Here is a 67,902-nt window from a genome sequence, read left to right on the forward strand (position 1 = left end):
AGCATTCCCAACCCAACTGTTCCCCCGTAAGTCGTCTCATATGCTGCTGTTGATGTGCCTGAATACTTTCAGCCATAACACCGACAACAATATTTCTAAGGAACATAAATATAAACCCTTCCTGGTAAGAATTACAGTATACATGTGTGGACTTACACAAATACAGCTTTATAACAGCACCCCTGATTCATAACACAAATATCAGACATGTAAGTTTTCTTTGTTTTTATTAGATGTGCATGGAATAGCTTCTGCCTGCCGCACATCTCAGGGTGTTATATAAACACAACTTCCACATAGTTGTCCTATTAGTAAATGTGTGACTTTGAAAGAGAGAGGACAGGCACCATAAACGTCTTGAGAACATGATGGAGGTGGTGTGTCTCCAGACTGTGATGTGAGCGCCAAGAATTTTCACATCCCCGCTACTCTTTCAGCACACACAGTAAAGTTTACTTTTCTAGGGCAAGGTAAATGCTGCATTCCGCAATCCAGGGACCCATTCCTAAGTTTATAGCTGTATTTATTTTGGGAAGCATTACCATGGACATTGGCCCTAAGTATGCAGTGACACACAGAGAGAGGGAAGAATAGACTGGAAATAATGGAACCCAAAGGTTTGTATGAAACACTGGAGGCGTATGAAGGCTGCATTATGCATGGGGGAAGTCATGAGCATAAAGCTGGCTATGGATGAAAATCAGATGTATGTGTAGAATGCACCCACCAAATGCTCTTTTACTGGACAGACAGCTACATAGTGTATACATTCACATTCATACTGTATCATATGGCCATTCATAGTTAGGCATGCCTTTAGATACCCCAATTCCCATAGTTATTAGCTGGGAAAAAACAAACCCATGACCTGTCTGTCATCAACTGTCTGATTACATATTATGGTTATAATTATGTCTTGTATAGAAAGGCTGGATTGGGTGATGCTAACCTTTTGGTTTTTAGAAGTCTCCCATCAAATGTATGATTGGGTTGCTGACTCTGGTTCAGGACTTCTGTATTTAAAGGGTACAGAGAGTTTTACAGACACATTTAGGGTTGCAATAGACCCAGTGTGTTCTGCAAATAGCTAAACATACCCCACCTTTATCCCTGTTAAGCAGAAGGCCTTTTAACACTGAATCCGTTCAACGTATACAGTGGCTTTGGCTCTTCAACATCCTGCATAGGCAGGCACACAATAGGGAATAGTATCCCTGTTAAGCAGAAGGCCTTTTAACACTGTACAGCCTGAACAGAATCCGTTCAACGTATACAGTGGCTTTGGCTCTTCAACATCCTGCATAGGCAGGCACACAATAGGGAATATATATGGGAGCAGTTATTTGCAGGATAATCATTATGCAATAGAGACCATCCTAACACAGACCTAGAATTAGTGAGTGGAGGTTGCCAACATTAGATCAATCTGGTCTAACAAAATGTCAACTAGGAGGACAGATGGCTTTATTTAGATGTCTCTTTCTAGTGACTGTCTACTCTTAAATGACAGGTCACAATCCTCATGTGTGGGTACTGTAACACAGATTGGCCTACTACATTGTGGTGACTATAAGGTGGTTATGAAGTACAGATTAGACCAAAAATGTCCAAAGTCCTAATAATTGGCCCTTCACAGTCTGCAGCCTAAGGAAGCTACCTAATCCTCTGCAACCAGTCAGGGACTCGGAATGTCTAGCTTGCAAATGTAATCTATCATCATGTAGAAGGAACATAAGGCTGTGCAGAACTCCATTTGTTTGTTGGGTTTGTTGATTGGTTGGTTGGTTGGTTGGTTGGTTGATTAAAAGATTGTAGATTTAGCTAACTTGAAACATTGCTAATAGTGATATCTGTTCTGTTGTTATATTCAACATTTATAAATTTAAACAATAATGGGATAGTATTGCTGACAGCAACCAAACAGATGTTTCTGACAGCTTTACTTCAGTACAAGAAATATGACAGCCAGAATTTGATTTGCTGTTATAGACCAGATATGTCAGATGGTGTTTCTAAAAGTCCACCTTAAAATTCCTGAGCCCCCAAAAAAAGAATAAATACATCTCATTGCTGAGCTCACACAAGGCCATAATCTGTCACACACTGTCCCTTGTTCTTAGTCTTTGATACAGCCATGTGATGTTATCATCTTTCTGTTATGAAGGTGACCATCTACTTTTCAGTTGTGGATGACCACCCATCACTGTTCAACTTACTTCTGCTTTCCCGTTTAAAGGAGTAGTAACATCAACATTCTCTCACAGTGTGAGTAATGGCATAGACTAATATTTAGCAAAAAAGTAAGAAATCATTTATTTCATCCATATGCTTGTGTTTTGTTTTTATTGTTGGGGGAACATATGGTTACAAATTATTTTATCTGTTTTCTGGTGATGTTAAAGTGTTGAAACAAAACTCTGACTTCAGTAACAAATAAACCTGTGTTTGCATTTCGACTTTATAGGTACACTTAGGCAGAAAAGGTATTGAGCCATATCACATGTCTGACTCCTAAAACTCCAAAGCCCTGCTCGCAGCACAAGGGTCCCTGTGTATGTTCAAGAGGACCACATTGGTCAGTGACAATTTTGTAAAGTGAGCAGAGATTATACTCACCAAAATGCACTCATACAAGATCATTTGTATCGCAACTGGGACTTGAGATGCCAATATATTCTGTATATCTATCTATCTATCTATCTATCTATCTATCTATCTATCTATCTATCTATCTATCTATCTATCTCTCTATCAGTTTTAGACTGCTCAGATGGGGAAAAGGAAAGTAGACCTTCCTACTTTTTAGCTTCAGAAACCTAAATTAATACCTGCCATAACGTTTGCTGAAATCCTTACAAGGTATTTTTTACCTGGAGCGTTTTTTAATTTTTTTTAACGAAACTGTTTTACTTTAAAAATTATTTCCACTTTTGCAGCCAAATTGGGATAACAGCTGTTTTATATTTGTTACAGTACATGTTCCCATTCACATAGCATAAGCTAAAAAAAAATGCTTCTTGCTGTATAAATTGCTTTTCCTTGGATTGTGGTTTTAAGAGTTAACATTTCTTCTTGTTTCTATTTCTTTGAAATGTTAGGAGGGCTGTGAGGGATCTAAGGTGGCTTGCCCATTGTATGTTAATAAGCTTTTTATAATAAACACAATCCTCAAATTTCAGTCCCAAGCCTTTCCATTAGGACAGACCACTGTGAAAGGGCCAAGTAAAATCTGGAATCAGCCACCTTGCCTGATTTAACAAAACATCTAAAAGGTAAAAGAAAAAAATTGAAAGTTATTTTCAGTCTCCAGTATGAACAGAAACACATAATGAGCATTTAGAGGGGTTTTCTCAAATTTGACTGCAAAAGTGGAGATACACTTTAAACTTCAAAACAAGGACCTCGGAAGCTTTATTTTATTTTGTTAGCTGGGTTTTTTTTTGCCTCAAATGAATTTCTCCTTAAAGTAAGCCCATATAAAATGTATGGATGACAGCTTTATTCTAGTACAACCCATTTTGTCACATTTAGCTTTATGCAGAATGCATTATCTGCACATGAACTTTCTCAACAACATTTATTAGCCTCTCGTAATCATACTTCACTTCATTATCCAGAACTTCTGTGATCACTATAAACCAGAAGGAACGTTTCTTTGCTACCACAGGGTTATTAAAGAAAGCAACAAGAGATTTTCTAGTGTTTATAGGCCTCATTCTCTTACAGTGTTTTCATTTTTTATAAACTCTTTGCACAGTTTTGGTCTTCTTCTCAGAGATGCGTATATCCTTTCAGGAAACCACAAGTGTCATTTGCTAAAGTATTCATTAATGAAGGTGGTTTGTGTTCCGGGGAGAGAACGGGAATGTTTTGGTACAGTAAGCTCCGATTTCATTAACATACATGAAGACATTTAATTACTGTGATATAGATCAGATTGCTGTAGCTGGCATGAATATTCTGCAGAGCTGGAGATGGAGGCTGGCTTGCAACCAAAAGAAATACCTTGAAAAGTATAAACACCCAGAAAAATTACTGTTTGGGGATTCCGGCTTGTTAAATTCACAGTACATCTGGAGCTTCAGTGCAAAGATCCCCCTGCTTCAGGTCCTACGCTTCTGACCACCGCAGTCAGTGATACTGTGTGCTATTACTGCTGTTTGTGTTCCTGTTAGAGAGATTTTCACTTGCTTCCTGTCATGGTGACACCCTGTCACACACTGGTATGGGCTAAGTGCTAGGTTTCAGTTAGTTGTCCGTAATTATTTACTTATGGTAGAGTACAATGTCTCTGGTTAGGCATCTCCTATGCACACAGGAGCCTCTGAGAGCAGCCTTGGGTGTGTACCATAGCAAATTTAGAATAATACCACACCAAATGTATAGCATCCATAGTGAGGACTGGGCTGGGGGACATTTGCCCTCTTGCCAGTCCTAATAAGATATGTTGGGTTGGTGGCCCTGAGTGGGGATACTTCATCATTCAAATATTAATCAGAGTTGGTCTGCAGTCAGTAACTGAGCCTGTAAAGGTGCCCATACACCTATCGTTTTCGTTCGGAAATCGTCCACGAATGGCCTTTCAAACGATAATCAGTTGATGGGAACCCAACAATTTTTTTTACTGTACTCCTGGCCGAATTTCCTCAATTGGTCAGGCTGGAAAACCTTTTTTGAATCGTAGGAAAATTGATGGATTAGTTGCGTTAGTAGTAGTATTGCTAAAAACGATAATCGAATCGACATTGACCTGTGCTTGATGGGCTATTTGAGCTGGAATCGAAAGAAGGTTCTTGGCCGCAACAAACATTTCCGATCGAAAATTGTTTTCTGTGTCCACATTGGGGAGATTTCCTCTCACCTCCTGCTTGGAACCAATTTTTAAACAAGTACTGAGAAGAAATCTATCTGGGAGACACACAGACAGCAGAAAAACTTCAACAGAAGTTCTAACCGTTATCCCCTCAAAAATTGGTATACTTGTGCATGGGACAATACCCTTTTGAGGCAACTGGACAAAGGCAGGTATAGGTTTACCGGTTAATATATATCAAAAAAGGCATTTAGGCCAGGTTCAGTATAACGCGGCCACGGAGTTGCCCATCACTGACGATCGCGCTGTGGGTGCCATTATTTTCGAATGGCACCCCAGTTGCGCCAGATGGTTTGCGCGGTTTCCCACCACGATTCCGCCTGTGAAACCGAACACGCTCATCAAACCAGCCGCGCATCATGTACCATATCATATACATGTACCTTTTTTCTGCGATTGCCTCGTGGATGTACCCTATTGAAATCAATTGTGCGCAACCGCACGATCCCGGGTCGCGCATCCTGGATCGCTCAGGTCTGCACCGGCCCTTACAGGTAATATAATTCTTAAGAATTATCTTGTAAGCTTCAGTCTTAGATTTGTGCACATGCTAATGTTTCCTCCACTTGATCTTAAACAGAAGCAATTTATCACCATCCTAGAAAAAATGGCAAATAAAGATTGGAGTTGAAATGTGACTAGACATTCCTGGTTCCAGTAGGAGTACTGAGAAGAAATCTATCTGGGAGACACACAGACAGCAGAAAAACTTCAACAGAAGTTCTAACCGTTATCCCCTCAAAAATTGGTATACTTGTGCATGGGACAATACCCTTTTGAGGCAACTGGACAAAGGCAGGTATAGGTTTACCGGTTAATATATATCAAAAAAGGCATTTAGGCCAGGTTCAGTATAACGCGGCCACGGAGTTGCCCATCACTGACGATCGCGCTGTGGGTGCCATTATTTTCGAATGGCACCCCAGTTGCGCCAGATGGTTTGCGCGGTTTCCCACCACGATTCCGCCTGTGAAACCGAACACGCTCATCAAACCAGCCGCGCATCATGTACCATATCATATACATGTACCTTTTTTCTGCGATTGCCTCGTGGATGTACCCTATTGAAATCAATTGTGCGCAACCGCACGATCCCGGGTCGCGCATCCTGGATCGCTCAGGTCTGCACCGGCCCTTACAGGTAATATAATTCTTAAGAATTATCTTGTAAGCTTCAGTCTTAGATTTGTGCACATGCTAATGTTTCCTCCACTTGATCTTAAACAGAAGCAATTTATCACCATCCTAGAAAAAATGGCAAATAAAGATTGGAGTTGAAATGTGACTAGACATTCCTGGTTCCAGTTTGTCTCAATAGACAACAAAAACAATAAAACAATAGAGATCTCAAACATCCAACATATCCTGACTTGGCGTGGCAGAAGTTAGCTGAGGATGACTGGTTTGATAGTGCCCACATACCTGGGGACTGTCATCCTCTAAAATGAGTCATAGTCATCTCATGTCTTTGAGTAACATGTAAGGGTTCCCAGACTTTGAATTCTCTGCCACAGGAGGTGATGATGGCCACATTGTATTGGAATAATAATGTGGATTGATCTTTTTCCTAACTAGAAGTAACATCTTCAGTTATGTTCAGTTGGATTCATAAGGCAGCAATTGATCCCGGGAAATTATCTTAGCTGATGGGTAAAGAATACAATATTTTTCTCCAAATGTAAAAAAGAAATAGCACCAACCTTGTTGGGGTTGGTTTTCTTTTTTACTTGACCAACATAATTATGTGAAATAGATCAACATACTTTTTTCAACTTCATTTGAATCTGACCAATATGTTTTGCTTGAATTAGAATGTGAGATGTGTCTAAAACTCTTAGGGGTCACCTCCCAGTTCCAGCTATGCTTTAGGATGGACAGCCATTTATCCACATTAAAGAGGCACTAAAGTCCGAAAAGAAAACAGTTGTTTTCATGAAAAAATAACATGCAATCTATCTTGGTTCAATCACGGTCCACACTGCAGTATAACAGTTTTAGGACTCTCTGTATCTGGGGCTGCAATTCATTTGTAAGTCTTAGCCCTTTCTCCTAGCACATATCCAGCTGCCTTTATAGGGTCAGTAGGGAATTTTTCTTCTCCAAGACAGCTGACATTTAATGGTCTTATGAACTTTATTTGTCTTTTTTCAACTTCAATAACTATGTCGTTTTAAAACTATTTCACGCCTATGCTCCGCTGTCTATGTCTGTCAGGGTTATGATTGCGCAGATGCCCCCTGGACTTGCTACCTCACTTGCTAGTTGGTATAGTAGGATGACGCCAGTCTGGCTAAGCAATATCAAATGTGCCACTTGTAAATCTGGCAGTGGCATCACAGGTCACATCCTGGAATACCTGAGGAAACAACTGGAAATGCTGCAGTTACAGCTGGACCTGAGAACTGACTTGTCTCTTTCCTGCATGCTCTGCAAGTAGATGTGGTAGCAATCTGGCATCCACATGGCAGCTTCACATGGCTGTCTTTTTGGTAGCAAAGAATGTCTATTTGTCTATCTATCTATCTATCTATCTATCTATCTATCTATCTATCTATCTATCTATCTATCTATCTATCATTCTATCTATTATCTGCCTATTGGTATGTCTTTCTCTAGATGCACATCTATCTATCCCTCTAAGAGGGGTCGTGTAAGGTTGTGCATGTGTGACATTTTTGTCTGATTAGTATTTTATAGCATACAAACAGCAGACATGTGAGAGAAATGGCAGATAGCTGACACAAGTCTCATCTTCTCTTGATCAGTCAGTAATCTTCTGTCACTGCACATATCCTCATTGTGTTCCACAAGAGACAGCCTTGTCTGGCCTCTTCCGGCTACTTAACCAAAACCGCTGAAGGTTTCTAGAGAAAAAAAGTAACCAACAACCCATGTAACATTATAGGCTCAAAGGATTTAATTTCAGTTAAGTTTTGTTTAGTGAACAGGAAATTATTTATATGGTTGACAAATTCCTGAAGCGTTCTGTCGGTGCAATTGAAATGTGTGTTGTTGCTGGTATTAAGGTTGTTTTGTTGAACATTTACTTTTGTGGTCAACATTTAAAATGTCTGTGTACACAGCCTCAATGGAGACAACAGGCCATGTTTTAATTAGCTTTGACCCTTTCTTAGTAAGGGTAAAAGTGTAGCAGCCCAGAGCAAAGATTTTTCAATGATCTGACTTTAGTAAAAAAAAATTGAAATCTGGTTGATTTGGATTGCTAAGTTTTTGTGCGTTCTTTTTATTGAATAATGCGCAGTAATGACTGAAAAATATGTCATATGTAATAGGCAACCCATGGCCATAAATATTTGAGCATTTAAGGGGATGTGGGAAGCTTAAAGCTAAATTCCAGTCCGCTAAAATCATATCCCATTGGAAGTTCCACCCTCCATAGCCTCTGATGTTTGTTTAATCCAGGGGACATGGAGTAGGCAGAGTTAATTACCTTATTCCTTAACTTAATCTCATGAAGCTGCTCCTCCTCGGCAGTTGTACATCCTCCCTCTTTCTGACATCACTTTCAGTGCAGGATCAGCAGTCCTGCATTGTACATGAAGATGTTGAAGGCCTGTCCACGGTCTGGAGCTAGAGCAGGACTAGATAAGAGCACCCACTGCCGAGTGAGTAAGGAATAGGGTAAGTATTCTTCTATTAATCCACATAGACTAAACCCGCATTAGAGCTTTACTATGGTGGGGGGGCTAGGGAGCTACCAAAGAGGGATTTTTGTAAACTGACTGGAGATCAGCTTTAAAGGAGGCATGTGCTTTGTCCATGCAGTCAATGACTGTCTGCATGTTCCTATGAGCAGCCAAGCACCAGTGTTAACACATGGAGGTAGTGGAGTTACATATTTCCCCATAACCAGAAGCACCTGGTGTTTCTTTTCTCTCCCAGAGCTGAATGGAGTTGCAGGAAAGAGAAGAAAATGTGAGTATAATGTGCCAGTGAGACCACTATTAATGCCTTGCATTTGTAAACCAGTTGCACTTTAAGCACTTCAGCTCTCACATTTTTTTACCCCTTTATGGACTTTGGAGCAATTTTTACATGTTTTGCTATGAGCCTGTTTATTCAGCTATAACAACAATTAGAGGTGCACCAAAATGAAAATTTCAAAACTGAAACGAAACCATAATGAGAAAAAAGGTCTGAAATCGACAGCAAAAAAAAAAATCTAACTTTTTTAAATTTTAAAAAATATTTTATTTTTATTTATTTTTTATAAACGTTTAAATAACTGTGTGCTGCAAGCCTCCCCCTTCCTCCCCCCTCCCCTCCTCGACTCACGTGCCTCAGCCCAGACTCGGACAGAATGCTTCTTTCATCTCCCCAGGGGAACGGCCACCGGTCTGCCTGAAGGCGAGGGAAACGGAAACTTGAAGCCTAATAATAACAGCCGGGCTGCGGTGTCCTGGGGGGAGGGGAGGGGTGGGAGCGTAACAGTGCCCCATCAGGCAGTGGTCAAAGACGGTGGGTGATCGTGTGGCCGCCCTGGGCACAGAGAGGGCTATATGGTTGCCATCTGATGCCAAGCAGACAGGTCCTGCTGGTATGCATCTGCACCCTTTGCTGGGAAAGGAGACAGACAGAAAGCCAAGATTATGGACTACGCCAGCAGCTGGAGGGGGCGATCCAGGAGGCTGACAGGTATCTGGTTGAACTGCGGCAGATAGATGCTCAGCATCTGGAGGCCGAGAAAAAGACAGAAGATCTGAAGTCCAAAGCACAGGAGAGCCTCAGACACTGAAAGCTGAAGTGTAAAATGGAGAAAAAAGAAAAGAGTGTGAAAGTGACAAGCGAGCACTATACACAGGTCAGGTGTCATTTACATTTCTGTTATGACATGCACAGTAATGCACTGTATATGATTTCTAACCCTGGCCCTCAGGGGCCACTGATAGGTCAAGACTTTCTACACTCCCAGATAGCAGCAGTAATTAACTTCCTTCTGATTCTACTTTATAAAGGTGGCCATGCACTGTATGAATTTCAGCTGGTTCTTGATAAACCGGCCAAAATTCACATAGTGGGTGCCGCTTTCAGGCGGCATCCCTCGATCAGTCTATCGAAAAAAACAGTCGGAAAATCTTTGTAAGAACAGAGCCGGCAGCCGGTTGCTGTTCGGGTATTCTGACAGTGTATGACCCCAAATCACTGACTCAACATGTCACTCTGTGCTCTCTCTTCTCGCTCACTCCCCTGTCTGTCTCTCATCACTTTGTTACTCTCTCTCTCCTGGCTTTCTCCCCTCTCTCTCTCCTGGCTGTCTCCCCTCTCTCCTGGCTGTCTCTCATCACTGTCTCTGCCCAGGTACTCTCCTGGCTGTCTCCCCTCTCTCTCTCTCCCCAGGCACTCTCCTCGCCCTCTCTCTTGGCTGTCTCCCCTCTCTCCCCAGGCACTCTCCTATAAATGTGGACCCTAAAGAGGAAGAGGTGGAGTTTACAGAAGGGGTGGGTCTTAAACAGGAAGGGGTGGGGCAAATTTAGATTGGAGGGGTGCCCGAGTTTAGTCTTGCCTATGGCAGCACAAAACCTAAATACACCACTGTGAACAGGAGGTGATGTAGATCACTTACCATTCATCTATAGTTGAGTTTACATCAACCATACTCTGTCCTCAATTATTTACAAACACTCAGCGATCACTGATCACTGAGTGTTTGTATACCCGCTCTCCATCCTGACACGCTGTCACAGGAGGCTGAGCGAGCAGTGAGGGAAGGAGAGCTCGATCCGACAGCTGACTCCTCCCCCGCACCACCGGCTGGCCTCCTGTGACAGCACTGGCTGTCTCCGCCCACACGACCGCTCTCCTGATCTGTGACAGAAGGCTGAGCGGTGCGGGAAGGAGAGACGCCGGCCACTCACAGCGCTCTCCTCCCGCAGTGCTCGGCCTCCTGTGACACAGAGCAGGGCCCAGCGGGGAGGGGAATGCACCGCTATTTCAGCAGAAAAATTGCACTTTTGGCATTTTGCCAAAAGTCCAATTTTTTGCCGATATGTTTCGGCAGCTGATATATCGGTGCATCCCTAACAACAATAATAAATAATGCATTTTGGCAGTATTGTATTGCAAAAATTATATTTATACACCAGTGTTAGTTTTAAAATAAGTGGTGTTACTACAAGTAAAAGCATACATTTTATTTTATAAGTAGTCCCATTTGACATGACACTAAAATTAAGTTTCTGGTACAGAGCAAAGTAATTTGCAAATACAAAAAGGTGTTTTTTTTTAATTTTGTGCATTTTTGGAATACATTTTATTTCAAAATAATTGTACTTGTAAGGTTGCTTTCACTAATGTCATGAATGGTTGCTCTACATATAACTGAAATAGTAAATACAATGGAACGAGATATTGTCACATTGTATTTCTCGATGGCACTGGCGGACTATCTGCAACTGTCATTTTACACAGTGTCAAAATGCAGCTGCATTTTGACAGGCACTCCTGCAATCTGATGCATATAAACTTCCTGTCATTTTGATGGCTGGGGGAGCAGCAGCAGGAGGATAGGAGCAGGGTGTAGGAGATTTGCCCCAGACACTTTGTTGAAGTGGATCTTTACCCATATCTTTAAAATAACAACAAACACACCTTTATAAATGTTTAGTAATGACAATCTACAAACACAGACTTCTAGATAATTGCCGGCTCTGTATTCTTTGCATTTCTTATTTCTTTTTGCTTCCTCAGTCTTCTGGCAGTGGCCATGTTTACTAATTGCCGATTACTAGATCTCCTATGACTTCCGGGATTTCTGGCACATGTGACTAGACATGTAACTAGGACATGTGACCATGCACATCATCTCAGGGGAGGAAAATGCCTTTCCCTGAGATCTCCTGAGATTACAGATGAGATTTCCCAGCAATGCTCTGGTGATGACAGGGCGATCCCAGTGTGCATTGCTTTGGCAAACTGAAGTCATTTTGCCCTTTCAAAGCAGGAAGTGAATGTTCTGCAAGTGTAAGTATTTCATAATCACAGCATTTTGCACCTGACATGTCTATGTTATTATTAATCGTCATACATAGAGGGATGCATTGATAGAATTTGATTTTTGAATGTAAATGTCCGCTTGAAAGATTTTTTTAGCATGTGCCTACGGTCCACCAAATGATTAAAGTGCACCTGACCTGTCTGCAATAATTAAAAACTGTAGATAGTGCTGAATAGAAGACATTTCAAGGTTCCTCAACATATGCTCAATTTTCAATCTTGCCCCAGTAGAGGATCACTAGATATTCTATACAAACACCAGCTTCCTGAATGGTATTTTCATACGACTAAACCGGCTCCCCACTTTCATATCACAATGCTCGGGCCTGGCCTTTGGCTGATAGCCAATAAACACTGCTTTGTGTGACATGGAAGTCATTTTTGGAAGTAATGGAAGGGGGATGAACCAATTCCCAGTAGTCTGTCTTTCACAATGGTGCAAGACGGAAAAGGAACAGGTGTAAACTAGTTCAAGCCTATGAAAACATCACTCAGGTTTCTATAGCTCTCAGTGTCCCTCTGATATAGATTCTTATTCTTCCCTGTTGTAGCCAAATCGGAAAAATATGTTTTGGCTAGAGTTATCCTTAAATAGGTGATCTTGGCAAGGAAAGCTACATATAAATGAAAACAAAAATAAATCCAGGTGTCGATGAATCATTTAGGGATAAAGAGATGAATGTGTTGGTATATAATGATGCTGAAGATGGTTGCAAATGAAGTGAATGGTGGCAAATATCGGGGTAATGTTTGGTGATAATGACAGCCAATTGTTACATAGAGCAGATACAGAGTTTTTTCTTTGGCTTTACTCAATAGGTTTATGTTGCCACCTAGTGGCAGTTTAATAACTTGCATTGTATATTGTTCACTTCTTGAGTATTCCTAGTAGCAAGCAGAAAGAATGATGTGCCATGTTAGCCAGGAATAAATGCAGAAGTAGAGAAGGGAAAACATTTTATCAAAGTGGTACCTTGTAATTATTTACACAATTAATTTGTGATTCATTATAGTAAGCATTGACATCAAGTGTCATGAATCCTGGCACCAAGTTCACCCTTCTTGCAGTATTTAATACAGGTTTAACTACTTGAAGACCAGTTACACCCCCTTCCTGGCCAGGCCATTTTTCAGTATTCAGCGCTGCGGTACTTTGACTAACATTTATTCCGTCATGCAATTTTTTGCATACCCCAGTACTATATTAAGGAAAAAATACTTAAAATGTTGATTTTTTTTTACATTATGTTATAATACATTTATTATTACCCATTTTTTTGTTAAAATATAAAAGACAGGGTCACATTGGGTAAATATACACCAAACATGTCGAGTCTTAAAATTGCGCGCACCTGCAAAATCGCAAAAAACTACCATACACAAAATTGACCATAGGCGATGTTTTAAAAGCTTTTACCGCTTGTCAGTTTGGTGTTATCAGTGATTGATGGCCCTAGAATTATTGCTCTCATTCCGATGTTCGTGGCGATATGTAACATGTGCGTCGTAACAGGCGCAATCGTTGCTTTCGCACTTATGCCAACCCAACGCATGTTTGCACGCATGTATGTATGGGTGGGGACTTTAAAACACGTTTTGTGTTTTTTTAAATTCTTTTTCATGTGTGACTTAAAAAAATTTTTCTTTGCAACTTTAATTTTTTTGCTACTTTTTTTCACTTAACTTTATTGTTATCACATAGCAAAGAGGTAGTGATAGCAAAGAGGATGTGACAGGTCCTCTTTATGGAGACATCAGGGGTCTCCAAGACCACTAATGTCACCTAGGTACCCCCAAAGAAGCTGATGAAGCAGAGATCTGCTTCATCAGCTTCTCTCCAGCTTCTGAACCTGGAGAGTGACACGAGAATGTGGAAGTGATGTATTATACAACACTTCCGCATTCTGACATCGGAGAGGGGATCGGAGGGAGATCGTGTAATCGTGTACCGATCTCCCTCTGATCCCCTGTCACAGAGCCCCCATGCTCTCACCGGCAAGTTATACAAGCGATCCGCTTGCTCTATAGCCAGTGGATCACTTGTATGTAAACAGGCATCGCTGCCTGTTTTTAAATCCATGCGGGGCGCGCGAGTGGGCGGGGTTAAATCCAGGAAGCTCATGGCCGGCCGCTCCTTTAAAAAGCGGAGGAGGGAGGCGGTTAAATAAGAACGCTGGATGAGGAGGGAAATGACAAGGCTACCATTGCAACTATAATTGCCCTTTCAGAGTAAATCCTGCATGAAATCACCGACATCTCCAACATAAAATGGCTTTAACTCCTTCTTGCCAGTCGCATGTATATATGCGGCAGCATGGAGGTGAGTCTGATTTTGGGCTACCCCATATATAGTATGTGCTGCTGTTTTGCGTTCTTCCAGCAATGTGGCTGCACTGTCAGCTCCTGGTCACAGATAACAATCGTGAGTTGGTAGGACTGGCTCCCAGTCATGTGATCACAGCCAGTCACAATGATCACGTGACCTTAGTTTCCAGCAATAGAATTTTAACAGCTAGTGGAGAGGGGTTCAATATAATATAGTGGGCTTGTCAGATTGGGGGGTGTCAGTGGATTGGCGCAGTTTACCCCCACAGCAGCTTAATTATGTACATGAGCCGACGCGGTCTCGTCTTCTGCTTTTCTGGTCATCCACTATTTTCTACATGAACGGAAACTTCTTCTATCACCCGTTCCTCATTTTCTTTTTTTCGAGAAGGGAATTTACCTCCACTCATCAAAACCTCTCTGTGTACAGATCGTTCATTCAAGCCATCCTCAATGAATCTCAAAGAGTTTGTTTGAAATTGTTTGCAAGATTTTATGTCTATTCACCCCAAAAACAAAAACTTTGTGGTGGAAATTTCCAAAATAAAATTACCAGACACATATATACTGTAATATATAAGCAGCGAGGAAAATAATGATTTGATCCCCTGCAGATTTTGTAAATATGCCCGCTTACAAAGAAATGAAAGGTCTATAATTTTTATCATAGGCATATTTTAAATGATAGAGACAGAAGATCAACCAAAAATCCAGAAAAAACACATGATACAAATGTTATAAATTGAGTTGCAGTTCAGTGAGTAAAATAAGTATTTGATCCCCTACCAACCAACAATAATTCTGGCTGCCACAGACTGGCTATGTGGTACACAGATTTGTCCTGTCAATTTAAGAAGTTGCTACTAATGACAACTCGTTCTGTATATAAAAGACACCTGTCCACAGAATCTCTTTCTTCCAATCAAACCTCACCACCATGGGCAAGACCAAAGAGCTGTCAAAGGACGTTAGGGACAAGATTGTAGACCTGCACAAGGCTGGAATGGGCTACAAGACTATCAGCAAGAAGCTTGGTGAGAAGGAAACAACTGTTGGAGCGATTATTCAAAAATGGAAGGAATACAAAATAACCATCAATCGCCCTCGGTCTCGAGCTCTATGCAAGATTTGGCCTCATTTGGTAAGGATGATCATGAGAAAAGTGAGGGATCAGCCCAGAACTACACGGGAAGAGCTTGTGAATGATCTCAAGGCAGTTGGGTCCACAGTCTCCAAACAAACCATTGGTAAGGCACATGTACAGGTCCGTCTGAAGTTTGCCAATAAACATCTAAATGATTCAGGGAAGTATTGGGAGAAAGTGCTGTGTTCAGATGGGACCAAAATTAAACTCTTTGGCATTAACTCGACTTGCTGAATTTGGAGGAAGAAAAATGCTGACTATGACCCTAAGAACACCATCCCTACAGTCAAGCACGGAGGTGGAAACATTATGCTTTGGGGCTGTTTCTCTGCTAAAGGTACATGCCGACTTTGCCGCATTGAGGGGCCAATGGACGGGGCCATGTATTGTAAAATCTTGGATGAGAGCCTCCTTCCCTCAGCCAGAACACTGAAGATGGGTCATGGATGGGTCTTCCAGCATGACAATGACCCAAAACATACCATGGCCATGGCAACATGGCAGTGGCTCAAGAAGAAGCACATTAGGGTCATGGAGTGCCCTAGCCAGTCTCCAGACCTTAATCCTATAGAAAATTTATGGAGGGAGCTGAAACTTCGATTTGCAAAGCGAAAGCCAAGAAACCTTAAGGATTTAGAGAAGATCTGTAAAGAAGAGTGGACCAAAATCATGAGATGTTTGCAAACCTGGTAACCAACTGCAAGAAATGTCTTACCTCTGTGCTTGCCAACAAGGGTTTCCCCACCAAGTACCAGGTCATGTTTTGCTTGGGAATCAAATACCTATTTTACTCACTGAACTGCAACTCAATTTATAACATTTGTATCATGTGTTTTTTCTGGATTTTTGGTTGATATTCTGTCTCATATCATTTAAAATACACCGATGATAAAAATTATAGACCTTTCTGCAGAGGATCAAATAATTATTTTCCTCATTGTGTGTGTGTGTGTGTATATATATATATAATTTATTATTTATTTATTTTTTTCTATTCTATACATTTTACATTGCATTGTTGTACGCCAGGGGCGCCCACTATTTTTCGTCTGGAGATCTACTTTTCAAATGACGAATGATCGCTACGCGATCGACTGGTAGATCGCGATCGACCTTGTGGGCACCCCTGTTGTACGCTATACAAGCAAGATCGCTTTCTGTATAATTCAACAAAAATATATTCTTACAGTGGGGCTACCTTCACACTGCAAGGGTTAAGGGCGCGTTTTTGTCTAGGTGCAAAAATAACAAAGTTCTGCTCACCTGAACCTTGCAGCCAGCTGGCTGTTAGAGAGCTCCCTGAAGCCTGTCTCCTCCTCCCCTCCCACACACAATGGTATGTGCTCCCTATCCTATAAATGTAATATTTAGTAGACATAGTGGCAATATTGATGACTTATACTGCCTCAATGAAAAGTGAAGATGTTGCTCCTTTTTCATGTATTTGTATAATGCCAGCATATTGGAGAGCCTTTTGCAGAGCACATAGAACCAGTTACATCATTGCCACGATTAGCTGACAATGTAATGTCTTTACAAGAGTCATATACACTTACTGAATCATTTATTAGGAACACCTGTAGACTTGCTTCTTCATACAATTATCTAATCAGCCAATCATTAAAATTAAAAAAGCTAATTACATAAAATTGTACAGATACGGTTCAGGAGTTTCAACAATGTTCATTATTCATTTCTGTTCAGAATGTACAGAATAGGAAAAATGTGATCTCAGTGATTTTGATTGTTGCATTAATGTTGTTTCCAGACAGGCTGGTTTGAGTATTTCTGTAGCTGCTGATCTTCTGGGATTTCCAAGTGTAACAGTCTCTACAGTTTATTCAGAATGGTGCCAAAAAACAAAACATCCAGCAAATGTTAGTTCTATGGACAGAAAACCTTGTTGATGAGAGGAGTAAGAACAGAAAGGCCAGAGTGGTTCAAGTTGACCGAAAACTCCACTCCTGCCAGTCAAGAACAGAAAGCTGAGGCTGCAGTGGGCACAGCCTTGCCACAATTGGACAGTTGAAGCCTGAATTCAATAGAAAGCATCTGGGAAATTGAAAACATGGGAGATTAACAGCATTAATGTGCAGCAAATAAATCTGCATAATACTGCACACACAGACAAAACCAATTAGTTTAGAAGCCAGTAAACCTACTAATATGTTTTGGATTGTGAGGTAAAAGTGGATCATCCTGACTAACTAACTAACTAACTAACTAACCAACTAACCCACTGTGGTTCTCAAGGAGGAACCCAGCTCTGCATGCTTCCTTCCTTTCTGAGACAGGGTTTCTGCAGGCCATAGTCACCTCACCACAGGACAGCGCATTATCCTCCCTCGCGCTCTCTTTCTGTACATGGGCCAATGGGTCATCTTTGCACTTTCAACCTTACAGAAAATTTCTTAATGAACATTGACAACACGTCCTTAAGGACCACTTTACAGCTACAATGGGGAGAATACGTGCTAAATGGCTCCCAGGAGGAGCAAGTGGACTTATGGCTGCTGGGGGTGGTGGTAATAAGTGGATATATGGCTGCAAGAGAGGAGTAGAAGTGGCTGTAATGCCACAATAGTAATAGTGATGGAAAGCTGGTTGTCAGGAGGGGAAGAGAAGGATATATACTGTAGCTGAAGAATGATATATCATTACAGTGTGAATAAATGGCTGTGAGGAGGTGAAAGAGGTTAATATATGGATATAAGACTTCAGGGAGAGATCCCACTTTATAGCTGGCCTAAAGGATCTAACTGAAAGCAGGCAAGAAATATTAGAACAGTTCCAGATGTTACAATGTTGAATGTGTCAATTACTGTTCCTTATCTGTCCATGCCCTCTTTCTCTATTTTGGGCAATTAAGCTTGTTATAAGAGCTGAATGTTTTACTAGTATGATGTAGAGCAGTGTTTCTCAACCATTTTTCAGTCATGACACTCTTTAATGTATTAAATTTCTCGAGGCAACCCAGTCTGAAATGTAAAAAAACCACATGTGGTCACTCCAAATTCCATACCAATCCCTATGAGATATGGGTCTGGTATAGATTTTAAGGAGGGGGGACTGTGACGGACCCCAGTAATCAGGATGAGTATGTCCGCCGCTGTATTCTTCCTTGCTCAGGAGATATTGCAACCCGCTGATCTGTAGCTCTCAGTTTCCCCAGTCACTGGTCGAGACATGAGTGTAGGGTGAAACAAACTCTGATTTATTGAGCAACTGCAGAAACTTTTATACAGCAAGTGATGCAATCAGATTATAATCCCATCACATCCACCCTGCCTTCCCCAAACAATCGGTCTGCACAACACCACAACACCACAGGGTTTCCCCTGCTAACGAGCTCCAGACAGCCATAGCAGCCTGGCCAGAATGTCATTGTTCTGAGCTCCCTCAGAGTACAAAGGGAGATAACGAGGGATGGTGCTTGCAGTCTTTTCATAACCAGGTCACACAGCATAACGCACTTAAACCCATCACCAATACACATTTAACTTATAAACTCATCACCATGTCGTCACATAGCTCCCCTAAGTTAAAAGATGGCAGACCCGGTGAGACCCTCTACGGGTCCACTTGGGGATGTCCATGCTGTTAGTCACCCTTCCAGTTCTGTTTGGCGGGATAGTCCATCAGCATTACCATTGAGTTTCCAGAGCCGGTATTGAATTGGCAAATTGGACGGCTGTAGGGCCAGGCTCCACCGCAAAAGCCGTCCATGGGCCCCGGACACCCGGTTCAACCAGACAAGGGGGATCTCAAAAATCCTAGGTCCGTAGTCGCTGGGAAGGAGGCTGGCCGCCAGCCCCCTCCAGGTGCCAAGGTCACGGTGGGTTCCATTACATTTCTTCCCCCTCAAAGGTAGTCTAATTAGGTCCCAGTCCCCCAAATGGTCTGGACCTGCATTTGTTGGGCAGCATAAGTCCACATATTCCATCCAAACGACATCCTGCCTCTGCTGCTGAGGAGGAAGGACGAGCACATCCTCTTCCTGTATCCCAATTAGTTGCTGGGGAGTGAGGACAACCACCTCCTCTCCCAGACTGCTGATCAGCCACTGGGGAGAGAGGTTGACTACCTCTTCTCCCTGGAACCCTATTGCCAGCTCTTCAGCTGGGATTAGTAGTTCCTCTGCATCAGCCTGCTGTTGGGGAGAGGGGCGGCCTGCCCTGCCTCCCTGGAGCTTCAGAGGTGTTGCCGATGCTGGGCAGAGGTCAGCAACGCTCTGCTCTGATGCCAGATCTTCTGCTGGGACTAGTAGTTCCACTGCATCGGCCTGCTGTTGGGGAGAGGGGCTACCTGCCCCAGCTCCCTGGACCTCACTCTGCTGCTGGGGAGAGAGGTCGGCTACCTCTTCTCCCTGGAACTCCCTCAGCCGCTGGGGAGAGAGACTGTCTGCCTCCTCTTCCTGGAACCCTGTTGCCAGCCCTTCAGCCTGGAGTGCATGGGGCAGCGTTTCCTCCACATTCAAATCTATAAGGTCCCCCACGTCTGAAGCTGGTGACGAGGAAATGGGGTTGGCCGCCATCTCTCCCAGGAGCTTCAGGGGGGCTATGGGTGTGAGGCACTCTGCCCTGTTGCCAGCTCTTCTGCTGGGACTAGTAGTTCCACTGCATCTGTGGTTGCTGGGGCATGCTGTTGAGAAGTGTCGAACAGTCTTTTGTATGCCTGTTCCAGCTCCCATTCCTGTGTAACTAAAAAGTCCAAATCAGTCCTCAATCCGAGCTCACTGGGGAGTTCCATCTCCCTAAAATCATGTATGTCCTCCCATCTCCACTCCTGTGCACTCCTTCCCCAGACAATTGGTCACACAACACCACAGGGTTTCCCCTGCTAACAAGCTCCAGACAGCCATAGCAAGAGCCTGGCCAGAATGTCATTGTTCTGAGCTCCTTCAGTGTACAGGTCACACAGCATAACGCACTTAAAACGAACACCAATACACATTTAACTTATAAACTCATCACCATGTCATCACAGGGACCGCCAAGCAAAAACACAGAAAAAAAGTTAGATTCTCCCTTCACATCAGAGTGCCCTTGACATCACAGCGCCCTTCACATCAGTAGCCCCCCTTCATATCTGAGTTCCCCTCCTTCACATCAGAGGCATAGCTCACGAGGAACCCATGAGGAAGCCAGAAGGCACACCAGGGTGCCATGGAACCCTGCTTGAGAAAGGCTGATGTAGAGAATAGAAGATCTGTCACTGTTCAACCATGCCAACTTCTCACCAAATATAAATCTCTAAGTGCAGTGCCAAGGATGCCATATACAAAGCAACATACTGCCTGGATTTTCATCTGAAGGGTTGTGTAGACCCTTCAGATGAAAGGGTCTACACAACACACACACACATTATTAGATATGTGCAAAGACTAAAAATTCATTTCAGATGAAATGAACGTAAACTAAAAAACATTTTCATTAGTTTCATCAAACAAAACAAATTTTTATGCTATTTTGGATTCAGCCATTGGCGTGTTCTGTAGGCAGGGCGCATGACGTCATATAACACCGCATGTGTTGGGCGCCACTATCTTGGTGTATATCTAAGTATACACCAAGATGGCGGCGCCTATATCGGCGTGTGACGTCACCCGATGCCACACATGCATGGCGTCATGTGACATCATGCTCCCCGCCTCCAAGATGGTGGCACGCATTCCCAGAACACGCTGGTGACCAACATGGCAGCCACACATTCTCAAACAAATTATTATATGCCTGAAAACCTTTTTCGGATATTCGGGCAAATAGTAATTCATTAATTTAATGTAGTCTGGGTTTTGTGTTCTGTTTTTTATTTTTACTTTTCTAGATGCACCTACTTGAAATAAGGGTCGGCATGACATCCTGATTTTTTATAGACTCTATTTTAGTTTGACATTTATTGTTTATCACTTGTTTGCCTACAATTGTTTTATTTAATAAGAATACTTATATTGTGCCTACAAGTTTAATAGGTTTGAATAAAAGTTTTATTTTTATCATACTTTTTAATATAATTCTTTGCGGCTTAATAAAATGGGAGTCTTTAAATGGTGCTGATATTGGGGGGGAAATGGGTGTGGCCAGTGAGGGGTGTGGTTACTGAGGGGTTTGGTCACTGAGGGGCGCTGTAGAGCTTTCTCGCACAGGGCGCCTAAAGGCCTAAGGCCTAAGGCCGGCCCTGGGTGGCAGTATCATGCTATGGCATGTTTCTCCGTTGCAGGTCTTTGAAGGCTTTTGGGGGTAGAAGGAATGGAGTGAAATACAGGGAATCCGTAAGGAAAACATCATGGTGTCTACAAGAGACCTGAGCTCATGGAGAAATTGTCTTCCGGCAAGACAATGACTCCAAGCATAAAGCCAAAGCTATGCTAGAATGGCTTATTGATGTGGGGAATTATAAATAAACATTCTGTAATCATAAATATAGTGAAAGAGGGGGTCACTGGAGGTTAATTGTGTATTTGGCTTTGCCATTGATAAAGGATGCAGGATAAAGGATATTTCAGCATTGTCATGTATATAAAAGATACAACAAGAACTTCCCTTCACTTTACATCATTCCAGATGCTGTAGTTCTATAATAACAGTCAGCTGGAGTATATCAGTTATCCCCACAATATGACATCAGTGTTAATGTACACATATCATCTGTATAGCATATCTACAACTTCATAATTAACTTCAGAGATACAGACATATCATGGAGCTATGTGTTGTTAGATTTGTCTGTATGGTTCAGGCCAACACTTGTTGTTTGCCAATTTTCCTAATCAGTCTAATTTACTGTACAGCATATTGGCTGCTACAGAACTTCAGATACACTGTAAGGTTGTATCATGGTTTAATGTCTGAAAGCTGTTCACCTGAATTGCAGTAAATATTCTAGGTCTGTACCAGATAAAAAAAGATTGTCCTCTGAAGGCTTAAAAATATTAAATTTAAGTAATAAAAACCCTAAAATAAATTCTAATAATAAAGAGGGAATTATTAAAGGGGTAATTAGTGGGCTCACTCCAGTCACTAGTGCAAAAGCAGTGAATATAGTAAATCCGATAGCCATAAATAATATAATTAAGCCTGGCCAACCAATATCAAGTAAACCTTTGTCCCATAAGACAGGAATTAAATGCATGTACACCAATGCGAGAAGTCTGTCTAATAAATTAGAAGAGCTTGAACTTATGATGCTCGAGGAGGACTTCGATATAGTGGGAATAGCGGAAACCTGGCTAGACAGCGCCCCTGATTGGGCCACCAATATAGAGGGGTATAACCTGTTCAGGAGGGACAGAGGTGGGAGAAGGGTAGGGGGGGTATGCATTTATGTTAAAAATAATCTAAATATGCATATAAGGGACGATATCACGTCAAATAGTGGGGAGGACGTGGAATCCTTATGGCTAGAACTGGATACCACGGACGATAGTCGTAAACTTATTGTGGGTATTTGTTATAAACCTCCAAATATTGGGGAGGAGGGGGAGGCTCATCTACAGTCCGAAATAGAAATAGCTGGGAGGGAGGGCGATGCAGTCGTGATGGGCGACTTCAATTACCCGGATATAAATTGGGCTAACGGAACCTCAAGTTCAACAAAGGCGGGCCGATTTCTGAACATGTTGAGAGACAACTTCATGGACCAGATGGTGGAGGTCCCAACTAGGAAAAATGCCATCCTAGATTTAATAATTACTAATAATGAAATAGGTCGGACTTGATGGACATATGTCTTTATTCAACCTCAAATACTGTGTAAGGTCTGATTGTTTAGGAAGTCATGCAGCAACCAGCACATAAAATGGTTCTTTTCTCGTAGACAAGCTTGAAAATTACGAGACATCTGATCTGAGCCTTGCTCAGCTGGGAAAATGGTGACATTGGACCTCTTGTAAAAGGAAAGAAGTAAGGGAGTGGCCAATGAGATGTCTATTCTGTATTAGAAAGCAGGTGTAATCAGGTTGTAGCTATGTACTTTTGTGCATTGTATTTCATAAACTGTATATGAGGTATATTAAAATTGTTGAGTTAGCAGATCATCTATGCAGTGCTGCTGACTCTAGAAGGAGAATCATCCTTTGGTTCATGTGTATTGTTCTTTTGTCATGGGCAGACATAGTACAGGATTCAGATAAAAAGACGAGGCTCAGAGGACAATATTGGACAGATAAATTTCTTGTTTTTAGTTATTAAATGGTGGTACTGCTGTGATGCTGACGTGCAATATACTTTTTATACTGTTGACAGGTCCACTTTAAAATTAAGGGCACATTAAAAAAGTTGTTCTTAACGATCTGGGATCAGAATTTAAGTCCAGGAAGGATTTGCAACATTAACTTATAATAATATTTAACCAACTTTGTGCAAGAAAAGCAGAAACTTTTTTTTTCTCCTAATTAAAACTCATTCAGGTTCAGAGAGTGGAAGTGAAGTCTCATGAACACATGGCAAAATTGTGATTCTTACACATAGTTTCTGTTCTGTAGCGTTCCCTTGACACGGCTTGAGTAAGAATCGTTCCTGGAAAATATTCCACTTGTCACTTTCATTAATCACAGCACTCATTATACCTGTCTTAGGAGAAGGATTTTTAGAGGGAGCTATCATCGGGTCAGCACGGAAGCATTCTTAGCTTTTTAGATCAATCCCAGCACAAAACTCGTTCTTTAAAGGGCAGACATCTACAAAGCAGAACATTAAAGGCCTTGTGCTACATATTGCAGCCTGTAAGGTATCAGTGGAAACAGGCAATATTGAATTCTACATATTTCCTTTTGGCATTAGTAGAGTCATGTGACCTTTGAACGTTTCATGATGTAAACACATGTTCCATTTCACCCGTATACATACCAGAAGAACTTTTTTCTAGGACAGCTGGGTAACAGTCATCAGAGGACAATATTTGCATACCTCTCAGCTTTCTGAGAAGAGAAAGAGGGACACATTCTTGCACAATGTATTTAGGCAATGCACACACCCCTGCCATGTCCCCAGTAATGCAAACCATTAAGAATTTATATACCAAACATTTGGTTATTGGTTAAACCCAGTATTTTCACTATTATGTTTTCCTTTAAGAAAAATTGTTTTGGTCTCTCCAGTAAACTAGGATTCTTTATCAGGATGTGCATGAACAACAAATAGCAACCAATAGACCTAAATCATAAATTGTCAATTTATTGCCTTTTGTAGATGGGTCTCAAAAGTCACGTTCTATTTGATGGCTGTATGTCTGTGAAGGTTCTCATTGATCCAGGTCATGGTATATCTGTCAAAAATAAATCAAGGCAACTGGACTTGCTGTATTTTTCTTGAAGACTTTTCACTGGTCATCTGACCAGCTTTCTTAATCTCAGAATGGAGAAAGCTGGTCGCAGGGTCGTCGATTTTACTGATGGGCCCCCACAACCATCCCAGCTCCATCACTTCCCGACCCAGACCACACAAAACATATCAATGCAATAGCGCAGTGGACTCAACATTCTACAACGCAATAAACTCAGGACTCATCAACGAAATGCACTTAGGACTCTGCAATGCAATGGACTCGGGACCCTGCAACGCAATGGATTCAGTAGCCTGCAACACAATAACCTCAGGACCCTGCAACGCAATGGACTCAGGACCCTGCAACACAATGGATTCAGGAGCCTGCAACGCAATGGATTCAGGACCCTGCAACACAATGGATTCAGGAGCCTGCAACACAATGGATTCAGGAGCCTGCAACGCAATGGATTCAGGAGCCTGCAACACAATAAACTCAGGACCGTGCAACGAAATGGACTCAGGACCCTGCAACACAATGGACTCAGAACCCTGCAGCGCAATGGACTCAGAACCCTGCAACGCAATGGACTCAGGACCCTGAAACACAATGGACTCAGGACCCCGCAACACAATGAACTCAGGACCCTGCAACGCAATGGACTTAGGACCCTGAAACGTAATGGACTTAGGAACCTGAAACGCAATGGACTTAGGACCCTGCAACACAATGACTTGGGGCCCTCTTGTGTTGCAGAGCCCTAAGTCCATTACATTGCAGAGTTCTTACTTCATTGCCATGCAGATTCCAGAGTTTATTGCGTTGCCGATTCCAATGTTTTTTGTGTTGCAGGATCCTGAACCCATTGCATTGCAGGCTCCTGAACCCATTGCGTTGCAGGGTCCTGAACCTATTGCATTGCAGGGTCCTGAGTCCATTGCATGGCAGGGTCCTGAGTTTATTGCGTTGCAGGGTCCTGAGTCCATTGTGTTGCAAGGCTCTGAGTCCATTGCGTTGCAAGGCTCTGAGTCCATTGCGTTGCAGGGTCCTGAACCCATTGCGTTGCAGGGTCCTAAACCCATTGCATTGCAGGGTCCTGAACCCATTGTGTTGCAGGGTCCTAAGTCTATAAATCCAGCCTTTGAACGTGGGATGATTGTTGGCGCTCAAGCCATGGAGCGAGTATCATCAAAACAGCAGAATTCGTTAAATGTTCAAGAGCAGCTGTTGTTAAAGTGTTTAAAGACTGGACTGCCAGCCGAAAATCTGGGACTGAGCGTGCGAATTGTGGCAGTCAGCCACTAGAGTGGCAAGTCTGGTACAAGACAACAGAAGGGCAACAGTGCATCAAATTACTGCAGATCTTAATCAGGGATCCCCTCAAATGATCTCTGAACGCACTGTTCCCCGTATGCTGCATCGTATGGGATATGGAAGCCGAAGGCATGTTCGAACACCTTTGCTGCCTGCAGTTAACAAGATAAAACGTCTCCAATTCGCACAGGAACACAAGGACTGGACAGTCGAGCATTGGAAAAAAGTCATGTGGTCCGGTATAATCACGTTTCCAGTTGCATCACGCAGATGGCAGAGTGAGAATTTGGTGGAAACAGCATGAAAGCATGCACCCCACATGCATGAGTACAACCCTTCAAGCTGGTGGGGTTATGGTTTGGGGCATGTTTTCCTGGCATGATTTGGGCCCTTTAATTTGTGTGGAACAACGTCTGAATAGCACAACATACCAAAGTATCGTTGCTGATCAAGTTCATCCAATCATGTTGATGGCGTATCCCAATGGAGATGGCTTCTTCGAACAAGGCAATGCGCCACGCCACGCTGCTCGTATTGTGCAGGAGTGGTTTCAAGAACATGAGGGAGACTTTACCTTGCTTAGGTGGCCCCCACAATCACCAGATCTCAATCCAATTGCAGCATTAGTGGGACGAAGTTGAAAGAGCCATCAGGCAGCTAGTTCCACAATCATCAAATCTCACAGAACTGGACTGTGCTTTTCATCAGGCATGGTGTCAGATTCCTCGCATCACCTTTCCACATCTCGTGGAGTCAACGCCATCACCTTTCAACATCTCGTGGAGTCAACGCCAAGAAGAATCGCCGCAGTATTGAAGGCAAAAGGTGGCCCAACGAAGTACTGATGGAGTGGTCATAATAATCTGGCCACTCAGTGTATATTATACGTAGAATGCATATGTTTCAAATGCAGTACACTGTGCAGCAAGTGTGGGGGGGCATGCAATGTAAATGCAATACAATGCATGCAGTATAAATTACTTGGATATATTAGTAAAATATGTACTGCATTTACACAGCACATCACTGAACGCTTCCTGCACGGTGTACTAAATACACCTTGCTGTGAGTGTTTAGTGACGTGGATGTAAATGCATAGCAATAATTATGAAATTAACCTTTTTTTTAAACTGCATTAATAAAACTTGCTTTGCTTTGATACTTTATTAGTGCAAACAGGGCCAGATCTCCCACAAGGCCACCGAGGCCTGGCCTCGGGGCAGCAGGGACTAGAAGGGTAGTAGAGGTGTGGGATTCCTATCTTCCGATGCCCAGGACGTGCAGTTCTGGGCATCGGGCGGGTAGTTTTTTTTTTCTACATTTAGCCCTGCTTTGGGCAAGCAGGGCTAAATGTACAGTGGGGAAGCCACCGCTTGTTTTGTGCAACTGGTCTCGGCGATGCCGCCGAAATCACTTGTATGCAATCTGCGTTCCCCCCCGCCGGCTACCTCTAGCCCCCCTCGCATTGAGGTACCTGGCCTTGGGGCAGCAGAGAGAGTAAATCTGGCCCTGAGTGCAAATGAGCATTAATCAATTTATTACATTTATTAAAGGACGTTTTGGCTTGATTTATGTGTGCTTGTCTGTGGAAACAAACATTAAAGCAGATCACTTAACATCCTTTATTGTTAGAAGGCATCCCGAAACTGTAAAGACACCAGCAAACTACTAACTTGGGGCATGCAAACAATATGACTGGGAGTAATCATAAAAGTACAAAGTGTCACAGTACAGATAACTGTCGTCACACTGCCAGATCAGACTACAAGAGTATAATGTAAAAAGATGTTATATGGCTCCTATTAAAATTGGATTTGGACTATATATACTATATTATATTGCAGCCATACAATCATGACCAGCGTAGGTAAGTTTTCTCCGTGTCATTGTTCTCCAGAACACTTTTAACAGATCTGGTATTACTTTTTTTTATAAGGCAGCTATGATGGTATTATGCAATATGAAATAACCCACAGAGACAAAACAATAATACACATCACCATGTAACCTGTAATACAGACACTGAGGATCTGCTCAGGTTGGTTCTTGTGCTGTATGTGGCTGTATCCTCTGTGCCTGTCAGATCTCCCAGGCATCCTCCCCAATGTCTGCTCCTATGTGACAGGCATCGGGGGAGGAGATCACAGAAGCAGGAGGCACACAGACATTAACTAGAGGAGAAAAAACGGACAGACGGTCTCCCTGTCAGCGGTGACGCTGGGCTTGTCCCAACCGATGCTTTGGGCTAAAGGGACAGCTGCTTTGTGCCCCTGTAAATTTTGGGGCCTTTTGCCCTGCAGTAAAGACAGCCCTGGCTGGTCAGTTAACCAGGGAAATTTCTTCAAGAAAAATACAGCAAGTCTAGTTGCCTTGATTTATTTTTTACCTATATACTTCATGACTGCCTAAGCATTTGATCACATGATTTTCATTGACACAAAGGATTGGCCAATCTGATCTCTTACCTTTCACTTCTTAAGAGATTACATGACACAATGCTTGGGCAGTTGCCCATGTGCCTGGCCATTGTGGAATCTGTAGCAGAGGTTTTTTCAACTTTGGACAGAGGTTCTCCAATGGAATAAAAAATGATACAGCTTCTAAATCAACAGCCCGCTCTTTCCTCATATCCCTTAGGGGCAGAAATAGGTCTCTTGTCCTACTTGTGGTAGTCAGCAAACTAAATGATGCTATTTCTGGCAGTTTAAAGGGGGTCTCTACATGTCACGCGCCACCTATTATGACTGTTTCATGTTTGTATCTGGTCTGAGAACTCCTTCAAATTAATTATATAATATTTCACAAATTGTACTAGAAAAGTCTAAGTAGTCTCCTTGAAGTCCTCCTACTTCGATATAATGGCATAGCATCATGGAATGACCCTTTAATAGGGAGAAAAAAATTGATGCTGAAGATTGTTTGCAAAGTCTAGTATTTTAGTGGCAACAATACACATTAATGACCCCACACAGGCACTCAACTATTTTGTCTTCCCCACCTCAGGTACCGGCCTCTTTGTGGCTTGTTCCAGGTGCATGCACATAGGATGCAAGACTACCACACACCAAGTGACAATACAGCAATCATATTTATCGTTCACAGCACAGCCCACACAAACTTCTCTTTCTGATGCATTTCACTCCAAAGAGCTCAATGCTAGAGTGATATTTAAGCTCTTTGGAGTGAAATGCATCAGTGGGAGGAGTTTGTGCAGGCTGTGCTGTGAACAATAATGTTTTTGTGATTGAGAGATTGTTGCTTGGTTTGTGGCTGCTTTTGTGTTGGATCCTACTATTATACTACTCTGCTTCACGGTGTCAAATTTGTCACAAAGGTGGATTTATATTTTAAATAGCACTCATAGTAGAATCATACCTTATTTTTCCCTCTATCATCTCACACTTGTGTCGGTCTTCTTCTTTAGGTAATGGCGCTACCACAAGGTCCTGTACAGAAGATCCCGTTTCTTTCAGTCATCTTGTTTGGCCTCCTGAATTTCAGCAGTGGAGGTGCCTATTATGGCATGAAGCCATTGCCTCCACAGATACCACAGTACCAGCCCCTCGGACAGCAGATGCATCATATGCCAATAGGAAAAGATGGCACACCATTGGGACACATGGGAAAGGAGAAGGCTCACATGCCACACTATGGAAAAGACATTCCTCAGATGCCAATGTTTGGAAAAGACATGATGCCAAGAAAGGATGGCAAAGGTAATGGACGAGGTAATAAAATCATTCATATTCTATGTTGCCAAAGGTGAATTATTAAACACTGTACTTCAGGGGTTGTTTCTAAGTTCAATGTGCTTCAGACTGTGGCCAGTGGAAGTGAAGCATGCCAGTGGAAGTAAAAAAAAAGCCCCTGACTCGATGGTGAGTCGAAGTAAAATATGACCCAGGGTTGGTGGTCAAAAGGGGTAAAAAAAAAATGGAAGGAACAGTACCCTATCATTGGTATGAGTAGCAGAAATAGTGCCCCATCTTTGGTGTCAGTGGGAGGAATTGTGCTTCATTATTGTTGTCATTGGGAGGAATTGTACCCCAATAATGGTTTTAGTGGGAGGCATTGTGCCCAATTAATGGTGTCAGTGGGAGGATTTGTGCCCCAATAACGGTGTCAGTGGGAGGATTTGTGCCCCAATAACGGTGTCAGTGGGAGGATTTGTGCACCATCAATGGTGTCAGTGGGAGGAATTTGTGTCCCATCCTTGGGCCAGTGGTGGGAACAGCACCTGGTTAAAGGCAAGCAAAGGGCACATCCAGACCACTTTCTGTAGTTTAGGTACCACTGCTGTACTTATTACACATAAATATGGCTAAAAACATTTGACTGGCATTGTAAATATACCCTCTCTTTTTGGAGCCTATTTATAAAGGGTTGATAGCTATACTTTGGTGCAATTTACAATGTTTTCCCTTCTGCCTTTATTGATATATCACTGTAACTATGCCTTATTTCCAACATGATTACAGCTGCACCATAAAAAACAATGACTGTATGCGTGTATACGCTGATACTTGTGTAAACACGTGCATGTGCACGGACGTTCAACTTTGACTGTCTGTCTTCGGGTCATATGTTTATGTAGATGCACCTGTTTACACAAGCACCAGCCTATACTTGCACTCAGCTGCATACAGTCATTGATATTTTATGGGCGGCTGTACGATGAACCTGTTGTTCCTGAAAAGGGAAATACTCCCAATTTTTGTTGTTTTATGATAAGGTATGCCGCCGGGTCCCCTCCTCTCTCCTGACACTGTCGGGCTCTCTGTCCGTGACAGAGTGCCCGACATTTCATAGGGGGTGACAGCAAAATGACTGTCAGTCATTTTGCTGTCACCCCCCCAATGGTGGCACCCAGGTGCGGGCCGCACCCCCTGCAGAGCCCTTGTGACGCCACTGGCGCAGATGGAAGAATCTGTTGCACTTTTTCCATCTGACCATAAAAAATCTGCAGATAATGTATATGATTATGGTCAGCTTTATTTGTGTATCACTCAGCTGTAGATCCTCAATTCGTCTCTGAATTGGTGCTGACACTGTCCTTCCTTCTGGAGGGTGGCTACTTTTGTTCCCTATAGTCCCTGTGTGTATTGTAAAGTAATCACCACGCCAAGCTCACTCCTGTGATACACTTTAATTTGAATACAAATTAGCTTACTAAAGTTGAGATTACTCTAACCAATTGGGTTGATTACATTTGACCTGTTCATAGGTATTGTCTTTTTGCTTTTTTCACTTTGTTGCTATGAATTAGTTATGACTGCTATTCTGTATACTTGGAGTTCAGACTATAATCTTTTAATGGGATTATTTGATTGTTTATTAATGTATATAGGGATTTATGAGAACTTTTGCAGTGTTTCAATGAAATGTATTTAAAGGAGTCGGAGAACTATGAGGCGAGTGCTTTTCACTCATCCTCATAGTCCCAGCCGACCTGTGACAATGAAACTGTCACAGGTCGGCTCTGTAGACCGGAGTTCAGTATAACGGAGTTCGCTCACTTCTCGATCCTGTCACGGCTCTCTGCCGTGACAGGGGAGGGACTGGATTCCCCCTACCCGCTCCGATCCTCCAGCGCTGACTGGCGGAACGGACGGAGGGGGCGGGTACAGCTGGCTCTGCCTCTAGATAGGCAGAGCCAGCTGTCAGTCACGCAGCTGGGCGGATCCCGACATAATTGTCGGGATCCACTTAAGCTGCGGCGTCTCAGTATACTGCGAGCTGTAGCTTGCGGTATACTGAGCTTAGGGTGACGGGAGGACACTAGTTTGTGTCCTCCCATTACCCTAAGGAGAACTATGGGGAAAAGCCCTAACCCCATAGTTCTCCTTTAAAGTCTCTTGTCTGCCCTTCTCTGACATTCTGACTATGCCCCACTAGGGGGCGAAATGAGCCAGAGAATAACGGCATGTGGAGTGCTTTGCCTACCTGTTCTTATAAAATTATTTTAAACTTTAAACTATGAATCAATGTTACATGACGATAATAAAAAAAAAAGAAAAATTTCAAGAAGCTGATTATTTTTTTGATAGGCGCTGTATACCTGAAGATATTCATCATATCGCAACAAAAGGAATTGCCCTAACCAGTTTCACCTATTTATCAAAATGTGAAAACAACTTTGACCATACGTAATTTATTATTTTGAAATGTTATAAGAGCAATATCTCCTTTATTTGCTTCATTTCCCCAAGAAATGTCTGGGAAGGTTCTCATCTATCCAAGTCATAGTATAGCTAGTAATAGTCACATTAAATTGGACTTATTCTGTAATGTCGTCAACATTTTGCTGCTTATCCAAACAGCTTCTTCAGTTCTAATGTCAGGAGCATACCCCAGCATTTATATTCACACATGTAACTCAGTCACATTAGTGTGCATGTTGTTTTTTTCTTCGTTTTGGATGGAAGGGTGGAGAATTAGAACCCGTCTTGTTTTTACTGCTTATAATATAATAAACAGACGTGCTGGGATGAATGTGATCAAAGAATATAAGCCTCTTAATATGTGCAAATATCCAGTGATAACACTAATAGTGAATCAATCCCCATTAAATATTTATGATAATCCCTAAATACAATCTCCAAAATCCGCATAAAAATAATCATAAGTATAATAACCCAACGACCAGCCATAATAATAATACAGCCAAATAATATGAAATAAATAATTGAACAAAAATCAAAGTAAAACCAACAGCAAAGCATGTCTATATTAATGTATTTTTCAATGGAGATACTAATTAGAATGTAGAATCTGATGCCATGAAAGCTTCTGTCACTCCACATCCTTCTCCTAAGCGATAGTTGTCCCACCCTACTCTACTCTTTAGACCTTTAAAACCATCAGGGGCGTATTTACCGCGAGGCAAACTAGGCGTTTGCCTAGGGCGGCACCCTCAAGTGTAAATACGCCGCTGAAAACCATGGGTTGGCGGGGGGGATTCTCAAAACTGGAACAGCGGTGCATAGCAACCAATCTGCTTCTCTCTTCAGTTTGTTCAGTTATGATTTGAGAATGAAAGAGAGAAGCTGATTGGTTGCCATGCACAGCTGCTCTAGATTTATGTCTGCTCCAGTTTTGATAAATTCCCTTCACTCATGTTTTAGTAAATAGTAAATTTTACCATTTTTGCATGTTTATAAACTGAGTATGTTACTTTTCATTTCTTGCGTAAAATCTCAGTACACATCAGTAAATTAAATGTAAGATTATACTTCATCACAGGAGTGAGCTTGGAGCAGTGGATCCTTTACAACACACACAGGGCTCATGGGGAACACAAGTAGCCACCCTCCAGAAGGAAGGACAGTGTCAGCACCAATTCAGAGATGATTTGAAGATCTTTGAGGAGTTTGGTGTCACTTTAAAGAAATTTCATTATATCTGACTGAAGAATATCCAGATTTCACCAGCAGGTGGTGCTTCTGACAGAATCAGAAATCATAGTTCCTGAATTTTCAAAAGTTCCAGGGTGATTTCAAAGTGTAAAATGGTCACCATGGTTGAAATTCTTCAAATAATGTTATTTCAAGAAATAAACTTAGTTTGGTAATTAAAATAAGAACAGTAATGATAACAACAAACACTAAAAGACTTTACTTTACATTTTGTTCTTCTAAGTGTATGTTTATTACCAGTATTGATTAAAGAACACTTTACGTTTTAGACTGCTTTGGTACTTTTGGTATATCTGTGGCACTTTTTCCAAGTACACTTAACAAAAGACTGAGATGGTTTAATTTTGATAAACCATGGTTACAAATATTTCATTATTTTTTACATACCATTACTTTTTCTTTAGACAAAGACTAACTACTACAACATTTTTATTTATTTTACCAGAACTTCCATTATCTGCCAGAAGAGGAGAACAAGGCCTGCCTGGTGAACCTGGACCAAGAGGACCACCTGGACCTGCTGGCCCACCAGGGCAAGGATTGCTAGGGCCAAAAGGAAACCCTGGCCTACCTGGCCCACCTGGATTTCCTGGTATGGGCAAGCCAGGAATGCCAGGCATGCCTGGAAAACCAGGGGGCATTGGAATACCAGGTCCAAAGGGAGATCAAGGACCTAAAGGAGAGTATGGACAAAATGGACAGCCAGGACCACAGGGAGCCCCTGGGCCTGCGGGTCTGTCAGGCATTGGCAAACCAGGTGAACCAGGTTTACCAGGGCTTCCAGGGCCAAAAGGTGAACCAGGATTTAAAGGACCACCAGGATATCCCGGAATTCCAGGCCCAAAAGGAGAAAAGGGAGTGGGGGTACCTGGACTACCTGGACTCAAAGGCTCCCCTGGGCTGCAGGGACCCCCAGGTCCACCTGGCCTTCCTGGCATTGGTAAACCAGGTATGAATGGCTTCCCTGGACCAAAGGGGCATCAAGGAAACCCCGGGTTACAAGGTGCACCAGGGCAAGAAGGATCGGTTGGTCCACCTGGGCTTCAAGGTCCACCAGGAATTCCAGGTGTTGGAAAACCAGGCCAAGATGGTCTTCCAGGTGAAATTGGATTACCAGGTGTTAAAGGTGATCAAGGACTTCCAGGTTTACCTGGAGCTCCTGGATTTCCGGGAATTGGTAAGCCAGGTTTTCCTGGAATAAAAGGAGATCGTGGATTTGGTGGAGCACCTGGACCCATGGGGCCAAAAGGTGAAAAAGGTCATATAGGTGAACCAGGTATGGGAGGTCAACCAGGTGAGCCAGGGCCTGCAGGTCTGCCTGGTTCTATGGGACCACCAGGTGTGACTGGTTTTCCTGGTCCCAAAGGGGATCGTGGCAATGTAGGCCCTGATGGACAACCAGGACCAAAGGGTGAACCAGGAATTCAGGGGCTTCCAGGGAAACAAGGATTTCCAGGTGAGGTGGGGCCTCAAGGTCTTAGAGGGTTACCAGGACCAATAGGCCCAAAAGGAGAACCTGGACACAAAGGTTTAACTGGATCGCCTGGCCAACCTGGATTGCCTGGGCCCAAAGGAGAAGCTGGATTTCCCGGTGAGCTAGGTGTGCAAGGACCAACAGGAATTCCTGGTCTTGCAGGACCAAGTGGGCCAATTGGACCTCCAGGACTTCCAGGGCCAAAGGGAGAGCCGGGAGCACCTGGGTCAACTGGTCTACCTGGTGTGGGGAAGAATGGTTTACCTGGACCCCAGGGTCCTTCAGGAACACCAGGGCCAGTAGGGCCTCCAGGACAGCGTGGATTGCCAGGTCCTCCAGGGCCACCAGGCACACCCGGACTTCCTGCAGAAATCCCACCCACACCACCAGGCATGGGACAGTATTTACCAAACATTGGGCCTGCAATTGATGGAGCAAAGTCCTATCAAGGTTACGCAGGAAAGAAGGGAGGCACAGCGCCCATTCACGAAATGCCAGCATTCACAGCTGAACTGACTACTGCCTTCCCTCCAGTTGGAGAACCTATCAAATTTGAAAGATTGCTCTATAACGGGAGACAAGGTTACAACCCACACACTGGCATATTTACTTGTGAAATTCCTGGTATCTACTACTTCTCCTACCATGTCCATTGCAAAGGAGCCAACGTTTGGGTGGCACTCTATAAGAACAATGAACCATTAATGTACACATACGATGAATACAAGAAGGGCTACCTAGATCAAGCTTCAGGCAGTGCAGTGGTCCCACTGATGCTTGGAGATAAAGTATACATTCAAATGCCCTCCGATCAAGCATCTGGACTCTACGCTGGGCAGTATGTCCACTCATCATTCTCCGGATATTTATTGTATCCAATGTGAATGGCAATAGTGATAAAAAAACTTTTAAATTAATTTGGCTTTCACTTTTTTTATATCAGTAATAACTGCCTTAAACCCTCTGCTACCAGTGGCAAAAGTGTTGCGAAATATGTTCCAGGCCTCTGAGGCGGCAACTAACACAGACCAGCAGATGGACCATCCTTTACCCAGGCTTCATCTTCTATCCTACTATGCACATTATATACAGAGTGAGGAGCTTATTTACATTGTGAACTGGTGCTGCCTTCTGGAATAGAAAAAGCGTCTTGGCACATATTGCACATGCAGATCCTAGCCGACAGCAGTACTATTTCTTCAATACCGCAGTTCAAAATTATGCTTCATAGATTACAGGGAAAACACGGCATCTGTGAAATCAGGACTCATGTTTGATACAATTTCCAGACTCAAAAATGCATCACCGAAGAAACTGTCATTAAAGCAAAACTCCAATCAGAACAGCCATCACCAATAAAGTATTAATAAACTGGGTTAAATGCATTTGGTATATTTCAACTGTCCCAGTAAGAATATCAGTGCTACAGCAAAGCAGATTATCTAGTATTGCATTGTGGGTATGTTGCATCAAACAACATTGAGTTCAAAAGCTGTGTCTAAAACAGGCAAGTCGGTGGCAATGACATACGATGGGGTTTGTTAGAGGCAAAAATATTTTTTATTTCCTACTAAAACAACACAGGCAAACAGATATTAATGCAGCATATTCGTTATAAAGTGTTGTCTTTTGACTGGAGTTCCTCTTTAAAGGGAATGTGCCACAAAGAGGTTTTCTCTAGGCCTCCGACCCCTGGTGTTCAGATATACAGTATCTTCCGTAGCAGTGTATGACTTTGCTATCAGCAGAGTCACTGACCCAGAACACATATGCAGCCAGAAGGAACTCTGAGCTGTGTACTTGTTCACATTATTGAAGCCTATACTCAAATGCCTAACTAAATTTATGCTAAAATGGTCAAATGAATTATTGTCTTAATCCACTTACCTTTCCTGGGAAGGTTTCTGCTTCAGCCTTCATCTAGTGCTTCTCATATAATGAAAGTGGACAGGGATCACCAGCACTCAGCAATATCATTTAAATAAGTCCATTTTATTTGGACAAAGTCACAGTGAAAACAGCCAACGTTTCGGGGCCGCGCAGGATCCCTTCATCAGGGCAAAAGGATTTCCGAGTGAGGATGTGTCACATCCTTTTGCCCTGATGAAGGGACCCTGCGTGGCCCCGAAACGTTGGCTGTTTTCACTGTGACTTTGTCCAAATAAAATGGACTTATTTAAATGATATTGCTGAGTGCTGGTGATCCCTGTCCACTTTCCTGTGTCTGCACGGCACCATCCGTGGTCATCACTGCGAGCACCATTTGTTTTATGTGCCGGGAGCGTTGCGAGGAGTGCGGAGGGACTCCGTGTTCATTTACATCTCATATAATGAAGACTTAAATGTCTAGCATTTTACTTGTGTTCAAGGGTAGAATCAGTGTTCAGTTTGGCTGATCCTACTCTTCTAGGTCTATTTATCAGTGTTTTCACCCAAGATTCACAGTTTTTTTTTCACTTTAAATTTGATTAGAAAAATGCGTGAAAGTTGTGTGAATCTTGGAAAGATAGACTCTTTCAGGATTTATCACTAGTCTAGGCCTTCGGTTATATGAACAGAGAAAGTCTGGAGCATCACTTTCTTTATTTCAGCCTGTTTTTCTTAGTTGGCCCATCCTGATGAGTACAGGTCCACTTTAAAGCAGGAGGATGAGCTGAACAGCTCCGATATATCTTGCATTGGGAACTCAGAGGAGGGTATTTCACTTAATGACAAAATAATTACCCATTTTATCCTAAAATGACATACCAAACTCTAAAGAGCTATTGAGTGGGTACAAATCCAGTCATATTTTTATAAAAACACAGAAGCTTTTGACCTTTTTCCTTATATTTCCCCCTGCAAAGTTTTTTTTCTTTTTAAAGGTGAAATAATCACAATCCAAATAATCTGCCGGTCATTCATATTATATTGTCAGAATGGAGAAGTACTGCAAATTGTGCTTTATAATGCAGAGCTCCTGATACGCTCACATCCTGTACTATCAATGGAACGGCTAAAATACATTTCCTTTTTCATTTAAATATATTTTTAGACATAAAATTAAAAAAAATAAAAAAAATTAAAAGGTATTCTCTCTCCTTGCTTTCTGTTTCTTGAAAGGCGCACGGGTCAAAACTCAAATGGTAGAAGCAGGAAGAAAGTCTGTACTCTGTCATGGTAATAGATGGGAACTTGTGTTAATGTTTGTGTTTGCTTATTTTTAGGGCTGGTAACGATTAAAATTTTCGTGTTCGATTAATCTAATTTTTTTTAATCGATTAATTTCGATTAATTATAACGCACATACAGATCCAACTACATTGGCTTATACACATACAGCAATTAAGTAATAAAATGAACTAGGATCACACTAATCCAGCACGTTATTAATCTCACGTGCCTCACTCAATATGGGCGCTGCTTGAGTGGGGCAACTCAGAATAATACCGTGCTGGATTAGTGTGATCCTAGTCCATTTTTTTTACTTCATTGATATGCTGTATGTGTATAGGCCAATGCCTTGGCTGGCGCTAGTGCAGAAAGTTTCTTGGGCAAACTCACAAGACCCAATTGGCTCTGTCGGCTAACGAAGGGGGGAGGAGTCCGGTGACGTCACAGACATCGATGTCACCGGACTTCTCCCCCTTCCCTTCGTTAGCCGTCAACATTTCCACAGCCCTACTTATTTTCAAAGAAAACATTGCAGAGCAGTCCGGAGCAGATTTTAGGTTCATATTTTTCCAGCACAGAATGATAATGAAAGCAAGCATCTTACTGGTTGCTGTGGACCACCCTGCTATGCTTTTTCTTGCATAATTTTTTACACTACCAAGGTGTTTATGTGACATGGGGATCGGCAATGTATGTTTGTACAAAATGTATATGTACTTGTTCGGTAGAAACCATTTTTTTTTATTAGGCCCATGCTACTGTGCTTTATGGACCATAGAAGATACCCAGACAATTGAAAAATGACTTCTAATACCTGCATGCCTTTCTGTCATTACTATGTACATCAGCTTCTTTTTCTACTTTAACCATAAAGCCCAACTGCAGGAACATTGATTTTTTTTCCATTGTTCTAGCCTTTAAAAAAAATCTGTAACTCCCATTTAATAAGTGTTTTCTGATTTGATTGGCTGTCCGGGCAACTGTTGGAATGTATATCAGTAGCCACGCATCCAGCTCTCCACCCGCTTTGGAAAGGTGCCTATGGCAGACTCGAGTCCTGGGGTTTTGATTCCATCCCCTCTTTGCCATTCGCAAAACACAGACATAGCATCATCAAGGGCTGTGCTATGTGAATGACAAAGCAGTGGAAGGGGGCAAAGGCAAAAAAACAGAACTGGTTCCCCAGTCTGATACAGCTAGAAGACAGAAGCATGGTTTTGAATGTACTTTGTAGTGGAGCACGGAGACAGCTAATAAAGATAGAAAATACTGAATAAACAAGAGTTATAAACATTTTAGGGGGTTTAAACAAAATAAAAAATACTGTCCCAGCAGTTGGATTTTAAGGGACTCTAACTCCATATTTTTGCATTTTCTTTTTAAAAGTTCTAATGTAAATATTAGGAGAGGCAACTATAAAACTTCCATTGCTATAAGATCTAACGTTAAAGGAGAACTATGACATGAGTGATTTCCACTCACCTCACAGTTCTAAGCCGACCTGTGACAATGAGACTGTCACAGGTCGGCTCAGTAGATCGGGAGGTGAGGGAAAACATTCCCGGGTTCCCTCACCTCTCGATCCTGTCACGGCTCTCTGCCGTGACAGGGGGAGGGGCTGGATTCCCCTCTCCCCGCTCCGATCTGCAAGCGCTGACTGGCGGAACGGACGGGGGAGGGGGCGGGTACAGCTGGCTCTGCCTCTAGATAGGCAGAGCCAGCTGTCACGCACGCAGCTGGGCGGATCCCGTCATCTAAGTCGGGATCCGCTCCAGGTGCGGCGTCTCAGTATACCGCGAGCTGAGCTTAGGGTAACGGGAGGACGCTAGTTTGTGTCCTCCCGTTACCCCAAGGAGAACTATGGGGAAAAACACTGACCCCATAGTTCTCCTTTAATAACTTTTATATATGTTAGTAAATGACACCTTGGTTCTCTGCTATATTTTCCCAGCGTTCCCTGTATTGATCGTTTTGTTAAGGTGTATAGTTCTTCTGGGGTATATTCCTGGGGGCTATGAACTTGTGGTAACAGATCCTGGCAGGGCAGTCCCAACAATAGTAGCCCCCATGTTTTAGCAGAGTTCCTTTAAGGGTTACTATTATTAACCAGTTTCATGAGAATGCAGCTTCTCCTGTTTTAGAACCTTGGACAACACTACCATCCAAAATGAAAAAGAAAAAAAAAAAGATTTCAGACTATGTTGGCATCAGTGGGAAGTCACCATGATATGGGAAGTTGTATCATCCCACGTATGGCCTTTAGAATTGTCTGTGTCTTGTGTCCATTACAACGTTAACTTTACAGTCCATAAAGCACAGTACTGTCTTTTTGTAAAGGATAAATTCACATATTTGAACATATTAAATAGGACTATAAATTAGAAGTAAGGTGCACTGCTCAGGAGATTAGCCAAGGTAAGGAGTGTGTGATCATTTTCTGTACTACTTTGTATGTACTGTGTATGATGCAAATATATATATATATATTTCACATGGTAAGATTTTAGGGAAACGCTATAGAAATGGTGCTAGCAAGACATCACTAACCTCTAATAAACAATGAGCATTCTACACTATGCTACCCCACCCATCATCATATATGCAATAAACATAACATACAGACAGAGAGAACCTTTGATTAAAATGGTTTTAATACTCACATTATCTATAGAATAATCAAACAGCTCTTTATTTGGAACACACTACAATATAAAACCTTACAAAAAAAAAAAAGTAAAACAAAAAAAATAAATAGAAAAATGCAGATATTTTTACTTATGCTTTAATATATATAAATACAGATGGTTTTTCAAGTTGATACACGCCTCTAATTTTACATCTGATAGGCTAGATTGTTTGCAATAAACATTTATACGTAATCCCTGTTGGTTTCCGGGTATGACAATATCTGAGCAAATATTACAGTAAATTATTTTTGTTTAAAATTAAACGGAAAACAAAATGCATGCCAGTCACATTTCCCTCGACAGACTTCCGAAAGAAATGCACAGAAGACTGTTTAATACTGTACGTTGAAAATGGTGCTAAACTTTTAAAGTGAATTATGTTTAACTTAATGTAAAAATAAAATCAATTATCTTTTTTTTTGTTCCTTGAAATTTTGTATCCTTGTGGGATTGGAGGCAATATAATAAAATCTACACTGATACATATGTGAACGTGATGACAAATGGATACTGCTGTTTTTTTCAGTGTGGAGTTAGCCTGCAAAGGAGAGAATGTTTTCAATGTAGAAAATGCAAAAACAAAATTGTTTCTACAGAATGTTGGTGAACAATAAAGATTTTCCCCTTTAACACTTGTGGTGGTTTATTGATTTCCTGTTGAAATGTAAGGGATTACGGGAAACAGCGGTGCAATGTATACACGTTTCAGGTGAAGTGATCTTCTTTATAGCCAACTAATGCAGTCAGGACACTCGCTGAACAACTGCAGAGATAACAGGATAAGCCACCAAGATAAAATGATCACTTAATCTTATATATGGGTATCAGAAGACTACCGATACCAGTTTTTTGGTATGGAGTACCAATATTTTTTCAGTACTTGCCGATAACGAGTACCAATACCGGTGCCGTGTGCCCGATTATCAGGAAGATGAGCGGCAGGTAATGACCCGCTGCCCAATTTCCTGATTGCCTGGGAAGCCGATGTTCTATGGAAAGAACACCGGCTTTACTTCCCGAGGCTGCCTGGCTTCCTGACCAATCAGGAACTGGGCAGCAGGTCACGAAGTTCTGCCCGACTTCCTGATTGGTCAGGAAGCCAGGCTGCCTAGCAACAAGTGAAGCCGGCTTCCTAGCCAATCAGGAAGATGGGTGGCATGTCATGACCCGCCTCCCTGATTGGCTAGGAAGCCAGCTTCACTAGTTAGGCATCCTGGCTTCCTGACCAATCAGGAAGCTAGGATGAGGGTCATGACGTGCTGCCCGGCTTCCTGGTTGGAGAGGAAGCTGGCTCTATGCTCCCTCAGCACTGCTGGTCAGTGGGACATCTCCCTCTGACCGGAAGTTCCAGTATCGATGGGCATTTGGGTGAGTAAGAGTACTGGCCAAAATACTCGGTATCGGCACCGGTACTATTATCGGTGAATACCTAGTAAAAATAGCAAATAGTTGTACTGGATTTTTTTTATTTTGTTCAATTTTTTTTTTTTTTTTACTCAATAAGTTTTATTGAAGTTTTGCAAAAATATAACGAAAAAGAAAAAAAGTGCAAAAGTCTGATAAGAAGAAAGATAAATCGGTACATTACATAAAAGTACAGATATATCGACCGGGTGGACAATAAAGCGGGTGAGAAAGAGCAGATTACAGATCCTAGGTCTCCAGGTAAATATAAATGGCAGAGTATGTAATATCCATTACATAATGTCTGCTGAGATCCAGGTCGTAAACACTGGCAATCGGACTGGAATATAGAAAAGGGGAAGAAGGGGGTAGGAGGAAAAAGAGAAAGGGAAATAAAACTAGTGAGGAAAGTAAAGAGTAAGGGAAATGCCAGGGTAGAGGGAGAGGACAGAGAACAGGATCTCGAGAAGCAGTATCATCCAATACACATCAGTAGGGTTGATTGAGGAGAGACAAGGCCTTACGATTGGATCAGGATAGCATCAAGTTAGGAAGGCATTTTCTGATCCAGGGGTCCCAGATATGTTCAAAGACGTGCATAGTCTCAAAGTTTCGCTGAAATTTTTTCATACAAGAACACCGTGTGTAGATGAGATTTGATTTCAGCAAATTTCAAAGAGGGGGAAAGCCAGGCTTTGGCAATGGTCTGTTTAGCAGCAGTGAGAACAGGGGTCATTAAAGTAAATTCAAACGATTGCACATCTGTAGGTTTTAGATTCAAAAGAGTTACTATTGGATGGAATGGGGGGGCGGGGGATGTTTGGTAAGGGAGCGTATAAAAGCATATGTTTTGCGCCAGAAACATTGGGCAATTGGACACGTCCATCAAATGTGGTTCATAGTTCTCAATGCATTACAACTGGTAATAGGTGATGAAGTGGGAAAGCTGCGTGCAAGCCGAGAGGCAACATAATACCGTCGCATTAAAACTATATAGTTGGTCTCCACTGCAGCCGCGCATTGAGAGGAGGTCCTGGTTGTATTTCAAATTTGTAGCCATTGGTCCGAGTCTATAGGATATGCCAAGATCATTGGTCCACTGAGACATTTTGGAGTGGGTAGGACATACTGGATTAAAAAAAATAATAATAGGTAGGATGCACCAAACGTACACCATTGCGGTATAGCCCATCTTCAACCCCCCCCCCATAAAATATCACCTTAAAGCGCACCTATACCCAAAACATTGCAGCTAACTAGACCTTAGGTGTGGTGGCTGCATTAGTTTGCACTTTTCAGTAAGTACAGAAAATACCTGCTCCCAGAAATGCACTGTCCTTGTCACTTCCTGTGAGCTAAAAAAGCAAACACAAACATCCTTATATTTCTTGTGTATTGCACTAGTCCCATTAAACCACCATGTAATGAAGATAAACATATTTGAAATCCATTGTTGTGTGACAACCATGGTTTCCCCCATTGACACAGTGGGGAAGAAAGCATAGACATGCAGGTACAGAAAGTGTACCATTCACAGGATTACCAGGTGGACATAAAAGGAAAAGAGCCTGAAAAACAAAGAAAACAAATGCAACTCTCACATCTAAGGACTTGTAAGCTGCAATTTATAAATCGTTTTTGGTTTTAGAGATGGTTTAGGTTGAAGCGGAGTAGAACTTCCTAGTGTACTGCAGTTATTAGCGTTTAATCTCAGCCAGTATCAAGATCCTCCATGCTGTCGGTATCAAGCGTTGCCTTTTGATGTATTCTGCATTTCTTTGAAATGCGTTTTATAACTGGTAAAATTAGCAATAAAGTGAGTGAACTACGAAAGGTTTTGCCTGTTGAACACATCATCATAGTTAGTCAGGCTGAAAAAAAGACACAAATCCATCGAGTTCAACCTATAGAGATAAGAGATCATCAGCCCAGCAGAATACATCAAAGGTATTGGTTCATACTGACAGCACAGAGAGGCTCGGCTCCTGCACTGGCACTGCATAATAACCTTATTATTACGGCTTACCGCGTAGTCGTACTTTTGTGTTTTTTACACTTCAAACAAAGACTCAAAAAAGTTTTGATTCCCTTCTAAATTTCAAGGCTTTTATTTATTTTCATGGGCCAAGAATTGCTGCTCCAGGCAGGGCTTGTGTACACACACCTACAGATCCCGTGCTTGTGTTTGTTCTTGCTCCAGGCAGGGCTTCTGTACACACACCTACAGATCCCGTGCTTGTGTTTGTTCTTGCTCCAGGCAGGGCTTCTGTACACACACCTACATAACCTTATTATTACGGCTTACCGCGTAGTCGTACTTTTGTGTTTTTTACACTTCAAACAAAGACTCAAAAAAGTTTTGATTCCCTTCTAAATTTCAAGGCTTTTATTTATTTTCATGGGCCAAGAATTGCTGCTCCAGGCAGGGCTTGTGTACACACACCTACAGATCCCGTGCTTGTGTTTGTTCTTGCTCCAGGCAGGGCTTCTGTACACACACCTACAGATCCCGTGCTTGTGTTTGTTCTTGCTCCAGGCAGGGCTTCTGTACACACACCTATAGATCCCGTGCTTGTGTTTGTTCTGAGTGTGGTGACAAGGTCTCTACTGAACATCTACCAACTGGAAATATTCCAGTTATTACAATTGCCATGTGAGATGAAACTGCAGACACCTCGTCTATGAGATTATTTCATTTTCAACTATAGAGAACTGTAGGAACAATGACAACACATATACTGTATGTGTCATTGTACGTCATGTTGGACTACATTGTAATGATGCGGCTTTGTATTTTGCAAGGTTCCCATTTCATTTCACTTGAATCATCAATGCAATAAAATGCAGCATGCAGGACCTTTCCCACGCTTTCTATGATCCCCATTAAAAACTATTTTCGTTCTGTTATCTATTCATTTACGTTGCAGTGAACAGTTTTACTCCACAGCAATAGGCAACAGTTGTATATTCCGTATAGAAGACGAGTGACTAGACACAATAGGTAATGATGTCCTTATACTGTATATCGGGTAAAAGAGAAAACGTGGAGACATAACTGGATCAACCTATCAGGAAACCCAAATACAGTAAACCGATTGTTCTGGACTTCTTCCAAGCACATTCCCCTATTGCAGAGGTAGCCAAACTTCGGCTCTCCAGCTGTTGTGGAACTGCAAGGTCCATGATGCATTGAAAACTTTGACAGCTACAGGCATGACTCCCATAGGCAGATGCATGTTTCACCACAGCCGGAGGGCCGACGTTTGGCTACCCTGGTCTATTAGCTCCGTAAAAAAATGGCTTCCTGCTATGTGTTGAGATTGGTAGAGTGCCTTACATTCATACAAAATGTTGTGTAAATAATTCCAGCAATCAATGTAAAGTTTCAGAAGAAGCTTTATTGGTATTTTCATGTTTACATATGTACAGAACGCAATGTGCTTCAGTGTTTTTTTCAATCTATTTTACAAGATTTAATAAGACTTTACAAGAAATACAAAATCTATAACATATTCTCTGGCAACAATGTCTTTATTAAATGAATACTTCATACAAACTGCTCAGAAACCTGGAGAATTCAAATTGAGCTTGATGAAAAAAAAATATATAATTTAAGTTTACATTCCATGAAAATCAAATGCCAGATCCAGAAAATGAAAGCAGAGCTTCGGGGGCACAACAACGTTTACTGAAATATATCCTCAGTATAGGATTAGAAGGATGATTAGGGTATAATATGCACTTCATGTGCTCCAAATGGCTTAACAAAACCATTTATTATTTTGTAAAAGTAGCAGTGACATCATCATTGTGCCATACATATGCTGTGCAGAGAGCAGAGCTGTGGAAGGGCACCCAGCAAGCTCCACCCACTACAGGTTGCCTGCAAAAAAAACTACAGGAGGGGGGCGGATACAAGACCAGTCACTCTGGACAAGGAAAGAGAAGAGCAGTGCCTGGTCCTAATATAGGAAGTTTCTGCAAAGAGGGGGAATTTCACACTGGATTGCTGTGTAGATCTGAAATAAACAAAAGCACCCAAAATTCAAAGAATACACTTGCCTTTTGTATTTAGATAATATTTGGTTATCCAGGAGTTCAGCTTTAACACACAAGATGACAAAATAAAAAAACATGCAGCACATCTCCGAAATTAATGCACATTTCCACATGTTTGAACTCTTTAAAGACCCTGCAAGTGCAGGAAAATACCTGTTGATCTACCTGAAATGCACTCCGCTCTTAAGCCATGTTGTGGGCTGACAACACACAGCGGTTTTGTGGAATGAGTAGTGTCAGCCCTGCCCAGTCTTTTTTGCTAAGCTACTCAACCACTCTCACTCTCAGATCACTTCAACATAAAGGCTCATCAGGTTCTATAGACCAAAATAAGAACTAGGTGGGCTCTTTGTGATAGCACAGGAAGTGTGCAGAGGACACAGTTCTGAATTTTTTTGTACTTATATAACAGATAACACAAAATGTTCCCATTGGAATATTAAACAAACCAAAAGAGAGCAAATAGGAGACTTTCATTGGATTTATATACATACACAGTTTGAAGTTATATGCACTTTTTCCTGCAAATGTTGAGTTTGGTTCGGTCCCTTCTACCTAATTGGAAGGTTGGCCTCATTGACCAATGGTGTGGCGCAGGAGAGGGTGGGGTCAAACTTAATTTTCACATAAAATGCTAAGATTTGCATATACATTACAGCCACCTATATCTCTGGATCTTCTGAATGTTGTTACATGGGCTTGTCACTGAAGGTATACTCAGCTTATGAGGTTTTTCATCATATACTGATTTTCTGACCGAGTTTCCCAGTCTAGTGACAGACTTACTTTAAAATTATGGCAAAAAAAAAAAAAAAGGAATTTAGCAAACTCTTACAAACTGTAGTATATCACTCCAACATTTTATTTGTTTAGGAGGTAATGAACCTTTATCCGTCGGTCACATATTTGAAGGCACCAGATGTATTATAGTGTTCAAGGCACTTTGGGAGGTGCTAGTCCACCTTGTGATGTGGCTTCTGGAGAACTCACAGGGTTGTTGCATTCCTTGTCATTGTGTCTGTAACAGAGGGGTGCACTCTAAACATGCAGAAATGGGAAGGTTTGTCTATGGCAGTTCCAGGTCTGCTTTTATTTCCAGGGTATATAATCCCACATGCCACCATAGTAGTTATTTCTCTGGAACATTTGCAATTAAAGTGACACTAAACTCAGTAGTTAAATCTTAAAAATACATTCAGGTACTTTAACTACTAACATAAATGTATCTTCTTTGTGTATCACTCGGCTGTAGATCCTCAAATCATCTCTGAACTGGTGCCGACACTGTCCTTTCTTCTGGAGGGTGGCTTCCTTTCTCCCCCATGGTCACTGTGTGTGGAGCCACTTCTTCAAGCTCTCCCCTGTGATGGACTACAACTTCAACAGAAATTAGTAATCTAAATGTGAGATTGTAGTCCATCACAGGAGTAAGCTTGGAGCGGTGGCTACTTTACAGGGACCATAAGTAGTCACCCTCCAGGAGGAAGGAAGGACAGTATCAGCTCAAATTTGAGGATCTACAGCAGAGTGATACACAAATAAGGTCCAGTATTATTAATAGTTAATACACTTGAATGCATTTTTAAGATCGAACGCCCAAGTTTAATGCCACTTTATATTCCTTCCGCAACCTCAACCTGTACATAAGGCTGGATTCAAACTGTTTCCGTTGCATTGTGTTTGAGTTGACATGCATTGAACTCTGCGTTAAGTTGATGTGCTTTTTTTTTTCTAAACATGATTCTCTACAGTAGGAGCCAAAATAAATACATTTTCTTTCCTCTGTGTGCATTGCACTGTGCTGTGACACAGGGTATTGTGTTTTGCCGTTCCACTTTCACCCAGTGCACACCAGCACATATTGGAAACAATGGATTTTGGCTTGTTATTTGCATTGGGCTGGTGTTGAGCAATGGAGCTGAATGCGCACTGGATGAATGGACCCTAAATTAACATTATATTAAGCCTCTTTCTTGGCTGATAAAACAGTTCCTCAAAAACCAGAATGACAATGCCAGGACCAATTAGGATACTGAAGAAGAACAAAGTTATTTATTTTGAATGAAGATGAAAGAGGTAAAGGCTCAGAGACTCGGGGCTTTAGAATAGACAATACATTTTCAGTAGGTGAAAGACAAATATAGATGAGGGATTAAACAATGTATGAATTAGAATGATTGGGGAAACTAACAAGTGTCATTTGAACAGGATTCAGCTTTAACACTTCTTGTATGTGCTTCTGTCACACAATTCAGAAGGTTCTCTAATCCATACATGAGGTGCTAAAGAAAAGAAAAAAATGGCTGCATACAAGTTGAGTGCCATACTGGTGATGGATTGGTTGCTGCATGGAGCTGTCAGATTTTAATAATTTTTCCCTAGAGCATCTTGCAAAAAACAAAACAAAACTAGACAAGGCCAAATTAAGATCCTTGCACTGCAAAAGATTATTTTATTGACCAGGAGGATGTGCTGTCTTGGTCACCAATGTCTCACTGTTGTCTTAAGTGTTGGTCAAAGTCTGACCACAAAAACAGAACAGTTTCCATATGGAATAATTGTATTTTAAAGCACACTTCTTAAGAAACACAACAGAGGCTCATAGCTGTATATGGGGCGCCCTCTGATGCCACACTTTTAGTTGGCCTCACCTGGTTGCAGCTACGGCCCCTGAAAACTCTGTGGATGTGGCAACATTTTGAAAGTCATTCATGCCCCAAATCTGAGTGTTTGCGCCTAGTAACTGGTTGTTCTGGCATGGAAAAAAACACAGCTACATCATACCCACAAGTTTGCTTTTTTCAGAGGACAACAAAGCAGAGGTGGGAGGTGGAGCAGCAGGTAAACACAAAGAAACCTCTGGTACTGGATGGAGCTTCCCCGTGCAGCAACAAACTTAATTTGCATTTTATGGCCACATGATCGCTGTGCTTTAGGAATATGTGCAACAAGCTATTGTCAGGAGGCAATGCTGCAATGTTTATAATAATCTGAGCAGTGAAAGATGGTTGCTGTTGTATGCACTTTGCTTTTCTAGTTGCTTTGTATGTTCACAATGCTGTACAGTATTTACAACAGATTCCGTTTACAGTTCATAGGCTATAGCTACTAGTAAATAAAGGAGAACTATGGGGTAAGTGTTTTTCCCCATAGTTCTAAGGGTCACGGGAGGACACAAACTAGCGTTCTTCCGTGACCCAAAGCTCAGTATACCGAGAGCTACAGCTTGCGGTATACTGAGACCGCCGCAGTCGAGATGGATCCCGACATTACCGTCGAGATCCACCCAGCTGCGTGATTGACAGCTGGCTCTGCCTATCTAGAGGCAGAGCCAGCTGTACCCGCCCCCTCCCCCGTCCGTTCCGCCAGTCAGCGCTGGAGGATCGGAGCGGGGAAACCCTGCAGGGAGCCATGAGTGACAGTCACGGCTCTCTGCAGGGACAGGATCGAGAAGTGAGCGAGCGACGGTATGTGTTCGCTCACTTCCTGATCTATTGAGCCGACGTGTGAGAGTTTCATTGTCACACGTCGGCTCGAACTATGAGGATGAGTGAAAATCACTCATCTCATAGTTCTCCTTTAATGGCATTGAACTGGACTCGTCAGGTACATACTCCGTACCATTCACCATGTGTCAAGGCAGATGATGACTGTCCAAACCCAGGATGGGAGAAAGTTTGTTAAACCACCCTATTCTAGTTACATAATCCAATCCTTTGGAGCCACAAAGTCTAGAACAAGTGTTAATCATTTGTGTTACATGGCTGAAGGGATGAACTGTAATAATTAAAAAAATACAAAAAAAACACCAGGGTGGAGATGTTAAAATGACATTATACGTTGGTGTCAGGTGGTCTCCAAGACACTCACCCCTGTTTAGGGAAGATTGGTCCAGTTTGAAGTAAATAGCCTATTTCATGCGATGATGTCAACTAGTTGCTCTCTCTGTCAAAAAGTGCACCTCACTATCCTACAGAACAAGGCCAACCTAAAAAAATGAGAACAAAATGCTCCATAAAAATCAGAGAAAATAGGGGCCTGATCCCTTGCTTGATTTTTCCAGAGATTAATGGATATAACCGGATCGGTTGCTGTAGGCAACCTCTCTGATGTTGTGGACAACTTACTTTTCTTCAGTGTATAAACATGCCTCTGCGATCGATCAATCAATCAATAAATAGATATAGATAGATGGCAAAAATGGGGCAGATAAACGTTAGTTTTTAGCAGAACATGGGAAAGCAAATATCAGTGGCATATTAAAGGCCATCAATACTTAAAACACTTCTTTCCCTGAAAGCACTGACCATACCACAGAACACAGACATTAACCCTAAGCAGGTGGTTTCACATACAAATCAGAAAAGGTTTCAAAATGTAGTCCCCATGCTGGAGACAATGACATGCAATAGGTTCCATATCTCACATCTGCCAAAGTTCTGTAAATATGAGCAACTAACATTGGTCAACAACCATCAATGACATTTGGATCTTTGTGTTATACAATACATTCCTATTTTCTTTTGTAATATACAGTAATCTGGTTGAAAAGCTGCAGTCTGACCTTTGTAGTCATTAATAAATGCATTAACGCTGCTTTACACAGGCATTTGAAATTAGTTAAGGTCAGATTTAGCTTTCATTTTCTTTCCTACAAGTCAAAGTGAATGCATGGCAAAGCACAGCAGACATGTAGTAAACGCATGGTAAACACATCTCAAATGCTAGGGTACACTGGATACATTTCCATAGTAATCAGGTTATTTGCCATTTCCATCAGAGTCCATATTACAATACTACAGAGTCTGATTACTAAAAGACTAAATTATCCTCTGCTCCAGTTCATCAAAGATTTTCAGCTACATGTAATGTACCCAACATGAGTTATTATTGGGGAACATATATATTTACTTTTCCTACTATTTAGTTACTAATTTACAAATGTCCTCCTGTGACCCGAATTCAGCATCAGCATATGCTGACAGTGCAAAGCCGCACTGCAGCCGGGAAAGATCCCGGACAATATTGGAAGGGGGGATTTCCCTGCAGGGAGCAGTGACTGACAGAGGTTTGTGATCACTCAGCTCTCCATCTATAGAGCCGACGTGTGACAGCTGCAGTGTCTCACGCCGGCTCAAATATTGGGAAGAGTATAATTTTACCCTCTCAATAGTTCTCCTTTAAAGAAAAACTGCCCTCTATCCCATAGTTGTCTCTAGGGTCATGGAGGGACATATACTAGCGTCCTCCCATGATCCAAAGCTCAGTATATAGCGAGTTATTGCCCGCTATATACTGAGAGTGCTGCAGCCGGGACAGATCCCGACAATATTGTCGAGATCTGCCCAGCTGGCTAGTTGACAGCGGGTTTCGCCCATCTAGAGGCAGAGCCAGCTGCGTGTGCCCCCTCCCCGTCCGTTCCTCCAGTCAGCGCTGGAGGATCGGAGAGGGGAGGAATCCCTGCGAGGATCGGTGTGTGACAGTCATCGCTCTCTGCAGGGAGATGATCGGGAAGTGAGCGAGTGACGGTATGTGTTCACTCACTTCCCGATCTAGAGTCAACGTGTGACAGTTTCATTGAACACGTCGGCTCTAACTATGAGGATGAGTGAAAATCACTCACCTCATAGTTCTCCTTTAACTATTAACAAGAATGTATCGTACATACACAGTGTATCATCACTGTGTAGATCCTCAAATCATCTCTGAATTGGTGCTGACACTGTCCTTCCTTCTGGAGGGTGACTACTTTTGTTCACCAGGGTCCCTGTGTGTGTTGTAGTCACCATTCCAAGCTCACTCCCGTAATGGACTACAGTCTCATGTATAGTTTACCAATTTGTATTCAGATTGTAGTCCATCACGGGAGTGAGCTTGAAGTGGTGGCTACTTTACAACACACACAGGGACCCTGGAGAACAAATGTAGCCACCCTCCAGAAGGAAGGACAGTGTCAGCACCAATTCAGAGATGATTTGAGGATCTACAGCAGAGTGATACACAAATAAGATACATTTTTGTTAATAGTTATGGTACTTGAATGTATTTTTAAGATTTAACTCCTGAGTTTTGTGTCACTTTAAGGTGAATTTTCCTACTGGTTCCTGATGCTGGTGTTCTCCCAAGCAAGGAGCAGCTCATGTGAGGTGTAGAAAAGAACAAAGGATGTAATCAATAAGAAATTACCACATGCTTTCACTATCAGGATCTCCTGTGCATTGGGTCTGTTAGCGCAAGGATCCCAGTAATCGTGATGGGTGTGGAGACTGTAGTTTGCTCTGAACTACATTTCCCTACAGGGTTTCTCCACACAGTTGGAAATCATTTCTTATTATCAGATTCAAATAAAGGAGCTCTTAACTATTGTTCTGTAATGGGCTGTAGGAGTATTGTAACCTCTTTGAGAGGTAATAAACACCGATTTTACATATTACTCACCACGCACACACTTAACATGAAAACATAATTCAATGCCAGGTCCACTTGCAGGTCTGCAGTGCAATAACATAATGATCCAGCAGGTGACACTGCAGTGCAAACCTGACTCCCAGGAGCTGCTGCAGAGAAGAGCCCCCATACAGAACCTGGCATTCCCCCAGGGGTGGACAAATTATTTTGGAAATCAGGAGCCTATATGCCTAATCCAGGAGCCAGAAGGATTTTTTTCATGAGCCACCTACATTAGAAACAACTGAAGAGAAGCTCAAAAGCTAGGCGCCAGCTGTATATTTTAAGGAGCATTGGCTATCTGGCTTCTGAGATTTGTCCAGCCCTGACTTACCCCAAAACACTCAAACGTAGAGATGGGTGTGTGGCAGAAGCACAACAGGACTCTACAGTGTAGTTTAAGTGTGCAACCCAAAGTAAATGTACATAGACACGTAAAAAAAAAAAGTGCAGTAAATGGAAGGCAACACAAACTGTGCACACGAGTCACAAGAAAACCTACAATCCTTCACCTGTAATTTATCTATTTCCACAGTGAGTTATGAGCAGCTATGGCTGAGGATCTGTCGGCCACCTGGCTTGTTCCCAGACCTAGAAGAGCTTGAACACTAAACTATATAATACAAAAGGTCAAAGTTATCAGGAAAAAAACTGCCTTAAAACACTTAATACAAACAGAACAATAAGCAACAATCACAATGCACAAAAAAGGACACTTTATACAGAAACATAAGAACACACTTGATCTATTTGTGCTTTATAGTATTTTACTCTAACCAAAATGTCCATCTCTGAGTGACCCCAAAAACCGTCATTCTAATGGGAAGTACTGTACATTCACTTGAGGTTCACCCACCGCCAGCACAGTCCCAGGTTTCTCTTTACAACAGAGGCACACATGTAACGTTCAGACTCGCCAAGTAGTGACCAACAATCCGGTGGGCAGAGGTCCTCCCGCGGCCAACGAAACACTTTTCAAGAGTTTTCAAAGGCGGCAAAATACTTCCATGGTTTAAAATAAATCCAAATATATAAAAATATGAATACTGTACATTAGGAATTTATTTTTGGCAACAGTAAACTCCCGGGATTCTCCGTGGTTTACGTCAAGTTTGTAACAGTTTTCTGTTCAATAAGGTCACTAAGCAACATTTGTTCTGCTGAGATATTGTGATATTCATTCTGTCAGGGGAAGAAAAGACAGCGGATGTCAAATACTAAAACAGAGAAACTCGCATCTTTTTATTAACATATAGTTTAGAATTTCTAAAAAATGTATTTACTTCACAACGTCTTTTTGTATTTCAGTATCATTAACCTAAACTAATCACAAACATGGGCAATTAAAACAAAGCATCTAAAGAAAAGCACAAGCAGAGGTTACAGTGAAGTAGAAGGAAAGGTAACACAACATCCCCCCTGTTAAGTGCTTCCCTGTTGCCATGTCCTTCAACTTAAAATAAAGTTAATGTAAGACCACACACAGACGGAATTGTGGAACACTTGCTACCAGGACAGGCGTCTGTTTACTCCCGGTTACCCCGCACTCTGGCCACGTCTGGAAATTATCAACACTAGAATAAGACAAAATCTGGAGCAGCTGTGCACGGCAACCAATCAGCTTCCATCTTTCATTTTGAAAGCTTAACTGAACAAACTGAAGAGAGAAGCGGATTGGTGACTATGCTCCAGATTCTGTCTGCTCCAATTTTGATAAATCCCCGCATTGTTTAGGGGTCTAAAGCTCTCCACCTTCATCAGGGCTTGTGCGCTGGCAGTGAGTTTGAATTTGTACAATGAAGCGAATAACTTCTACACAGGAATATGTAGCAATCATTCTAGGGAACGGACTCCTGGAGCTATTAGTTCATTCTACAAATACAGTCCAATACAAATTCACTGCCAGCACAGAAACCCTGATGAAGGGGGAGTGTCCAGCCCCCAAAACACATTAGCTTTCGGTTTTACATGTCTTGATGAATACAATGTTTTTTTACTGCATCTTATTCAAACTGTCCTTCCAACATCCTACGTGCTACTCCCAGTGTCCCAGATGACAGAGAGCGGTCTTTGAAAAACTAGTTTCTGGGCCCCTTTGTTTTTAATATACTTACAGCGAGGTCCAGTGATCCACCAGCACATACCGATTGTCATGTATAATAGACTAAGGAAAATAGTTTTTTTCCCCAACAAAACCTACAGAACTCTGGGAAAATAGACGTCCCTTGCAGAGCGGCTAACCTACGCTGCAAGGGTTAAGTGCTAGTTTTTGTCTAAGACTCAAATAAAGCTCTACCACTCACCTGATTCTCGTTCCCACTGACTCCCTTCAGGTTGCTAGGGTAGTCCCCATGGCCTCTTCTCCCACGGGCTCCGGTGGTCTAAGGATGGCTAAGGTAATTATGTCTTATGCAGGTCCATTGGATTGCATTAGACATGAGAACACCAAAGGGCATTCCATAGCTGGATCGGCAGGGGACAGAGGCGAGCATTGACTGCCATGGGACCGAGGATCCGGGGAGTAATATAGCTTTTTCTCAAGTTCCACAGACAAAACAACCACTTAACCTTTACAGTGCAGGGGGTAGCTCCAGTGCAGGGGTACGTTTTTTTTTATGTCTAGAGTTCTTTGTTAACTTTAATAAAGTGGTGAGCAACCATTCACTGGATATATTAGGCTCTGCAAATGTGGACCAAGACTGCACTTAAAAGATAGGTAAATCCAAACCTTTTTTTTTTTTTGGTTTTACAGCTCTTTACATGCTCTTCAAGCAGAGGAGAAATCTGAGCCGAAAACATGTGAGCAAGGGAAAGCTTTGCTAAAGCCGATATGCGCCCGGGGATGGTTGCTTTTCCTCAAGGCGGATAAGAAACCTCGGGGATACATGGGAGGAAGGGTTCCTTAAAAGGATAACCTGGAGGTTAATTCTAGGACAAGCCCCCAGGTCCACTGTCCCTGACTCACGGCGGAGCATGCCCTGGGAGGCCCCTGCAAATAGCACGCAGGCCTATGGAAAATAATGACAAACGGTTACGATGTTCCTGTTCGGCCGCAGGAAACACAATAAGCTGAGGAGGTTGGGCGGCACCGCCCCTTTTATTTTAATTGTGGAAGATGCGTTTCCTGTTTGAGGTGGGCGAATCCTCTTTCTCTGATGCCCTGAAAGATGACTTGGGGGAAAATATGTATTTTTGTGTAAAAATATGAATTTGTCTCAACACTATGTATGTAACATGCCCCTTAGTAAAACATTACAGAGAAGAAGATGGTGGACGGCAAAGTAAAAGTTATCTATTTAATTGTACAAAACTGTGTCCTTCTCAAAACCTTTCTTTACCTCACATAGGATTTGGTGCGAAACAAAATGCAAATTGAAACAACTGCCACATAAAAACTAAGACACAAAATGACAACAAAACTGCACTGAACAGCTAATTGAACCACGAATTATAGACTGCAATCCTTACCTGAGCCATTGCAGACATGGTCTCATTTCCATAATAGTGAAGCGAACTATTTAAAGATGTCAAGTTGTATTTAAATCCTGCTATATGGACTTCATTACACATATGGAATGCCAACGTGATGGCAATCATTCCAGTTGTGGGATGTTTTGGTTTCTAGAAAAAAATAAGGGAAAAACCACAACTCAGTACTAGGTGACACCAGCAGATGGCAGCATCATCAAACACTCACATAAAACAAGTTATTGGGTCTACACTGGGCTCTCTGGAACTACAGTGAGCGACCCCCTGCACATACACACATTATATATCTATAGTGTCCATCTAACAATATGGAATTGTGGGTAAAATCAGCAGCTTTTAGGTCATACATGCCTGACTGTATACAGGACTGCAAGCAGCAATGACAATCAAGCGACTTAAAAGGTACTAAATCCAAAACCAGCAATGTGATATATTCTAGCCTACAAAGCCTTATATTTGGAGGCTGCAGTTTTCTTTTTTTTTGTTTCCTTTTATTTTTAGCTGGAGATCCTGTTAGTAACACACTTCCTGTCTTAAAGTGATAACGCTCACACTCTGTACTGCATCTATAGAGCAGCAGCGTTGTTGCTCTCCTGACTTGGACTGCAAATACCTCCCCCATCCTCATCTTTATTACTTGGGGGGAGGTGTTCTGCAGTTCATAGGTGATGGCTGGGAAAATGGATAAGACTATTATTTCAGTTCAGTGCAAATGAAGTTACAAGAACACTGGATTTCTGAGTCAACAGGTATTTTCGGTACTTGCAGAAAATGTACATAACATGAAAAGAGAAAAATGAATGCCATCGCCACATCAAGGACTGGTAAACTGCACTATATTACATTTTTCTTCTTGGGTTACCTCTGGCCTAGATGATGGCAACATGCAGGCACGTTAAGAACAGAATATAGAAGGAGCCCTGTAACTGTAAGTAATCCAATAAAAATGTGAGGTATAAGCAGCTTTATTCCAAATGTAATTTATGCTGCAAGAGCATGCATACTCCCCATAAACAATACACGGTGCAGAGCAGACCTGCGTCCGGTCATAGCAGGCGGAGATATGTGGTTACATTGTAATGCAGATATTTGTTTATAGGGTGCAGACGTTTGGGTCACTCCTGCAACAAATCGCAATTTGCAATTCAGTTTCTGGTGCACATGCTGCAAACCCTCTTTAACATAATCACTATGTTGGGGTTTTTCTTGGTGTATGTCAAGTGCACATTACACATGTGCCAAAAGGAATGTTGGTTTAATCTGGCCCAGTATGTCCTGCAGGTCCCAGCTGGCCCAACTGTCCTCCTCCATCCTAAAGGAGGCCAGTAAACCATTAAGAAACCATAATGAGCTGCAGGGATATTTGCACAAGGTGCACCCACTGCTTTCTCCTCATCCTCCTGTCTGACAGCCACAATCTCTAACCAGTTATCTAGACCAACCTCACAACTTGAATGAATGACACTCCCGCAGTTTAAAGAAAAAAGGAGAACACAGCATCTACCTGTACCCTCCTCCCTTTTCTAAGAATATAGCTCATCTCATCCTCATGGCTGAGTGGAAAAAAATATATATGTAAGTGAATATTTTACTAACAATAATATGAGTAATAATTACACATATTATGGAATACTGGAATGGGTAACTAAAGAAAAATGATTTCAATAAGGGTCTGTTCACACCATATGGGAAAAACGGCCAGCGCATCCCAAATGCAAGACAAGTGCCAGCACACCGAGTGCTGGCACTGCCAGGAGCAGCTGTGCTTTTTGCATTAGACAGAGATGCAGACCGTGTAGCTGCTCCCCCCAAGTCAGGTACGTGGTCTACTACTGCGTGCCTGTCTGTTTGCGGGCCAGAACTGGGCCGCTGATCTAAGCAATGAGGATGGGGGACCGATCAGTCAAGACAAAAGGGATAAGGACAAAGGAGTGGACGGGGTACCAATGAGTAATAATATTGGCAATGAGGACGGGGGACCAATCAAACATAATATAGGTGATGGGGAGGGTGTATCAGTCATAATCTAGGCAATGGGACACACACACACACACACACACACACACACACTAATCAATCAGATTGTCTGGAAGGATAATCTGACTGCAGGTAAAGCTCTCTAGTCCATCATTCTGGCTGGTGCAGGAATGTGGGAAGTCTCAGTGATATGTTTTGGATCTGCTATGACAAGCACAACTGATAAGGTCTACATACAAGAATCCAATACACCAGCAAACTATATGCAAAGATCACACCAGAAGATCAATAACACACCACACTCCCATCACTATTCTCCGGTCACATGAAGCCAGTTTGTCCTTCACCTCATAGACAGCCCCACATTCCCTCCATGACCTGATCTGCAGGTATGATTATGATGCACATTGCCTGCCATGCACACGCCGCCATATGTCATGCTGCAACAGGTTGTGACAGCTCTGACATCATAACAATAACAGATGACATCAACATACAGAGAAATGTCATGTGTACCTGCTCTCACGGTGCAGCCTCTGGAAAGCCTGTTATTTACCTTTATCACAATAGAGAGAGAGTGCAGCCGATCCTGCAGGCAGGGCACCTACAACTTATGAAGGGCTCACAGAGCTGGGCATAGCATGAGGGGCACGGAGATGGAGGGGGCAGGGAGACCGCACTGCTGATGCCGCCTCACTACCCTGCTGGTCACACTGACACTTATACGGCCCCATTCCCTGATGGTGCAATGGTTGATTAGTACGGTCTGCACCTTTAGCTGGTGCTGACCTTACTAATCCCTCCTTTTGGCTGGAGCACAATGAAGTCTGTCAGAACTCCGGCTAAAGGGAACTGCAGTACTTACAGGAGCAGCTATATAGCATCCTATATGCAGACAGTGTAGCTGCTCCGGCAAATCCATAACTGCGTGCCTGACTTGCCAGCCGGCTGCGGGCCGCATCGTATCGGTTTGTGGGCCGCAGGCCGGTACTTTGAAACCCCTGCTCTAAATACAATAACTTTATTAGGACATAATAAAACCAGACACTGTACATCAGACAATAAAATATGAGGCAAAACTGTGTTTTACATCCATAGAATAAAAGTCACAAAGCAAACTAACTTACTTCTGTCTTTGGAAAGATGGTGGGAAAATTCAGTAGAGTCTGTGAAACCTGGCGAAGGATGAAAGGGTTGAGGACTCTCAGCTGATGAGGATGATAGATCAAGTTCATAGCAGGCTTCCTCCAAAATCCATATGTGCTCTGCAAGAACACAATTACAATATTACATCAAACAGTACATATACAGTACAAATGTATACAAACCGGACAGATAATTTTAGAAGAATATAGGTGCTGGAGATATTTTCAAAGTGTGTTTTTAAACCCAGCATAACAAGTGAGGTGCAAATAAGATGAGCACCTTTTTTAAGCACATGGTAGATCCTAAATCTAGGCTTTGGAGGTTTTCTGTGTCACCTCTAAGAGTTGTTTCTGCTTCACCTCACTCTTTGACAACCTATTCTTCATGCATTATCACGGTAACAGGCAAACTGCATAGAGGAACACAATACGAGCAATCTAAGCCATTTATCTAAGCTTCAGAAATAAATGATAACTGGAATAGAACAGTTATGAGAAAATATTGTATGTTTGTGGTGACTCAATTAACCAAAGACGAGTGCTGCAGCCTAAATTAAATGTAATTAAAAAAAAAGATCTGATAATGTACCTATAGAAAAAGTAGAAAGCATTCAGTCTTACCAAATGCATAAATTCACCTCATTTTACAGTGCAGGCCAGATGATTGGACATAACACATCACTATTAACGGTTCAGGTCCTACCAAAGTATTGCGTTGTAGAAAAGTCCTAAATTTCCTAACTGTTGGGTGTATTGACCTTTATTTTACTATGCAAGTCATTAGAATGGGGTCGTTCGAAACGCTTAAGGTAACACATGTGTAGTTAAAGTGACATTAAACCCTCAGATTTTTTAACATAAACCAATACTGTAATGTGTGCCTTACTGTAATCCATGGTTGTTTCCCTTCTCTTTGCTGCTCTTCCTTTTAAATCCTCATGTCTTCTCATGCTTGGGGAGAACTTCCCTTTGCAGCTGAGTGCCTATTCCTGTAGTGCTGGCTCAGGTTGCAAACCTACACACAGACACCATGTATCCATTTCAGAGACAAGGCAGTCTGCTGCAAAACAGAAGTTCTGCCCAGCATGAGAACAGATACAGATTTAAATGGAAGAGCAGCAAAGAGAAGGGAAACAACCATGGATTACAGTAAGGCACACATTACAGTATTGTTTTATGTTAAAAAATCTGAGGGTTTAATGTCACTTTAAGCACATGCGGTGAGAGAAAGCACAAATGTGCACTTAATAGATTTATCTTTATCCTGTCTTTTCCCTGACAGGTAGAATAGAATTATACTGGGCTGGATGGGTGGGCAACACTTTAGAGACTTCTGTGTTTATAAACCAGCACAGCAGTGTTATTACATAACTCTGGCAAAGTAACTGGTTTTTGAAACATCTATTTTGTTGCTGTTCTGAATTAAACGGAAGGTACTGCACTGTTATTAACATAGGATAGTGTTCTCAGAGTGTGAATGATCTAAAAGGCCATTACAATGGAATTGATTTATCACTAAATATATTGGGAGACATTTATTAAAACTGGAAAATGTAAGATTCAGTAAAAAAGAAAAAAAAGACAGATTTACTGTACAGAGAGCTCCTGTCTAAATTGGCTCTGTATGTATGCGTGTAAAATTGGGACTTTAGATTGTAAGCTCCTTGAGGGCAGGGACTGATGTGAATGTGCACGAGGTAAAAAGCGCTGCGTAAATTGTCGGCGCTATATAAATACCTGTAATAAATAAACCACTCCTTCCACCGTTGGACTTGCCGTGCCTTGTTCTATACTGTAGTCCATGAACCCATCGCACTCCGGACCGCTTATTTCAAAAACAACTGGTGGGTGCTACGGTGGCCAACGGATGGCACCATCTTTACTTTGTTCTATACTGTGCCTCTCTGTGTGGAGGCGGTCCTCTTGAATGGGGCAGGGTTTTGCTTCCTCATGTCAGTGCATCCAGCAAGGAGAACAATGAGCAGTACAACAGTTGCATCACCAAATCTCACTCAAATTCTGGTGAGACTATCAGACATGGACAGTAGCATCTTAGGTGTGCCTAGGCACACACACGTACCAGGGTTTCAGGAGGAATGCATGACAAAAGTAATTTTTTTAGGGTACTGTTTGAACACAATTAAAATTTCTACATGTTCCCTAAAACATCTTCACTTTCAGTGTCCAGTTTTTATTTTTGTATCTACTTATTTGTACTCTATATTACCAAGCAATGACAGTAATATATTTTACAAAATAAAAAAACATGTGAAAGTCTTCTGGTTATTTATGACATATATGTAACTAACTCCTGTATTAGAAAACAAACAATGCTCACTATGTGTAAAAGTTAAACAGCTGAGGCATAAAATGCAAGTTTCATATTGAAGAACTAGTTTCAGAAAAACTACTAAATGTGCCCATATTTGCATACACAAACCAACAGGATTTCCATGCAAGCATAGGCAAATATACCACCTCTAATAACACACAGCAGGTAACATTGTCATAGAACAGAATAGGGATGTCCCGATACCACTTTTTCAAGACCAATGGATAGGTTACATTTTTTCTAAAACGATACTAATGATTTTAGGGCAGTTTCTCACCAGTGCTGCGTGCATTGGAGGTGACAGGGTCTCTTTAAGGTGACATTAGGGGTCTTTTAGACCTCTAGTGTCACCTTTCTACTTCACTGGATTCACTGAATGTAAATACAGCAGGCAGTGGCTGGGAGCAATAGCCAGCCTGCTATTGGATATTTTAAATTGCAATAGCCAATAGCAGGCTAGCTATTGTACCCGCCCACTGCCTGCTGTCAATCAGCAAAGGAGGGAACTGAAGACAAAGTTCTCAATCAGGTCCTCTCTGCTGATTGACAGCAGCAGGCAATGGGCGGGTACAATAGCCAGCCTGTTATTGGCTATTGCAATTTAAAATATCCAATAACAGGCTGGCTATTGTTACAGGTGTCCATTCCTTTTCCACTTGATGAAACTGTTTGCTTTTGGTGATATATCTCAGTGTCAACTGCCCATGCTCCTTATGTGTTTAATAATGCCCTCACCAGACGTACACAGGAGTTTTCCCTCTCAATGAAAGAGAGAGAAGGTCCATTATGTGTGAAGGCGAGATTTACAGCTTCTCTCCTCTCCCCCGTGAGCATACAGAACGGACATTCTCTTCTTTCAATGAGAGTGAAAACTGCTGTGCACGTCGGGTGAATGCTCCTTATGAGCACGGACATCTCACACATTGTGATATATCACCAAAAGGAAACAGCTTCATGAAGTTGAAAAGGAGGGGACACGGAGGAGCAGCAGCAGCTAAGGTACAGGGGGGGAGGGGGGGCAGAGGGGGATTTCACAGTCAGTCTTTTCTCCCTTCTCGTGCTGTCTACAGAGGTCTGTGAAAGGGACACAGAGCTCTGCAGCCAGCACCAGCAGGGAGAAGAGACACTTCACAGAACACGCTGTCACACTTCCGTCCGGAGAGGTCAGAGCGGAGAGGGAGCCTGCGTTTGGTATATAGGTATTCTGGGGGAGGGGCTATGGGGGGTCAATGGCCGAAGCCTAGAACAGAAGGCTACTGAGGTTTGAGCCTTGGGGAGGGTGCTGAGGGTGGGGAAAAGTATCAGCAGGTGACATGCAATTCTTATTTCAATGTTAAATTGCTCTTGTAAAACAGTTTACATTTATTGGAAACATTTATGCAGATTCAGAGTTTATACATTACGAGTTCTTATGCTAAAGCCTCCTTGAAAACATACAGAACATAGCTTTTAGCACTCCTGGCCATTGGGATGGACATTTGACATGACATCTGGCTGCTCTGCCATACTTTCATGGCACTCAGCTATTGGAATAAAATAGATGTATTTTCGTTTAATGTAGAATGATTCAAAAAGGCTTAAAATTGTCATCCGCCACTTTACTTTAAATAAGTATATATCGAACCACCAAGCGAGGTGGTACCACACCCCCCATAAAGCAGCAATAAACCAATATTTTGTAAATTGGGGCTTTTCAGGTGCCAGACCACAACAGAATGAAATGTTAACATAAAAATTGTATTTAATACATCGTAAATATAAATGTTAAAACGTTTGGAGGGGAGCTGGCATATGAGGACAGGTGATCGGCTGTCATAATCTAAAAGGCCACTCAGGATGAATAGTGTACACCAGATCCTGGAGGTTACATCCTAGTAGCCAGAACATAGCAGCCAATGTCTCCCTAGACCAGTGGTTCTCAACTTTTCTAGGGCCGGGGCCCCTTGGTAACAACTTGGTTTTTGCCAAGTTGTGGTGACCCCCAACAGTAACATTTAGGGATGAACCAAAATTAGTATCTGTGTGGGCTCTCAGGAGGCTATGCAGGCTCTCAGGTGGTAAGTGGGACTCTCTGGTGGCACCCAGTGCGGCTCTTTGGTGATCAAGCATTCACCTCTCCTCACTCCTGACCGCACCCCTCTCTCTGATCCTCTCCAGCCGCCGCTCGTGCAGCACCATCTAGAAGAACTGACACTGTTGCGCTAGGAGGAGGCGGAGGAGCCTCTTATCTAGCACAGCACAAGGCACGTGGGGACCCCCTCAACTGTGGGTTGTGGCCCACTTTTGGGTCGCGACCCACAGGTTGAGAACCACTGCCCTAGACTAACCATTACCAGGACCTGGAGGTGGGTGTTCCCACTTTTCCCTTCCTGTGAAATACCTCTTTTGGGAATATTAAAAGGCCCGTGCAGATAATAAATTACTAATTTGACAACTCTATCTTGTATAGCTCTGATGGAACACACATTATATCTTGTACAATGTTTTAACATTTGTTTCTATACAACGTATTAAATAAACTATATATTAACATTTCATTCTGTTTTGGTCTGGCACCTGAAAAGCCCCAATTTACAAATTACTGGTTTATTGCACCTATTTTCTTTAAAACATCACACGGCTCTATTATCCATATAAAATATCCACAATTTCAGAGATAAATGGATATAAATGAATATATTAGGCAAGTTAGTAATTCATGCAATTTCCATACCAAACCTACACAGCCCCCATAACATATATTGATTTATATGTCAGCTATATAAAATCCTAGGAATCTAAGCTCAGAGCCACTCCTTAGGATGAAAATGCAATGACATATCGGAAGAACCTTCACATAAAAGATGATATATTATGTGCAGATCTTGTCTATCTATAGAGGTATGGTTGAAGTTTGACATTAGTGTTAAGGTGACAACGTGTTATAGATAGGTGATAGTTATGGGGGCAAGAGTGCCTAATGTGAAATTTACATTTTCAGAGCTGAAAGCCCCCAAAAAACAAATGTGCATCAACATGCTCCCAGCACTGAAAACTAACATGCCAACCCACAGACAGCATTTATGGAGCCACCAAATTAAAGTCATATAGAGCCCACCTCACTTCCTGGCTGGGGGACATCTAGTATCATCTACAGTAGTCTTTTCCTCTCCAGCCTGACTGACCCTGTCCCACCCCTTTTATTCACTGGATTTCAGTTCAACACAACACTAGTGCTATCTGTATGCAAATTCAGTCGGCCTGGCAATGGCCACTCCTCCAGGCTATTATTCACCCATTAAGGCATTTTAATATTTACATAACTTCTCCCAAGAACCAACCCACTGCTTGCATCAGGGCTGAAGGATGTTTCGAAGAGTACTGGGGCAGGATGCTGTGATGTTTTCAGGAAGCAGTATAGCTGTGGGCCCCCTCAAAGTTTTGATCTGCCTGCATCACATAGAGAAGCACAAAAACCCAGTAATTACATTCCTGGGTCTATAATAAAGTATGGAAGAAAACAGTTACAAATGGGCATCGGATAAATGGTGTACAAACAGAAGATTTGGAGAAAATGATGGGCTTTCTAAAGACAGCGCTGTAGAAGCCGTTTGCTTTCAGAATATAAAAATAAAGGTATGTCCCCTGATTTTGGACAGGGAAGAGGAGGGAGCAGGAGGAATCACAGCTGTGAGTTATTCAGCGGTGTGCAAATTTGAGCTTCAGCTATTGAGCTCTGTAAATAATGTTTTTTCATAGGAAAGCATGACAGCCTGGTAAAAAGGTGTCTGTGAATGCAAGATTGCTCTTTACTTGACTCCATCTTGTTTTGGATTTTATCATCCTATGCCTGTATTAACTTTGCTACAAGATTCACCATCCTTTACCTGCAGGTCAGGTAGGCCTTTACCTAAGGTCTTAGGGTATGGTGGAAGTGTGGAATATGTGTTGTCATTCTTGTCTCTTATATGCACCTGTTCATTGAGTACTTTGCCCAAGGCAATGCTGCTCTAGCTTTTTGTCCAAACAAGGGTCACTTTTCCTATTTTACCATTTCACCTTGATTAAGAATTCCTGGTGTCCAGATAATTATGGCACATAAATCATGTACTGTTAATTAATCCTAAATCTAAAACGGTAAACAAGACACATATACTGTACCTTCATGTTTCCTGGGGACAGGCAACGCCCCTTGTATTCTGTTAAACTATAAATTGTGAGTGCAAGAGCAATTTAGGAGAGTACTCTTGTATCTCTCCAATATTGACAATATTGTTGTATGATCAATAAATTCACCTATTCATAAAAGAACTCAAGAGTCTCGGCCTGGGTTGACAACGACAACCTGATGCCTAAAAGTTTGAAAACTTAAAGGGGTTCTAAAGCCTCCCATTGTTTTGCCTATATCTACTGCTGACAAGCAGTAGATATAGGCAAAAAGTAAAAAAAAAAACAAAACCCACTTAAACAGCGGTTTAGACTGACCTCATTATCGCTGCGCACTCCGGTGGCGAAAGTCCGGAACTGTTCGTGCGGCCGCAAAGGATCTTAGGGCGGGCGCATGCGCAGTTCGGATTCTCAGCCGGGAGACGAGCAGAGACGCAAGGTAAGTCTATGGACGCGTGCACCCGCCTGCAGACACCGCTGGATCGGAAGTGCCTGTAAGCAGAGAGAAGTCAGCGCTGGATCAGAGAGCCGCCGCACCGCTGAAGGGGCAGATGAAAACATCAGGAAAGAAGAGGAAGATCGGATTAAGAGACATCATTTAAGGTAAGTGCTGATATTAACATGGGGGGAGGGAAAAAAAATGTATCCTTTAATGTCACTTTAACCCTTATCTGAAAATAATAAATAATTATACGCCACTAAACATTTACAATTAAAAACTGAACACAGAAAAAAATATTTGAAACATTAAAGTGTCATTCCACTTTTGCAGTCAAATTGGGGTAACACTTATTTTATTTTTGTTTTGTTATATGTTCCCATTCACACTGCATAACTTAAAAAAAACACGCAGCTTACATTTTTATGTGCTTTATACTTGCTTGAAAGTCCTACCTAGCCTCCCCGTATGAAGTGTTAAGAAGGGACTTGTACAAAGTTATGTTTACTTTAATTAACCCTGTCTGTAATGTGCTGGCAGATTGTAAACTAGATATGAACACTGTCCTAAAAGGGTTAAAGCCTTGGAGACAATGTGTGATAATGAGAGGAAGCTCAGTCTGACACTATAGTTTAAACACTCAAAATGCTTACAGTAGCTTGGAATCTGCAATATATTTTTAGATATATTGTGTCAATGGGAACACATAAACATATGGTGAGATTTTCTCAAATTTGACTGCAAAAGTGGAAATATACACTTTAATGTTTGATATATACATTAGGTAGTACACGCAGTGGCGGAACTACCGCCGGTGCAGGCGGTGCGGACGCACCAGGGCCTTGGGGCTCTAGGGGGCCCAGCGCCGGATCGGTACCCAGCGGACACTTCTACTGACTACATGTTTATCTAAGTGAATGAGAGCAACACAAAAGCACCCAAAGATTCCTGGAGCTAACTTATTCTTTGGAAACCCCACGGAATCACCAAAATCATCAAATTTAGAAAAATAATCCAGAGAAAAAGGAAAACAACAGGTTTACAAAAAATACATTTTACAGCTAAATGTAAGATTGCCCCTCCTCTTGTGGCTTCCTGCCACAAGATAGTTTTTTTTCAATGTAACATATGATGTGAGCCGATAAAACCTTAGATCTAATTTGCTGAAGAAACCATGCTTCAACTGTTGGGCATAAAATAAGCTGGCACTGACAACCACCACTCTCTACTGAGGTTTTCATAGCAGGCAATAAAACTTTGGAAAAAAAAGTGCTCACACTGTGAAAGTTTCATCATGAGATAGCCAAGGTCACGGCAACAGCAGTCCGGCTACAATTCTAAATGGGGTTGTGTCGACAAAATATAAAAACATCCTCAATTACAATTACAATCTTAGGCCCCCATTCACACTGAGCGGAAAATCCAGCGATATCGCGCATTTTTGCCGCGCGATATCGCGAGAAGTCGCAGGCCAATGGTTTTCAACTGAGCTGTCTTAATGTACACAAGCTTTTAAAAGTCACAATTGAGGCATGAAATGTGTGTTTGACTTATTAGTACTTTTTCTTGAGGTAATCTGCGCTTTACCTGTGAAGTAGCAGTGCACATTGTCACAGGCTGCCAATGGTCTCAGACTGACAAATCAAGTCAATTAAAAAAAATGCATTTTTGTAGTTAAAATTTTTGTTTGTCAGCTTATGAAGTGATCGTCGCTGGACCATCGCCAGAATCGTCGCGCTATCCCGCCCGAGGTGAATGTTGCTAAGTGCTGGTTCACACCTGACCGTTTTGTAGTGCGTCC

General features: G+C 42.1%; 2 protein-coding genes across 3 annotated transcripts; one reads left to right on the top strand and one right to left on the bottom strand.

Moving 5' to 3' along the window:
• Positions 1-29,361: 29,361 nt before the first annotated feature.
• Positions 29,362-36,148, top strand: COL8A1 (collagen type VIII alpha 1 chain). 2 transcript variants are annotated; one of them, XM_018568334.1, is made up of 2 exons: positions 29,362-29,650; positions 33,795-36,148. In XM_018568334.1, the coding sequence occupies exons 1-2, from the start codon at positions 29,362-29,364 to the stop codon at positions 35,705-35,707; spliced, it is 2,202 nt and encodes a 733-aa protein (XP_018423836.1). In that variant the 3' UTR covers positions 35,708-36,148. The 2 variants fall into 2 exon arrangements, with proteins under 2 accessions (XP_018423836.1, XP_018423837.1); XM_018568335.1 differs by having other exon boundaries at positions 29,384-29,662.
• A 17,241-nt stretch (positions 36,149-53,389) lies between these two features.
• Positions 53,390-59,550, bottom strand: LOC108796808 (type 2 lactosamine alpha-2,3-sialyltransferase-like). The gene is made up of 4 exons (XM_018568338.1): positions 59,545-59,550; positions 59,167-59,302; positions 56,042-56,194; positions 53,390-53,755 (listed from the first exon to the last, which is right to left on the bottom strand). Exons 2-4 carry the CDS (start codon positions 59,272-59,274, stop codon positions 53,675-53,677), a joined length of 342 nt encoding a protein of 113 aa, XP_018423840.1. The 5' UTR covers positions 59,275-59,302; positions 59,545-59,550; the 3' UTR covers positions 53,390-53,674.
• Between the last annotated feature and the right edge of the window lie 8,352 nt (positions 59,551-67,902).

Source organism: Nanorana parkeri, unplaced genomic scaffold, assembly GCF_000935625.1.
Source record: "Nanorana parkeri isolate BGI_ZX_2015 unplaced genomic scaffold, ASM93562v1 scaffold1172, whole genome shotgun sequence".
In the NCBI taxonomy this organism is placed as follows: domain Eukaryota; kingdom Metazoa; phylum Chordata; class Amphibia; order Anura; family Dicroglossidae; genus Nanorana; species Nanorana parkeri.

Coding starts and splice junctions, on each gene's coding strand:
- COL8A1 (XM_018568334.1), top strand. CDS start 29,362: ATGGCGCTACCACAAGGTCCTGTACAGAAGATCCCGTTTCTTTCAGTC. Junction 29,651..33,794: donor GCCAAGAAAGGATGGCAAAG/GTAATGGACGAG, acceptor TTATTTTACCAG/AACTTCCATTATCTGCCAGA.
- LOC108796808 (XM_018568338.1), bottom strand. CDS start 59,274: ATGAACTTGATCTATCATCCTCATCAGCTGAGAGTCCTCAACCCTTTC. Junction 56,195..59,166: donor CCATCTTTCCAAAGACAGAA/GTAAGTTAGTTT, acceptor ATTTTTTTCTAG/AAACCAAAACATCCCACAAC. Junction 53,756..56,041: donor CCATGTCTGCAATGGCTCAG/GTAAGGATTGCA, acceptor TTCCCCTGACAG/AATGAATATCACAATATCTC.